Below are 72,089 nucleotides of genomic sequence, written 5' to 3'. Positions count from 1 at the left end.
AAACAACTCAAGACCTGTGAAAAGAAAATGCAAGAACTCACCGACTCCATCAAAAGACCAAATTTGAGAATCATGGGCATCGAAGAAGGAGAAGAGGTGCAAGCGAAGGGAATGCGTAATCTATTCAACAAAATAATAATGGAAAATTTCCCAAATCTAGAGAAAGATATTCCCATACAGATGCAAGAGGCCTCCAGGACACCAAACAGACCAGATCAAAATAGAACTACCCCAGGACATATCATCGTTAAAACAACAAGTTCAGAAACTAAGGAAAGAATATAGAAGGCTGTAAAAGAGAAAAAACAAGTAACATAAAAAAGGTAAACCCATCAAAATCACAGCAGACTTCTCAACAGAAACATTAAAAGCAAGAAGAGCATGGGGTGAGATCTTCCAGGCACTGAATGAAAATAACGTCAACCCCAGGACACTCTACCCAGCAAAACTATCATTCAAAATAGATGGAGCAATAAAAGTCTTCCATGATAAGCAGAAATGAAAACAATATGTGACCACAAAGCCACCACTACAAAAGATTCTGCAAGGGATTCTGCACACAGAAAGTGAAACCCAACTTAACAACCATGAAAAGACAGGCAGCACCAACCTACAGGAAAAGAAAAAGCAACACGGTAGAGAGTAACCTCAACTTAGGTACACACAATCAAAACTTCAAACAACTAAGACAACTAAATGACAGGAATCACCACATAACTATCAGTACTAACACTTAATGTTAACGGACTTAATTCACCCATCAAAAGGCACCGCTTGACGAAATGGATTAAAAAGGAAGATCCAACTATTTGTTGCTTACAGGAGACCCATCTCACTGACAGAAATAAGCATAGGCTTAGGATGAAAGGCTGGAAGAAGATTTACCAAGCCAATGGCCCCTGAAAACAGGCAGGAGTAGCAATATTTATCTCTGACAAAGTAGACTTCAAACCTACATTGATCAAATGAGATAAAGAAAGACATTCCATACTAATAAAAGGGGGAAATAGACAAAAAGGAAATAATAATCACCAATCTATATGCACCCAATGTCAACGCACTCAATTTCATCAAACATACCCTGAAAGACCTAAAAGCATATATAAATGCCAACACAGTAGTTGTGGGAGAATTTAATACCCCATTATCATCAATAGATAGGTCATCCAAACAAAAACTCAATAAAGAAATCCAAGATCTAAAATATGCAATAGTTCAAATGGACCTAGTAGATGTCTACAGAACATTTCATCCAACCTCTACACAATATACATTCTTCTCAGCAGCCCATGGAACCTTCTCCAAAATAGATCATATCCTAGGGTACAAAGCAAGTCTCAGCAAATATAAGAAAATAGAAATTACACCGTGCATACTATCTGATCACAATGCAGTAAAAGTAGAACTCAACAACAAAAGTAAAGACAAAAAACATGCAAACAGCTGGAAACTAAATAACTCATTAGTTAGTGAAGAATGGATCATCGATGCAATAAAAGAGGAAATTAAAAAGTTCCTGGAAGTCAATGAAAATGAAAACACAACCTACCAGAACCTATGGGACACAGCTAAGACAGTCCTGAGAGGAAAGTTTATAGCCATGAGTGCATATATTAAAAAGATTGAAAGATCCCAAATCAAGGACCTAATGATACCTCTCAAACTCCTAGAAAAACAAGAACAAGCAAAACCCAAAACAAACAGGAGAGAAATAATAAAAATAAGAGCAGAAATCAACAAAATAGAAACCAAAAAAACCATACAAAGAATTAATGAAACAAAAAGTTGGTTCTTTGAAAAAATAAACAAGATCGATAGACCCCTGGCAAACCTGACTAAAATGAGGAGAGGAAAAAACCCAAATTAGTAGAATCAGGAATGCAAAAGGGGAGATAACAACAAACACCATGGAAGTTCAGGAAATCATCAGAGACTACTTTGAGAACCTATATTCAAATAAATTTGAAAATCTTAAAGAAATAGACAGATCTCTGGATACATATGATCATCCAAAACTGAACCAAGAGGAAATTAATCACCTGAATAGATCTATAACACAAAATGAAATTGAAGCAGGAATCAAGAGTTTCCCCAAAAAGAAAAATTCCAGGACCTGATGGATTCTCTGCTGAATTCTATCAGACCTTTAAAGAAGAACTCATACCTACCCTCCTTAAACTGTTCCATGAAATAGAAAGGGAAGGAAAACCGCCTAACACATTTTATGAAGCTAGTATTACACTTATCCTGAAACCAGGCAAAGACACCTCCAAAAAGGAGAACTATAGGCCAATCTCCTTAATGAACATTGATGCAAAAATCCTCAACAAAATAATGGCAAACCAAATTCAACAACACATCAAAAAGTTATTCACCACGACCAAGTAGGCTTCATCCCAGGGATGCAGGGGTGGTTCAACATACGAAAATCAATAAACGTAATAAACCACATTAATAGAAGCAAAGACAAAAACCACTCGATCATCTCCATAGATGCAGAAAAAGCTTTTGATAAGATCCAATACCATTTCATGATAAAAGCTCTAAGAAAACTAGGAATAGAAGGAAAGTACCTCAACATTATAAAAGCTATATATGACAAACCTACAGCCAGCATTATACTTAATGGAGAAAAACTGAAACCATTCTCTCTAAAACCAGGAGCCAGACAAGGATGCCCACTATCTCCACTCCTATTCAACATAGTACTGGAATTCCTAGCCAGAGCAATTAGGCAAGAAGAAGGAATAAAAGGAATACAAATAGGTAAAGAAACTGTCAAAATATAGGGATATATTTTGCAGATGACATGATCCTATACCTTAAAGACCCAAAAAACTCTACTCAGAAGCTTCTAGACATCATCAATAGCTATAGCAAGGTAGCAGGATATAAAATCAACATAGAAAAATCATTAACATTTCTATACACTAACAATGAGCAAACTTAAAAAGAATGTATGAAAACAATTCCATTTACAATAGCCTCAAAAAAAAAATCAAATACCTAGGTGTAAACCTAACAAAAGATGTGAATGACCTCTACAAGGAAAACTATACACTTCTGAAGAAAGAGATTGAGGAAGACTATAGAAAGTGGAGAGATCTCCTATGCTCATGGATTGGTAGAATCAACATAGTAAAAATGTCGATACTCCCAAAAGTAATTTACATGTTTAATGCAATTCCCATCAAAATTCCAATGACATTCATTAAAGAAACTGAAAAATCTACTGTTAAATTTATATGGAAACACAAGAGGCCACGAATAGCCAAGGCAATACTCAGTCAAAAGAACAATGCTGGAGGTATCACGATACCTGACTTCAAACTATATTACAAAGCAATAACAATAAAATCAGCATGGTACTGGCACAAAAACAGACATGAAGGCCAGTGGAACAGAATAGAGGACCCAGAGATGAAGCCACACAACTATAACCAACTTGTCTTTGACAAAGGAGCTAAAAATATACAATGGAGAAATAGCAGCCTCTTCAACAAAAACTGCTGGGAAAACTAGTTAGCAGTCTGCAAAAAACTGAAACTAGATCCATATATATCACCCTATACCAAGATTAACTCAAAATGGATCAAGGATCTTAATATCAGATCACAAACTCTAAAGTTGATACAGGAAAGAGTAGGAAATACTCTGGAGTTAGTAGGTATAGGTAAAATCTTTCTCAACGAAACCCTAGCAGCACAGCAACTAAGAGATAGCATAGATAAGTGGGACCTCATAAAGCTAAAAAGCTTCTGTTCATCAAAAGAAATGGTCTCTAAACTGAAGAGAACACCCACAGAGTGGGAGATAATGTTTGCCATCATACATCAGACAAAGGACTGATAACCAGAATATATAGGGAACTTAAAAAACTAAATTCTCCCAAAACTAATGAACCAATAAAGAAATGGGCAAGTGAACTAAACAGAACTTTCTCAAAAGAAGAAATTCAAATGGCCAAAAAACACATGAAAAAATGCTCACCATCTCTAGCAATAAAGGAAATGCAAATTCAAACCACGATAAGATTCCACCTCACCCCTGTTAGAATAGCCATCATCAGCAACACCACCACCAACAGGTTTTGGCGAAAATGCGGGGAAAAAGGAACCCTCTTACACTGTTGGTGGGAATATAAACTAGTACAACCACTCTGGAAAAAAATTTGGAGGCTACTTAAAAAGCTAGACATTGATCTACCATATGATCCAGCAATACCACTCTTGGGGATATACCCAAAAGACTGTGACACAGGTTACTCCAGAGGCACCTGAACACCCATGTTTATTGCAGCACTATTCACAATAGCCAAGTTATGGAAACAGCCAAGATGCCCCACCACTGACAAATGGATTAAGAAAATGTGGTATTTATACACAATGGAATTTTATGCAGCCATAAAGAAGAACAAAATAGTATCATTCGCTGGTAAATGGATGGAATTGGAGAACATCATTCTGAGTGAGGTTAGCCTGGCCCAAAAGACCAAAAATCGTATGTTCTCCCTCATATGCGGACATTAGATCAAGGGCAAACACAACAAGGGGATTGGACTTTGAGCACATGATAGAAGCGAGAGCACACAAGGGAGGGGTGAGGATAGGTAAGACACCTAAAAAACTGATAGCATTTGTTGCCCTCAACACAGAGAAACTAAAGCAGATACCTTAAAAGCAACTGAGGCCAATAGGAGAAGGGGACCAGGAACTAGAGAAAAGGTTAGATGAAAAAGAATTAACCTAGAAGGTAACACACATGCACAGGAAATCAATGTGAGTCAACTCCCTGTATAGCTATCCTTATCTCAACCAGCAAAAACCCTTGTTCCTTCCTATTATTGCTTATACTCTCTCTACAACAAAATTAGAAATAAGGGCAAAATAGTTTCCACTGGGTATTGAGGGGGTGGGGGGGAGAGGGAGGGAGTGGAGGGGGTGGTAAGGGAGGGGGTGGGGGCAGGGAGGGGAAATGACCCAAGCCTTGTATGCACATATGAATAATAAAAGAAAAAAAAAGAAACAAGGAATAAGAAAGTTATAAAAGTGCATTAAAAAGCACTGGGTGAAAACTGGCAAGAGGGAACTTTTTGGGGTGATGGAAATGTTCTAAAACTAGTTTATGCTAATGGTTGCACAATACTTTAGTATACTGTATATTCTTAAATAACTGAATTTCCAATTATAAAGGGTGAATTTTATGTTACATAAATTAAAGCTCAATGAATATCTTTAAAAACCTAGGGAGGGTCCAAGCTTCCTTCTAGATCTATCATATTAGAAACTTTGGGGCAAGGGCTGAACATTAAGTACATGTGTCTTTTGTGGAAAAATGTTTACATTTCTCCTGAATGTATTTGTAAAAGAAAAATTATTGGATCATACAATTGGCTTCTGTATAACTTTTTAAAAACAGCCAAACTATTTTCCATTGTACACCATTTTGCATTCTCACCAGCAGTAACTAAGGGTTCCATTTTCTTGACCTCCTTGCTAAGGACTTGGTGCTATAGGTTTTTGAATTTTTAAGCACTCTAGCTACTATGTATGGATATGTTAATGTGGTATTGAATTCTATTTCTCTGATGATTGTTATTAAACATCTTTTCAAGTGCAAAAAACCCTCTAACATCAACAAAATGCTTGTGTAATGCTTGGATGGGCAGACAATTTTTAGGTCTGGAAAATTCAATTTGTATTCACAGTCAGCTATTCTCCAAGGTTTCTGATTCATTGTGATCACAACCTACTTGGCCTTTGGTCTCAATGCATCAGTCAAGTGGTTACAAATTTATTCCACAAATAGAGGGTATGGGACAGGCCATCTAGAATCATGGAAAGTGTACAGCAGAGCAGGAATGGAATGCAGAGATGATGTTAACAAAGTTCCTCATTTTATGGATGAGGAAACTGAGACATACAATGTAATAATTTTAGCTATTTTTTCATGGGGCTTCTACTTGCATGATCAGTTTGAAGGAGAAAAAGGGAAAGAAATGGAAGAGAAGTTCCCTCTGTTTGGGAACCTTAAGGCCTGATTTGACTGGTGCGATTCTTAGACTATCACTCGCCCTGATTTCTAAGATGTTCAGGACACTCTGTCTAAAAAACAAAATAAAAATATAAGGGCTGGGGTCTGGCTTAAGTGATAGAGTGCTTGCCTAGGAAGCACAGGCACTGGGTTTGACTCCCATTAAACACGGTATCATTACAAAAGAGGAAATAGAATGCTTCAGGACCCGGTGAGTTCAGGCTTGTGATACTAGCCAACTAAAAGCTTGCAGGCTAGCTACAAAAGAGTTGACATCTGATACAGTTCAATCCAATGAGAAATGGCATGACAATAAATTCCTGGTGTAAGCATAAGGCAAGATGTTCTAAAAATAGAAAATTATTCTTTGCAGGTTTGATTAATTAATGGTCACACCCTACTTGGCCTGGGTCCAAGGCCAAGGTGGTGCTTCCACATATAAATCATCCCTGCCTTGCTCACTTCCCAGAGGACCATTCTGAGACACAAACAAGATAAAGAACAGACTGCTGTAATAAATGGGAGAGGCTTCATGGCCAAATTCTGTGGATGCCTGAAAAGTCTCATTTCTAACTCTGACCTGAGTTATCTCAATGGGCCAGAAGCAAATACATGGCTGTGAAAGGCAGAAGGAAGGAGGCACAATCTAGCTATAACTTTTATGATGTGCTTTATGATTTACAAATCACTTTAAATTCACTATTTCTTTTTATGCTTTTAAGAACTTTATTTAGGGAAGGAATCATCACTCTTTTTTCTCCTCTTTGATGGAAAAATGGATCATTGAGTACATAAATGATTTATCCGGGGCCAACTTGGAGGTGATAGTGAGGCAGGATTTGAATCAAATTTCATCTTAGTTCAATAACTCTCATCTTTCCTCAGAGTCAACTTCCTTTTGTGCCCTCACATCTGAGCAGGTAACAGTAGCTTTAGAGAACGTGTTATTCTTGTTGTGCTTTGAATTTCCTTCTCCAACAACGTCATGTTCTAGGGATGGCACAGATGTGGTGGCTGAGTGGGGAAAGATGAGGCCCATTCTGGACTTCAGGCTCAGCTTCTCTTTGATTGGGGGCTTTAAGGTAAATTTTTGCACAAGTGAAGTTAATAACGTAATCAGGGACCTGGCTACCTGTTTTCAAGGTAAGATTGTTTTCATGCAAGACAAAAACAGAAAATGCATTGTCTGCACGTCTGGCATTGGTGCTTCCAAAAACTGGTATTCTGAATTATCTCCTGAAAGTATCTCTTAAACCTGTAAGTCCAGGATCACAAAGTTTAATGCTTTCAGGTGAGGCAGTCCTGGGGGAAGGTATGGGGTAGAGGACAAATAAATGTAGGAAGGCTGGGTTGATTGAGAAAGTAGGTGTTGAGCTTAAAGGCTTTCAAACCTCATTTAACATACAAAAATGCCACAGCAGACAACATAAGAACAATAGCACCATGGAATGATATTTTTAAGAATAAGCAAGTTAAGTTCAGATGGTACTATGGTTTGAACTCAGTGATTCATGCTTACAAGGTAGGCTCTCTACCACTTCAGCCATATCTCTGCTCTCCTATGCCCATTTTCCTCTAGTACTATGGGGACCTCAGTGGCAGAGGTGTCTCTGTTTATAGAAACTGCCTGCCTCTCTCTTTCAATGGTTCTCACACAACTGGGATCTTAGTTTCCAATGTTGACCTGAGGCTGGATCTTCCTTTCCAAAGAGAGGTACTGCCCTGGCCACATCCCACTCTGTTAGGTATGGAGACCTGGGGAAGAAAACAGACATTCTGCTCAACTCCTCCACTTTCCAACCACAAGGTTAGGCAAGTTAAGCAACCTCTCTAGTGTTGATGAAAATGTGTCCTTATTTTTGATACAAATTATTTTATGTACTGTTTGGTCTATATGAGGAATCAAATAAGCCAAAAAATGTGACAAGTTGTGTAGCAAACCAAACTCTTTTAAAGAAACACCTGAACGAGAAACATTTTTGCTGTACAGCTCCTACTGTTGACTTGATCTTGTTCACTTTCAAAAACTAGAATAATGCAATTAAAAAGAATATTTTTAAATAAAACTTTTTGGTGGTAGCTTCACTAAAATAGCATTCCATATAATTCTTTATTCTGACACTTTCTACAATGTGCTTTTCATTTAGAAATAATTTAAAACATACAAAAAAACTTACAAAAAAATACTAAGAATTTTTTCTCTTGAGTTATTTGAAAGTAAATGCCTATACTACTCACGAATAATTTAATGTGTATTTTTCCTGAAACAATACAACCTCCAATGACAGGAAACTAACATTGATTCATACCACTATCTCATCCTCACTTCCCATTCAGGTTTTGCCAGTTGTTCCAATAATGTCCTTCACTATACAAGAGTCTAGTTCAATTAACAGTGTATTTAACTGCTATTTCTCTTTGGTGTCCTTCAGCCTGGAATAATTCCTCAGTTTTTACCTAACTTTCATGGCTCTGACATTTTTAAAGATTACAAATGAGGTATTTTGTAATGTCTTTCATGTTTCCTCATGAATACATTCAGGTTTTGAGGTTCTGTACTTTTGATAGGTATACCACAAAAATGATGCTATGTTCTTATCTCATCCTAGCTGGTGGCACACAATTTTGATGTTTCATTATTGAATATCACTTGATGAGGGTGAAGGAGACCTACTAAGTTCGCTCTTGTATGATTCTTTTTTTCTATTGTAACTAAACTATTTGAGACTAGGTGAATAAACCAGTCTTCCTTAAGCTTTCATCCACTTGTTGTCACTAATATTTCTTTCTTGTCCAAAATATTTATTGAACATGGTTTCCAAAACATGACTTTTTAATTAAATCATCCCTTTCACATTTATTAGCAATTTTAATGATTGTTCTATTCCTCATTTATTTATATCAGTATGGATAAATGGGTTTCTATTTTTAGTCATAGGGTTGTATGTTACTAGTCATTACTGGTTTTAATGTTCCAAATATTCCAGATTTGGCCATTAGTGGCACACTAAAATGGGTACTTCATGAATTTTGTCACAGCAATATGTTCCAGGATTATCCTACACAGTATGCCTGCCTCATTCATGGATTTATTACATGTGATGTTGACCAAGCATGGGAGAGAAGCTCTCAGTCAATTCTACATGAGCCTCCATTGTTTTTAAATTCTATGCATCCTGAGCATTCTCAGGTTCTCTGCAGTGGTGTTCTCCTTGACACCATATACCTGTGGATACCAAGAGTCTACTGTATTTTCCCTTACCCAGCCCTGGAATCTGCCATTTTCCTGGAAGTTCTGATTCCTTTTATTAAAAAATGGGTTGGAAATTAGGATCTAGGCATTAGAGAAACTCATTGCTCTGTGGGTGTTGCACTCTACATCATCTCAGTGGACAGACCTGGGGAATATATGTATGTGTATAATGTGAGTCTCCATGCAAATGTGAAAATTTGTCCTAATTTATGTCTATATTTTTTCTGTATCTATTTATCAACCTATCTGGTGAATAAACGAGTTCAAATAGGCAACCTCTGATTCCAATAAAAGCCCTATATATACCTTTGCTGTCCCCTTCCCTAGGTGACTGTCCTCTTCACTCCACTTGAAATACAGATGCCCACAGTCACCACCATCATCTTTCTTATATGTATTATTACTAGGTTACTGTCTTTCAAGGTAATACATATTCCCTTGGGAAGAGAAACGTGGGAAAAGGAAGAATATAAGGAAGAAAATAACAGACATTTAGAATCCCATAATTCAGACAAAATTAGTGCTAACATTCAGATGTATTTCCTCAATGTCCTTATGAGGAATCCCTTATAACAGACATTATTTTCTGTAGTTTATTCTGTAAAAGCATTGCTATTTTGTTTTTGCCCATGTGGTAAAATATTCTTAGACATTTTATAATGTATGCATGTTTCCATATTAACCTATGACTTTAACAGGCTGCTGAGGAAATGGAATTAGATCCTATATGGAAAAATGCTAAGTAAATATCAATGTGTCAGTTATATTTTTACTTATTTTGTGCCTGCGTTCACTACCATTGGTGTTTAATTCATCTCTGGTCTCCCATCTTCATCTTGTTATCTATAACAAATAACATGAATAACAACTTGTCAAAATGGTACCACATCAGCTGTATTGCAAATTTCTAAGATTCTCCAAAGAGAAATCCACACATTCTGACAAAACTGGACCTGAAAAATCAGGAACCAGAGTTGAAGAATTGACTTATTAATCACCACTGTGTGAATGTGACTAAATCATTTATTCTCACAAAGCTAAACTTTACCAATCAGCTATCTTACTAGTAAAATATGGGAACTGACCCAGGTTTTTCTTTTATTAAAACTTCTCCCAAACCCTATCTCTTTGATTGTACTGGGAAATGAGGGACTAAGCTCTGGCCTGTCATGAAGTTGCCTGTTGCTATGGTATATCAAATGGGGAGGACTTATGAAATAGAACAGATCTGAATGAGCAATGGCTTTGCAATCTACCCTGATTATGCAGAGGTAAAAATCCCACATCTGGTCATCTTTTCTAGGAGAAAAGAAGATGCTTGTCTGCACTTTCCTCTTCCAGGGAGGCTGCTTTAGGAAGTTTTAGAAAGAATGAAACAAATAGACTTATTTCGAGAATAGGGTAGAAAATCCAGACAGCTGTGTTGACAATTTTCAAATGTACTGGATATTTTAAGTTTTCACCTCCTCTTCCCTTCCACTGGTCCTCATTTGGTCACATGTTCTATTAGACTTCCCGGGCAATTGCATTCCCTCTCTGAATTTGATTCTTCTTCATAAGAAAGTTGGTGACAAAAACAACTGATATTCCCTTGACCTGGTTCCACATCATTTGAAATATGATTTCATATGCATATCAATAAGAATTGTGGTAATTTCTTCTACCCCTCATTGGGCTGGCCTTATGACTTGAATTTGACATCAGAGTGCAGCAGAAATCATGGTATGCCAGTTCCCAGCATGGACCTCAAGAGAACTGTGTGAGTCTGCTCTCCCTCTTGGAACCTTAAAAACACTATATGAACAATCAAGCTACTTTGCAGGATAATGAGAAAGCATGGGAAAAGAACAACATTATTCCATCTAAGATTATCCTAGAATAACCTTTGGCCAGCTGAAATCCCAAACATGGAAGGCAGTTCAGTCAAGACCAATAGAGCCATGTATCTGACCTCTACTGTTATGGGCATTAATGCTTGTTTACTAAATAAGACAGTTTTGCCTGTTTTTATATATATATATATATATATACCAATATACTAAAGGATACGTGTAGTATTAACTCAGTGACTCTTAAAGTAGGAGGGCCAATAAATGGGAAGATAAGTTGATTTCTGGTTGTACTAGACAGAAAACTAGATTATAAGCTTAAAACTTGAGTCTTAGGACTTGTTTTTCAATTGTTTGGCCATATGACCTTGACAAGAAACAACTCTGTCCCAGTTTAAGTTTGCTTATAGTATGAAAGAAGATCTGTCAGAGGAGATAGCTAGGTAGATCTCGTGAGCTTTCTCAAGTTCTGTTCCTACTGACCTAACTGGGGGCTACTGCAGATGCAGAAAGGACAAAAGATAGAAGACAAAGCTGGGGCCAGGTGTGCTGGGTGCTGGGGTTGAGATGCACAACAGTCTCATTACTTCTTTTCTCTATTAATTCTTCTTTTACTTTGCTTCTTTTCTCTATTCTTTAAAACCTTACTTCTAAAGTCTTTCTTCTTTTCTATTCTTTGAAGTCTTTTTCCTTAGACTCACACTGCCCCATGTTTTCTTTAATTTCTCCTAAAGTCTTGGCTCTCAGACTTGCACTATCCTATGTTCACTTTAATCTCTCTTAAAGTCTTGGTTCTCAGACTCACAGACATACAACAGCCAGCAGCAGCAGCAGAGCTATTCTTGCAAGCTGCCCTGCAGTAACTTCCACCTCTTGCAAGCAGTCAACAAATCAATCCATCCTCCAATCAATCCCCCTCATCCCCCTTCAGTGAGTCTTTTATATATGGTAAACAAGGAGGTGGAGCAACAGTTCTCGAGGAGGGGTGTGACATTGTAACAAGAGAAATGTGGGATCCTACTGCTCTGGACTAAACATCTTAGGAGAAGCAGCTGTGCTGCATTTTGCCCTCCTCTGTGGCTGGGGCCATGCCAAACTCAGTCTGTGGATTATTTGACACAGCTGTGCTTATGTCAAGTTCTCATAGGCTTCTCATAATCCCCACAGGTAGACATCAGCAGGAACAAGGAAATGTGTCATGCCATAAGATTCCTTTATAAAACCCATAATGATTCATACTCTGGATGACTGATTAAGATAATGGCCATATATCCTCCTTATACTCCATTCCCACATATCAAGGTTAGGGCATAATGACTGTTATATAACTTTCTACTGGAGGTCCTAAACTAGGAAGGGCAAAGTGGAACAAATGTGCAGATACCTGTTCTTATTTTCTCAAAAGCACAGGTGTATGACCTCCCTTATCTGGACAGCCACTGCACACTCTGGAGAGGGATCTGAAGGGGAAGTCTTTAGTTTCTTACCAGCTAGGAACCCCACCTGATTTGATAGCAAAAACTCCAAGTCCCAACAGCTTCACTACATTAGGACCTTATCCAACTGCCCATCACATGCCCCAAGGTCTTCTTTCACTTGCTAATAAATCATTTTTTTCTATCTTCCTATTCTTCTGGTTCTTTTGCAGCATCCTAGGCTTAGAGGTTGTATCTAAATGACCAGAAACATCTGGAGCACCTCCAACCACCAGTGAAAATACTTATCCATTTCCGCTGTAATTGTTACTAACTGGGTGTTGTAAGGACTCTATGAGGCAATTTGGTTGCAAATGAAGTCTGTAATTGAGAGGGTATGATGTAATTTTCCTCAGCAAAGCACCAGGGAGTCACTGTGTGTTGCTCTTGTTATTTCACAGTTAATGCAGATGGGATAATTTTCTTAAACAGAGGGAGACATGGAGCTGTATGAGGAACAAAGCTTTTGCAATCTGAGGAAAAGCTATCTCTAGGAATCCCATGAATTAGATGATCCTTTGCTCTTCTAAAGTCATAGATTTCTATTAAGACTCCTCTTTTCATAGTTGCAGCAGATATTAAGAGATGCATTTTTGTGGAATACACAGAGGAATGAAATTCTAGCATTTCACCATGTCATGAATTTGGTACAAGAAATAAGGGTAGTTAAAGTCATTGAACTCTAACCTAAATTTTGTCTTGTAATACAAAACTTCGAACTATTGTAAATAGGAAGGCTGGAAGAAGTTTCTACATGTCACATTTGCTTCCTGATCAGAAGTGACCTGTGCAATTTGAACAAAGGTAACATGAAAGCAGATGAGGAAAACAAAGAAGATATAATTAGAATCAGCCCAGACACATTCAAGGCAGCCCAGCCCAGTGGGAAAGTATCAGCCATGAATCACACAGCCCTGGGGTCAAATTCCAGCCCCTCCTTTTCTGATATTTGGTATTATCAGCTGCAAAGGGTACTGCTTTCAGGAAATCAAGACATAATTTAGTTTAAGGATAAGCAAATCACTGTGCATCTCACGTGTGGTTTCAGTGTAGTGTTTAGTTATTTTCAGTAGATGGTGATAAAAAGAACACAAGCTTTACTTCATGAAAAATCTTGTCGACTATGAGTTCTAGCTTTGTAATGTATGTTTTAAGGCTACAACTTCCACATTTGGCAACCTCCAGTTTCCTTATATCTAAGAAATTGACTTATTTGACCTTTAAAGTTATACTTGAGCATATGCTCCAAAAGGGTGGCTTTGGTTTGTTTTCTATTTCATCTATTGTCGTATTTTCAGGGCTGAATGCTTGAACACAATACATGTTCAATAAGTATTTTAGAATTAAAGGATTGGGTTGTAGGAGGGTGAATATGTTTGAAAATAGAAAAATGAAAACTGGTGAGTCTATTTCAGGAATGGGAAAGGGGAGATGATGGAGGGGGTGAATTCAACTATGATATATTTATTATAAGAACTTTTGTAAATATCACATTGTACCCCCAGTAAACAATAATATGATAATAAAAAATTCAAAAAAAGAATTATAGGATTGGGACGCTATTCCACATAATTTGTGGAACACATTCATCAAATGTCTAGGATATACTGAAATATTTTGTTATTGATTTTGCAATATTATGAGTTAAAAAAGCCCTTTGGAATAAGCTGGCTCAAAAAACAAGAGAGAATTTTCATTGTATCTACTTTTCAAGTACATGCCATATACATATAATAAATGGATTTTTAAAAAGTAATTAAAATTTAAAACAACAACCTCTTCAGGGAGTGTTTGTACAGCACTAAATCTAGTTAAGTTAGTGCCATTTAGAGTCTCTGTGTCATGTCATAGTAAGTATATATCTCCTTTCCCTTGTGGCCTCCCCATCTCTTTATCAAAAATCAGCTCTATTTCTGGGCGAGTAAGCACCCCTAAGAAAGAACTTAGTAAATGTAAAAACTCAATAAAAATTGCAGGTATTCAAATTTCTTAATCAGGAGATGTCACACTAAGGGCATGTCTTTACTGTGTTCTTTCTGTAAAACAGAACAAAGGGCAGAATCTCCATGAGAGGCAAGAGAGGGCAGGGCTTGGGAAGCAAGGCTGGTCTGAAGCAATGCCCAGTTAGGTGCATGCTAGGCTGTGACCAACAGCAAGATGGAGTCATACTGGGCAGGGTTATTGGGAGATATCCCATCTAAAGCTGTGGACTATAGAAAGGAGGAGAGGGTGAAGGCGGAGCTCTGCACTCTCATTCCTATAAATCATAACTCACCTATTAAGAAAGGCAGGATGAATTCTTCTTTTTAACTCTCCATTCTCCAGAAAATGCTCTGGGTTGAAGATGGTCAACTCTTCAGAATTCCTAGGTTGTGCAGTCAAATTAGTCAGGATGATGGCCCCTAGAGAAGGGAGCAAAGAGTCAAAGTTTGACCTATGGAACTGACCCATGCATAGAGGTGGTAGGCCTTGGACTCCCATGCTGTAGCCCACTCATATCCAGAGCTCTCACACACCCCTACTATTACTAAATCTAAACTTCCAGGACCCTCCTCTTTGTGCATAACAATCTGTAAGGATGAATTAGAAGTTCCTTGTGGGATTTTCTAAGGCACTTACACAAATTCTTACTGCAGAATGGAACTTCTCTACAATGACAAGTCAGTGTTGGTCTAGGACAAGTCAAAGGACATGTGAGCATCCATGGAAAATTATGGGTCAGGAGGTCAATACACATTATATTAAATCAGCCTTGCTTCTCAGTGAAGTGAAGATTGTGGCAGTTCCTCAAAGGGAAAGGACATCTCTCCTTCACCTCTGATTCTTTCCTTTCCTCCAGGGTTAAGGATGCCACACCTAGCACCTCCACAGGGTTGATAATAGATGAAGGTATCCAGGGAAAGGAACCCCTGTCCATGCAGGCATATGGAAAGATCCCTAGAGAAACCAGAGTGAGAATTTCTCTTCCATTCCTTCATCCAACTCATCAGCAAGGCTGTCCTACTTTTTTTACATCTGTCTTGATTCTGTCACCTTGATTCCCTATACACAATTGCTGCATTAGTACAGGCTGCCATCTTGCTTGCCTAGACTTCTTACCACTATGCTCAACTTTCTCTCTTTCCCCTTTCAACCTTCTCTGTACCCTGAAAAGTGAGTGGACTTTGAACAGGACTTTTTTATGTCATAGGGTCCAGCTACTCAAACTTGGACTCTGAAATGGCTTCCCATTACATTTAGTGCCTTCTGACTGGGCTCACACTCCAGTGATCTTTTTTCTATTTTTCAGATAGGCCTTATTTACCCTGCCAGGAGTTTTCCTTCCCATTTGTGTAGCTAAATCTTAATCACCCTTTGATCCTCAGATCCAACAGTACTTCCTTCAGAAGCCTCCCCTGATCATTCTGTCTCCAGCCCCATATTCCGGTTGGTCTGCATTCTTATAGAACTAGTGAGTGTTTAACTTTGGATAGTCTTATAATTTGTAAGTAGGTTCTGGCATGCTTACTTGCTTAGGTTTTTCCCCAGACCCTAGCATTATAGGTGTTTAAGGAATTTTACTTGGATAAATACAAGTTAATAACTGCTATTCTGATTATGAGGCTTTGCATATATTTGCATGTCATTTCATTTCCACATAGAACTTGTGATCTCAGTTTAGATGCATTTTACAAATGAAGAAATTAAAGCTGTGAGAGGTTAATTAATATGCTCAGGGTCACACAATGGGGGAGTAAAGCCATAATTGGAGCTATAATTATTTGATGTCAAGTCCATGGCTCATAACCTCTGTTGCAAACAGTCAATTAGAAATCTCACTGCTCAGGATGGTTATTAGAGTTGATGCTAAAAATCTGTGATCGATGCAGTCTTTGAATTGGACGGGACTAATGGACTTAAAAGAATGGCTAGAAAAAAATTGAAATAGTACCTTGGAATTCACACCCCAGTCTTTGCCCATAGATGCTCAATTTTTGTACGGAAGCAGTAAATGCATCAGCTGCTTTTGTGGCACTGCAGTGGCAGCCACCAAGCAGTATCCAGTGGGTTTGCTCTTCTGGTTCTGCCTCTGGGGATTACACTAAAGAACAACACATCCCAAGGGTCTTAGACAAACAAGGTCCACAGAGGCTGACCAAGGTGACCAGAACACAAGAGAAGGGTCTCAAAATGTGCAGTGTGGAGAGAGGACACAGGCTCAGGAGAGCTCACTGAAGAGATCTTAAGAGTGTTGGGTGGTTGTGATCAGAATTCTATCTGTGAAGTCAGGGAATTTAACAGGGACTAATGCAGAAGAACTGAATGGAGCTACGTTATTAAAGTCAAGGTAAAACAAATCCTATGGAGTGAGCACAGTGGTGTGGTACAAATGATCAGAAGTGATCTACTTTTAAATCCAAAAGCCTAACACTTTGTGGTTGAGAGATCTCAAGCAAGCTTAATTTCCCTGAGCCTCAACTTCTCAATTGATAAGATGGGATTCACATTTATTCTGAAAAGTGACTAAGATTTTTTAGAGATGCATTAGGTTGCTGTGAATAATTATTTTTTATTAGTACTTGTTGGTTTCTCTCCCTTTCTAATAGTTGATATTGCAAATTTTTTTGGCAGTACTAGAGTTGAAACTCAGAGCCTTGCACTTGCTAGGCAGGCACTTTACCACTTGAACTGTGCCTCCATTCTTTTTTGCTTTAGTTATTTAAAATATAGGGTCTTATGATTTGCCCAGCACAGGATTTGGACTGTGGTTCTCCTGTGTAGGGCCTCCCATGTAACTGTAATTATGGACACACACTACCCCGCCCAGCTTATTTGTGGAGATGGCGACTTGCTAACTTTTTGTCTGGGTTGGTCTTGAACTGTAATCCTCACTATCTCCACTTCTTGAGTAGCTAGGATGGCAGGTGTGAGCCACCACATCTGGCCCTAACATTGCATTATTTAGATTGGCTTTCTTTTGGAGACAGAAAGATCTCCATAATGATGCTGTAAGTCACAGCTCGAAAAATATGTGTGTGGTCATATTAGAAATATCTGTTTTAATGTGATGGTGTTGCAGTTAAATCCATGTGTCCTTTCACATTTTATCATAACCTCAGGAGTGTGGAAAAGAACTTCCTAAATGAAGCCAGGGAGTTCTCCCTGGTCTTAAGAAATGCTCTTTCAGGCAAAGAAAAGTGTTCTGTAGCAAAATTCGGACAGAGAATTGATGGTTGCTGTGTGGCAACAGAGATAAACAATGTTGAGAAGTCACACATGGTGAGGGGGATGAAGGAGAGCAATGGAGGGGGTAAATTCAAATATGATATATTTGATAAATTGTAAGAACCTTTGTAAACGCTACAACGTACCCCCAGCACAACAATAAAAAATAATAAAATAAAAAGCCATTAGTTGCCTAAACATGTTTAACCTAGGAATCATCCCTTTTCCACTACTCATAATACCTATTGATCTGTAGTTAAACACTTGGAGGAAAACTAGCATTTTATCAGGTGTAACATATTTCTCTATTTAAATGATCCTTTGGGACAGCAATATGCATCACTTGTCAAGTTTAGATTTCTAAGATGATCTCAAAGATGATCTTAAGGATCTAAACCTGGGAATGCCTTGTTACCTTTGACAGACAGTATCCAGTCAAACTGGTATCAACTGTCACTTCCCTGGAACACATTCTTAGAATGATGTTGCACTTGTCCTCTCTCTGTACCTCAATGCTTCAGCATTGGTGTAGGGCAGGGACTTTCAGTTCATCAAGCAGAGCTGCTTCCACTGGCCAATCACACTGTCAGTTTTAGCCTGTACATTTTCTGGAAGAAAAGAGATCATTTTAGCACTTTAATTTTGTTTTTACTTTCTTCTCAATATAAAGGAGTGGTCTCTAAGATTTCATTTGTTTTATTTTGATTGATGACCAAGATACATAGAAATAAATTGGTTCTTAACCAATTAAAGGATTAATAAACCCTAATATGTAGACTAATAAGCCTACATATTTTTGTGGTGTTGGGCATCATACTCAGGACTTTGCACATGCTATGCAAGAGTTTATCCCTGAACTACACCCCCCAGCTTATTTAGAAAACTGTCAGCTCTTTACTTTTCCTTGAGCCTTGAATGTCTATGAAATGGAATTTCCAGGATCACTATTGTTAAGCCCATAGGAGCTTATTCATGCTGCTATAACAAAATGCCTTCCACTGGGTGGCTTATAAACAGCAGAAATTTATTTTCCATAGTTTAGAGACTGGGAGGTGAAAGATCAAGGTACCAACAGATATCTCACCTGGTAAGGAAGAATGCACAATCTGGTTATAGATGGCACATTCTTGCTATGTCCTCCCATGTTGCAAAGAACAAGGCAGCTTTCTGGTACCTCTTTATAGGGGCCACTGATCTCCTTTCACGAGGGCTAATAACCTCCCAATGACCCCATGTAAGATCACCATCACATTGGTAATTAGGTTTTAACATGGATTTGGTAGAGAGAACAAAAGTAGATCTATAGACTCTAATTACTCAAGGAGATACTTAAGATACCAAAGTGAAAAGCAAACCCTTCCTCCATAACATTGATGCTGAAAGCTACTTGAGTTCTTTGAGGCTCAATTTCCTCATCTGATTAGTGAGTATAAATCTGCCTTTGAGGATATTTTGAGATTTACAAGAACTGATTTAGGTGATCATCTAACAAATGGTAGAATTGGTTATCTTTTCCCCCAAATACTTCCTTATTTTATAGAATAATAGAGATTTCATCTTCATATTTTGTTGACCAGTCAGAAACTACATTTCCTTTATGTGAAGTATTACCATGTAACTATGTTCTCACCAATAGAATATAAGAAGAGACTTTTTATCCCTGCAACTAGGCTTTAAAGGAAGAGTGGCTGCTTCCTTCCCCTTTCTCTCTTCCTCCCTATGGAAAGGCTGTCCTCCTGGGATGCACTTTAGAGAGAGCTAAGCATCATTCCAGGCACCAAGAGCAACAAGACAAAACCATTTTGGAACTCTAAGTACCTTGCAGAGTCTGGCTTAGACTTTTTTTCCTGAGAGAGAAACAAATACATTTCATTTATTTTGCTGTCCATACAAGTAATTTGATTGGAGTGAAAACATAATATATTTTTCATCTTAGACATTTTAAGTGTACAATTCTGTAACATTAAATATATTCACATTCCTGTACAATCAAATGCCAATACTTTTTCAACTTTAAAACTGAAACTACTAAAGAAGTAACATTTTAACTTCCTACAACCTATGGTCACAATTCTACCCTCTGTCTCTACAAATTTGACATGTAAATGGAATCTTCCAGTATTTATGTTTTTGTGACTGGTTTTATTTAACTTATACCTCAAGGTTCAGCAATGCTACGACATGGATCGGAGTTTCTTTTCTTGTTATGGGTGAATAGTACAGTAGACTGTTAGTATCTTCAGGTGTACATTTCCAAGGAGACCACAATTGAGGAAAGACTGCAAATGCTTAGTATGCATAAAATCTAGTGATACACTGGGAGTGTGTGATTTGTTTTTCTCCAATACCACCCAACTTCTGCTAAGGACATGCCTCTTTTCAACAAATCTAAAATTTTCTATTTCTCACTTAAATAAAGCACATTATGTGCCATTTTTGCCTTAGAAAGATTATCATAACTTTGACATTGACATTTTGGGAGGCAGATTTTCATAAAATTAAGGGCAAGAAAATACTCAGCAGATCACCTCATGATTTCAACACAACTAATAATAAGGAGAGACTGACTGAGAGCTTCTCCACGTCAATTGAGCTTTGTGATGCATATGTAGGAATTTATAATTTTTGTTTTTAAAGTAGTATATTTTTAAAAGATTATTATTTCTTTGACCATTCTTTGTCAAAGCAGTATGTAATAAATCAATGAACAAGAAAGCCTTACTGCATCCCATTTCATGTGTATTCCACATTTTGTTTATGCATTCGTGGTCCATAAACAGATGTTTATGGGTTGGATGGGGTGCATCCAACCTCTTGGTTATGGTGAATATGGCTACTATGGACATGATTATAAGTTTTATCACTTTAATCAATTGTTATTTTGGAGTCTGTGTTACAGCGACTAAATGTATATTCAACTTAGTAGCTTTTAAACTTTTAAAAAATGTAATCCTCAGGTAGAGATGCATTTTCCATCATGATCTCATGTATATAAGAATGCACACATACAACACATATATTTATGTATCAATATATGAGCAAAATAAAGTGTCATGAACAAATGTATCCTTATACATGGAAATCACTCTGATGTCTGTCTTCTATTTTTATCAAAAATAGTTGGTAATGTACCACTAAATTGTTTTTAAGTCTCATTAATTAAACCCCATTAAAGTTTTACCCACACTTTAATGAGTTGTACCAGTACATCCCATCCTCAACCTGTTCAAACTGTTGTGGAAACTGGAGGAAGAATTGACACTTTCCTTGAAGAGATGAGAGTGTATGGGGAGGGTATATGAATGACCTGTGATGTGCCCAGCAATGGAGGTGCACGGGGGCAATTATGGAGAAAGAAAATTCTAATGATTCCTGAGCAAGTAACTTACTGGAGGGGTGGTAGGTGCGGTTGAGGTGACACTGGCAGAAAAGGGCACATTAGTGTTCATTATATACTAGAGTAAAGACTTTGAGCAGCATCTTGGGGAAAATGGGAAGGCATTACTAAAAAGAGAGGAAGGGCATGTATCACAATGTCAGTTGACTTAATTGTTTTCCCTCTTGATTCTGAGCTTCTTGAGGGCAGGGACTCTAATATTTGTGCTGCTGGGACCCACGTAGCAAGAAAGGAGAGGCCAGAAAAGAAACAGACAGTCTATGTTCTGACGATGAGATGGGGGAAGGGATGGCAAAGCCGTGAGATAAGACGTAAAGAATTAAAACATGAAGGTCACATAGCACTAGGGAAATGAAATAGCCAATGAAGTCACATGCAGCCAAATGTGGGTTGAACTTTGCTTTTTGCTTCTGTAAATTGCTTGCAAGGGTATGTAAGGTGAGACCCCTTTGTTTCGGGGCTCAGCCTTTGGACACGGGTCTGCTGGGTCTGTGCTGGCACAATAAACGTTGCTTCCTGCTAATCGGCCTCAGTGACTCATATCTCAGCTTGTAATTTCCTGCAACACCACCACTATCCTCACAGAAAATGTGAAGAATGTGCCCATTCTCAAGGGGCTATCACCTCATGACTGTGCTACCTACTTTTCCACTCCACCATGCGACCCTCTAAGCTGTGCATTCCAAGGGTACTGTGCTATCCTGGTCCAGACATCCTACACATCCACCTTGGAATTCTGGGCAGAGGGTCATGCAGAAAAGATCCCAGCACAGCATTAGAGACATTGTGTGGGTTACAGCAAATAAAAGGTCCAGTGTATCACACATGAGGTTTTCTTCACAGAAACTTGAAGTAGTCTTGTTTGTGTACTAAAAAAGACAGGGTATATTGGTCTATGCAAAGCATTTTTGGTTACCACAGACACAGGAACTTCACTCTATGGAAAGAATTTGGGAAGAAAGGTCTTTAAGGGAAACAAGTTTCCCCTTGACCTCCTCAGGAAGCAGGAATATTGAGCATTGTTCTGCTCAGAATGCTGCAGGCTGAGAAAAAACTCCCAGCACTAAGGTGGATGAAAATCAAGGCAACTGTTTTCTTATGCTTGCAGTCTAGAAGATGTTACTTCAGTGGGAAGAAAATGAGATGTAAATAAGACAAGACCTGGCCTCAAGTATCAGCCACATCAATTATTTGGTGTATTACCTAGTGCAAGACACTTCACAAAAATTGGAAAAGCATACATCTCTTATGATGACCTTACATTATGTGAGATGAAAAGGGCACACAGCAATACTCAAAAATGTTTCTGCTAATGCCAGAAAGAATAAAGTTAATTCATCTATGTGTATTTACTACATCTCCCCATTAAACGTTTCCAGTGGAAACCTGTGATATTCCACCAGTTACTATTTTTTATTGAATTTTTAAAAATTCATATGTGCATACAATGTTTGTGTCATTTCTCCCCCCTGCCCTCACCCCTTCCCTTACACCCCCTGCCCCCTTCCTCTCCCCCACATCCTCTCGATACTTGAAAGAAACTATTTTGCCCTTACCTCTAATTTTGTTGAAGAGAGAGTATAAGCAATAATAGGAAGAACCAAGGGTTTTTGCTAGTTGAGATAAGGATAGCTATACAGAGAGTTTACTTGCATTGCTTTCCTGTGCATGTGTGTTACCTTCTAGGTTAATTCTTTTTGATCTAATCTTTTCTCTAGTTCCTGGTCCCCTTCTCCTATTGGCCTCAGTTGCTTTTAAGGTATCTGCTTTAGTTTCTCTGCGTTGAGGGCAACAAATGCTATCTGGTTTTTTAGGTGTCTTACCTATCCTCACACCTCCCTTGTGTGCTCTCGCTTTTATCATGTGCTCATAGTCCAATCCCCTTGTTGTGTTTGCCCTTGATCTAATGTCTGCATATGAGGGAGAACATACGATTTTTGGTCTTTTGGGCCAGGCTAACCTCACTCAGAATGATGTTCTCCAATTCCATCCATTTACCAGCGAATGATACTATTTTGTTCTTCTTCATGGCTGCATAAAATTCCATTGTGTATAAATACCACATTTTCTTAATCCATTTGTCAGTGGTGGGGCATCTTGGCTGTTTCCATAACTTGGCTATTGTGAATAGTGCTGCAATAAACATGGGTGTGCAGGTGCCTCTGGAGTAACCTGTGTCACATTCTTTTCGGTAAATCCCCAAGAGTGGTATTGCTGGAACATATGGTAGATCAATGTTTAGCTTTTTAGGTAGCCTCCAAATTTTTTTTCCAGAGTGGTTGTACTAGTTTTCATTCCCACCAACAGTGTAAGAGAGTTCCTTTTTCCCCACATCCTCGCCAACACCTGTTGTTCGTGGTGTTGCTAATGATGGCTATTCTAACGGGGTGAGGTGGAATCTTAGTGTGGTTTTAATTTGCATTTCCTTTATTGCTAGAGATGGTGAGCATTTTTTCATGTGTTTTTTGGCCATTTGAATTTCTTCTTTTGAGAAATTTCTGTTTAGTTCACTTGCCCATTTCTTTATTGGTTCATTAATTTTGGGAGAATTAAGTTTTTTAAGATCCCTATATGTTCTGGTTATCAGTCCTTTGTCTGATGTGTAGCTGGCAAATATTTTCTATCACTCTGTGGGTGTTCTCTTCAGTTTAGAGACCATTTCTTTTGTTGAGCAGAAGCTTTTTAGTTTTATGAAGTCCCATGTATCTATGCTATCTCTTAGTTGCTGTGCTGCTGGGGTTCCATTGAGAAAGTTCTTACCTATACCTACTAATTCAAGAGTATTTCCTACTCTTTCCTGTATCAACTTTAGAATTTGGGGTCTGATATTAAGATCCTTGATCCATTTTGAGTTAATATTGGCATAAGGTGATATACATGGATCTAGAGTCAGTGTTTTGCAGATGGCTAATCAGTTTTCCCAGCAGTTTTTGTTGAAGAGGCTGCTATTTCTCCATCGTATATTTTTAGCTTCTTTGTCAAAGACAAGTTGGTTATAGTTGTGTGGCTTCATATCTGGGTCCTCTATTCTGTTCCACTGGTCTTCATGTCTGTTTTTGTGCCAGTACCATGCTGATTTTATCATTATTGCTTTGTAATATAGTTTGAAGTCAGGTATTGTGATACCTCCAGCATTGTTCTTTTGACTGAGTATTGCCTTGGCTATTCGTGGCCTCTTGTGTTCCCATATAAATTTAACAGTAGATTTTTCAGTTTCTTTAAATGAGTGTCATTGGAATTTTGATGGGAATTGCATTAAACATGTAGATTACTTTTGGGAGTATAGACATTTTTACTATGTTGATTCTACCAATCCATGAGCATAGGAGATCTCTCCACTTTCTATAGTCTTTCTCAATCTCTTTCTTCAGAAGTTTATAGTTTTCCTTGTAGAGGTCATTCACATCTTTTGTTAGATTTACACCTAGGTATTTGATTTTTTTTGAGGCTATTGTAAATGGAAATGTTTTCATACATTCTTTTTAAGTTTGCTCATTGTTAGTGTATAGAAATGTTAATGATTTTTCTATGTTGATTTTATATCCTGCTACCTTGCTATAGCTATTGATGATGTCTAGAAGCTTCTGAGTAGAGTTTTTTGGGTCTTTAAGGTATAGGATCATGTCATCTGCAAATAGGGATATTTTGACAGTTTCTTTACCTATTTGTATTCCTTTTATTCCCTCTTCTTGCCTAATTGCCCTGGCTAGGAATTCCAGTACTATGTTGAATAGGAGTGGAGATAGTGGGCATCCTTGTCTGGTTCCTGATTTTAGAGAGAATGGTTTCAGTTTTTCTCCATTAAGTATAATGCTGGCTGTAGGTTTGTCATATATAGCTTTTATAATGTTGAAATAGTTTCCTTCTATTCCTAGCTTTCTTAGAGCTTTTATCATGAAATGGTATTGGATCTTATCAAAGGCTTTTTCTGCATCTATTGAGATGATCAAGTGGTTTTTGTCTTTGCTTCTGTTAATGTGGTTTATTACGTTTATTGATTTTCATATGTTGAACCACCCCTGCATTCCTGGGATAAAGCCTATGTGGTCATTGTGAATAATCTTTTTGATGTGTTGTTGAATTCAGTTTGCCATTATTTTGTTGAGGATTTTTGCATCAATGTTCATTAAGGAGATTGGCCTATAGTTCTCCTTTTTGGAGGTGTCTTTGCCTGGTTTTGGGATAAGTGTAATACTGGTTTCATAAAATGTTTTTGGCAGTTTTCCTTCCCTTTCTATTTCGTGGAACAGAATAAGGAGGGTTTGTATCAGTTCTTCTTTAAAGGTCTGATAGAATTCAGCAGAGAATCCATCAGGTCCTGAACTTTTCTATTTGGGGAGACTCTTGATTCCTGCTTCAATTTCATTTTGTGTTATAGATCTATTCAGGTGATTAATTTCCTCTTGGTTCAGTTTTGGATGATCATATGTATCTAGAAATCTCTCCATTTCTTTAAGATTTTCAAATTTATTTGAATATAGGTTCTCGAAGTAGTCTCTGATGATGTCCTGGACTTCCATGGTGTTTGTTGTTATCGCCCCTTTTGCATTCCTAATTCTACTAATTTAGGTTTTTTCCTCTCCTCATTTTAGTCAGGTTTGCCAGGGGTCTATCAATCTTGTTTATTTTTTCAAAGAACCAACTTTTTGTTTCATTAATTCTTTGTATGGTTTTTTTGGTTTCTATTTCATTGATTTCAGCTCTTATTTTTATTATTTCTCTCCTTCTATTTGTTTTGGGATTTGATTGTTCTTGTTTTTCTAGGAGTTTGAGATGTATCATTAGGTCCTTGATTTGGGATCTTTCAGTCTTTTTAATATATGCACTCATGGCTATAAACTTTCCTCTCAGGACTGCCTTAGCTGTGTCCCATAGGTTCCGGTAGGTTGTGTTTTCATTTTCATTGACTTCCAGGAACTTTTTAATTTCCTCTTTTATTTCATCGATGACCCATTCTTCATTAAGTAGTGAGTTATTTAGTTTCCAGCTGTTTGCATGTTTTTTGTCTTTACTTTTGTTGTTGAGTTCTACTTTTACTGCATTGTGATCAGATAGTATGCACGGTATAATTTGTATTTTCTTATATTTGCTGAGACTTGCTTTGTGCCCTAGGATATGATCTATTTTGGAGAAGGTTCCATGGGCTGCTGAGAGAATGTATATTGTGTAGAAGTTGGATGAAATGTTCTGTAGACATCAACTAGTTCCATTTGATCTATTGTATATTTTAGATCTTGGATATCTTTATTGATTTTTTGTTTGGATGACCTATCTATTGATGATAATGGGGTGTTAAAGTCTCCCACAACCACTGTGTTAGCGTTAATATATGCTTTTGATGAAATTGGGTGCGTTGACATTGGGTGCATACAGATTGATCATTGTTATTTCCTTTTGGTCTATTTCCCCTTTTATTAATATGGAATGTCCTCTTTATCTCGTTTGATCAATGTAGGTTTGAAGTCTACTTTGTCAGAGATAAGTATTGCTACTCCTGCCTGTTTTCGGGGGCTATTGGCTTGGTAAATCTTCTTCCAGCCATTCATCCTAAGCCTATGCTTATTTCTGTCAGTGAGATGGGTCTCCTGTAAGCAACAAATTGTTGGATCTTCCTTTTTAATCCATTTCATCAAGCGGTGCCTTTTGATGGGTGAATTAAGTCCATTAACATTAAGTATTAGTACTGATAGGTATGTGGTGATTCCTGTCATTTAGTTGTCTTAGTTGTTTGAAGTTTTGATTGTGTGTACCTAAGTTGAAGTTACTCTCTACTTTCTTGCTTTTTCTTTTCCTGTGGTTTGGTGCTGCCTGTCTTTTCATGGTTAAGTTGGGTTTCACTTTCTGTGTGCAGAATCCCTTGAAGAATCTTTTGTAGTGGTGGCTTTGTGGTCACATATTGTTTTAGTTTCTGCTTATCATGGAAGACTTTTATTGCTCCATCTATTTTGAATGATAGTTTTGCTGGGTAGAATATCCTGGGGTTGACGTTATTTTCATTCAGTGCCCAGAAGATTTCACCCCACACTCTTCTTGCTTTTAATGTTTCTGTTGAGAAGTCTGCTGTGATTTTGATGGGTTTACCTTTGTATGTTACTTGTTCTTTCTCTCTTACAGCCTTCAATATTCTTTCCCTAGTTTCTGAACTTGTTGTTTTAATGATGATATTTCCTGGGGTAGTTCTATTTTGATCTGGTCTGTTTGGTGTCCTGGAGGCCTCTTGCATCTGTATGGGAATATCTTTCTCTAGATTTGGGAAATTTTCCATTATTAATTTGTTGAATATATTACACATTCCCCTCACTTGCACCTCTTCTCCTTCTTCAATGCCCATAATTCTCCAGTTTGGTCTTTTGATGGAGTCGGTGAGTTCTTGCATTTTCTTTTCACAGGTCTTGAGTTGTTTAATTAATAGTTCTTTGGTTTTTTTCCTTTAATTACCATTTCATCTTCAAGTTCTGATATTCTGTCTTCTGTTTGTTCTATTCTTCTGGATTGGCCTTCCATTTTGTTTTGTAGTTCTGTTTTGTTCTTTTTTTTCTGAGGTTTTCTATATCCTGGCTGGTTTCCTCTTTAATGTTGTCTATTTTTGTCCTGAGTTCATTTATCTGTTTATTAATCGTGTGTTGTCTTTCACTTTGGTGTTTATACAGTGCTTCTATGGTTTCCTTTATTTCTTCTTTTGCTTTCTCAAATTCTCTGTTTTTGTTGTGTTGGAATTTCTTGAGTGTCTCCTGTACATTTTGGTTGACCCTATCCAGTATCATCTCTATAAAATTCTCACTGAGTACCTGTAGTATGTCTTCTTTTAAATTATTCTTGTGGGCTTCATTGGGTTCTTTGGAATAGTTTATCTTCATTTTGTTGGAGTCTGGATCTGAGTATCTGTTTTCTTCATTCCCCTCTGGTTCCTGTACTAATTTTTTGCTGTGGGGAAATTGGTTTGCCTGTTTTTTCTGTCTTCCCATCATTGTCCTTGGTGTTGTTATTTTCCCTGTACTGTGTGCAATTAAGTAATTTTTAGCTTGTAATAATAACAATGGTAATATTTAGAATGGAAGGGTGAGAGGAGATGGAAAGCAAGAAGTTAAAGAAAAGGGAAAAACAAACAGACAGGTAGGTAAAGACAAAAGAAGGAATCAAACAAAGTTTCATAGGTATAAACAGGGAGTGTTAGTGTACTTATCAACAGTAAGCTGAACAGGTCTTAGAGAGACAGAGAGAGGATTGAAAGTAAAAATAAAAAGAATGAAGATAAGAATAAAAATAAAATATAAGTAAATGAAAGTAATATATATAAATAAAATAAAACAAAATGAAAAATAGAAAAAAAACAAAAACAAAAAAACCTTCCAAGTTCCAATGGAATGAAGTTTCAGTCTTAATAATTTTGGTGTCCATCTTAGTCTCCAATCCTGGAGATGGTGCCTCAGATGTTGTTCTGTAGTTGTCTCATCAAAGGGGATGCATAAAGTAGAACAAAACTGCACAAAAATAATAAAAATAAAAAACAAAAAACAAAAGAACCCACAAAGTGTCCCAAGTTCAAATGCAATACAGTTTCAGTAAGTTTTTCAGCATGCAGGTGTAGTTCAGTTGTTTTCTCATCAAAGGTAGGGAGAGAGAAAAAAAAAAGAATCTGGAGACAGTTCAGTGAATGGTATCTGCCGCTGTGGCTTGCCTGCCCGCTGCTGTCAGCCTGCTGTTGCTGGAGGCATTATTTATGCAGATCTCAGGGGTGAGCTTAGCACTCACCTGGTCCTGCAGGCTTTGTTTACTCAGAGTTCTCCTGTGCAGGAGCCTCTGCTACAAGCTTTCCCCTTTCCAAGCACACTGGGGGAGGTGACACTGCATCTGCTTTCTCAGGCTTGCATGTTTGTTTACAGTTCATGTGAGAAGTGGGTCTTCCCCCCCTCTCTTGTGGAGTTTTCCTCCCACTGCCACTTTTACAAGCTTTCCTGCTCGTGATTACTGGGCAGTGCTGCTGCTCCTGCCAGCCTCCATGTTTGTTTACAGCTCACGTGGGAAGTGGGTCTTCCCTCCTCTCCTATGAGTTTTCCTCCCTCCACCACTCTCACAAGCTTTCCTGCTCCTGGTTGCTGGATGCGTGCCCTCGCTCCCACCGGAGCCTCTCTGGCCTGCCCAGCTTGTTTATTTACAGTCCCAGGAAGGATTTCCCTTCCCCCTCTTTGGCGCTCAGTGTGCCCCTCCCTCTTTCCCGCATGTCTTTATTGTTCTTATTGTTTATTACTCTGTTTCTCTTTTTTTCCCAGGTGGAGGTCGGTCTGTCCAGGGGGCTATGCTGCTCTGGCCCAGGGTTGTCTGTGGGAGTACTGCAGTACTGCAAAGTTCACCTTGTCTGCGTCTTCCCAAGCCTTCTGGGTGCGGGTGACTGGTGGCCTGGGGGCCCTCCTGATTTCTCCATTTAACGTGAAGTGGAGATGCTCTGCACCAGCTGGAGGTGTGGAGGGGTCAAAGTTTTGCCTCTTTTTGGTGGTTTTGCCTGCAAGGTGTGTCTCCAGCATCTCTCCATGATTTCACTATGGGAGGCACGCTTTCTGCTTCCTCCCTCTAGCTGCCATCTTGGAGTCTTCCCACATATCTCTTATGAAGTAGAAGAGGGGCTTGGCTCCCCCTCACCAGATGAAGGAAGTATGCACATCTGGCCTCTCACTTCCTTTCTTCCTTTACCAGAGGGACTAAAGGCCCCTCTCCACAAAAAATCCACCATTTCCTCCAGATACTTGTCTTTGAGTCTCATAGCTAAGTTAGGCTAACTCTAGCCAAATATTTCCTTTTCTATGCTTTTCTCTGAATCCAAAGTATGAAGAAATAAAAACACCATGGCCTCTTTGCCTATCTTGGTCTGTGCTATTTAAATTCCTTTAGCGAAGCCAACTTAGGGAAAAAAAATATTTCAGTGCAGCTTATTCCCCTTAACAGTTTGTTTTGTTCATTTGCATTTGGATGGGATCACAACTGCATAGACAATTCATGTTACTATGGTCTCCATTTTGTAACCAGTATCTCCACTCAGTAAGCAGGATGCTGTTATTTCTGATGCCTGGTATCCAATCTGAAATGTTGTGGGAATAAGTTTCTGATAGAGAACTTAAGGCAGAAGATGATCTAAAGATAGAAAATCTTTCCATTTGCATCCCAAACCTGCTCCCCAGGTTTGCTTAACTGTGGTCACACTATGTGTGACTCTGGATCCAATGCCAAGGTGGTGCTCCCTCATGTAAATCATAGAAACTGTTTCCACATTCATGTGAATAGGGATCTTCCCAGACCTGTTAACTTCACAGAGGACCATCTAAGAAGAAACAAGATAAAGTGCACACAGTGCTAGCAAATGGGAGAGGTATTGTGGCAAAACTCTGTGGACTCCCCCAATGTCACAATGTTACTTCTCATGACTGTTTTGTATCACCTTGACCTGGCCTTCTCAGGAGACCAGGAGCAAGTACATGTCTGTGAAAGGAGGCACAATGTAACTTAAATTTTATGATGCACCTGTGGTTTATAAACAGCTTTAAATCTATTAGTGTTCTTACTCTATGGAACTTGAGGAAGGAGGGAAAATAAAGAGAATGACAGAATCAACAATATCAAATTTCTTTACATCTGTATTGAAAGTTGTTGAAAAATGGGGCTGTGAGGGATGGTAAGGGAGAGTAATGGAAAGGACTGAATAGACCAAAGTAAAGTATGCTTAAGCAGGGATACATGGAGAAGCCCCTTTGAGCATTGATTAAGAAATTAATAACAAGAGACAAGACTGTGAAATAGGTACAGTGTGGGGGAGGTACTGGTGGGAGAGTGAGCAAAGGAGATTAAGGTGAGGGTATATGATTGATGGACTTCATATACTTACATGAAAGAGAACAATGAAACATCTTGCAATTGCTTTAAGTGGGGCTGGAAGGGGTGAGAGGGAGAGATGGTGGGGGTCATTTAACCAATGTACAATATAAGCCTATTTGGAATTGTCACAATGACTCTCCCACATACAATAAATACATCCTAATAAAAAATTTAGAAAAAAGAAAGGAGACAGGAAGGAGGCACAATGTAACTTAATTTGTATGATGTACCTATGGTTTACAAATAACTTTAAATCCATTATATTCCTTGATTCTCATAAGAGCTTTCTCTATGCAAGGAATCATTATTCTCTTTTCACATCTCAAATGAAAATATAAATCACTGAGCACATACATGATTTGTGCAGTGACAATCCTCATTGTTTCTCAGAGTCACCTTCGTTCTCTCCCCTCACATCTGATTAGGTACACATGGCTTCAGAGCACCTGTAATGCCTTTCTGCTCCCCTTTTGATTTCCTTCACCAACATTCTCATGCCCTAGGTACAGCACAGATGTGGTGGCTGACTGGGGAAAGGGTGAGGCCTGTTCTAAACATTGGGCTCAGCTTCTCATTCTTTGGGGGATTGAAGATGAATTATTGCACAAGGGAAGTGACGAAAATAAACAGCTCAGAGAGGGCTGATTGTTCTCCAAGGCAAGCTCACTTTCCTGGAAGACAAAAACAGATGATCTGTTATCTTCACAGCTGGCATTGGTACCTCCAGGAATTGGTATCCTTGATTATCTTCTGCAAAACCCAAGCAGATTCCTTACATTATGACCAGCCCTTTGTGTAACTCTGAAATTGCATATGTTCAACAAAGCACAGAAGGCTGAAGTCCAAGTTTGCATAGTCTATTGCTCAGGGTTGAGGCAATCCTGGGGGAAAGTACAGAATGTAGGACATTAGGTGTGGGAGGCCTGGACTGATTGAGATGGTGGGTGTCTAGCCTAAAGGCTTTCAAATCTCATTTAGCAAACTCAAACAACAACAAACAGCAGAAGAACGCTAATATTTCTCAATCCTTAAAAGGGAACTCTGAAATATAAACAAGTGAGTATCAAAGCACCATTGTGAAAAGTCATCTTTTGCCTATGCTCATTTGTAACAAGGAGATGGAGGATGTTTAGGTTAAAAGCACTGAATTTTTACTTGGATCTGCAGATGCCTGATGGGTAGCTAAAATCAGGGTTAAGTATGGCAGGTCTGTCTTTATTTTGTATCTGTCTCCTTTGCCTAAAAACTTTGGGTCAGATTCCTGCTCAACTCTACATTTGAGCATGTTGATCATTTAAGAAATGTACAAGTACAGCTGGCAATCTCTCCCTCAAGGCTGAGACGCCAAGGTATGAGTCACTAAAGAATTTTCAACAGATTTCCAGTGGCCAGCTTTAATGACATCCTCTTGCCAATCCCTGGAGTGGCACCTAGAAGTCTTCAGTCATTGCCCTACAACTTCCAGAAACACAGAGCCTTGCAGGCAGATTACTCCATAATGAGATGACCCCCTAGGTAGGAATGATCATCTCATGGGAAAAACCCGATCCATTTCAGGGCCACAAGTGTGATGGACAAATGTGCTGCACAGTGAATGTGATTGCCCTTTACTGCCTCCTTGAGTACTGTGAATTTCCTCAGTACCAAATGGAGATTGTCCACATCCCTAAGCAGTGAGAATTTCCTTCACACCAACAAGATTGTGTATGACCAGAACTGAGATAATGATCCAAGGTATAACAGTTGACCAATACATGTGACCGTACACACTTCTTGTTCCATCTCCTATATATCTTGGAGCTCATGTCAGTGTGGCTGAAGACTCACTGAGATGTCTGATTCCTTTTCTTCCTTTCATCATTTTATTTGTTGTCTATTTCTTGTGACAATTGGCTGAACCTCATTTGTTGGGACTCCTCCAGACTCAGGCCTCTGTTGTAGGACTCTGGTTATACATTGTCCTCATTTGCCTTGGGAGATTTTACTGACAGTTTCTGTATAAAAACTGCCTTCCCTGTCTCCTTCATTGGTCCTTCCTCAACTAGAACCTTTGCTTCCAATGTGGGCCTGAGGCTGGATCCTCTTCTCCAGAGCTCACACTGACCACTGCCCCCACCATATCCCATTCTGTTATGTGTGGAGACCTGGGGGAGAAGTCAGAGATTCTGTTCAGCTCCTCCCACTTAGAAGCCACATGGTGGGCAAGTTAAGCAACCTATCCTGGCATTATTGAAAATGTTCCCATATTTATGATACAAACTATTTTATGTAATGTTTGGAATATACACTGAACCAAATAAACCAAATAATTTGACAATTTATGTAGAAACTGAAGTCTTTTAACATTACACTTGCATCATAATAAATATTCTGGCTCATATTAACTTGATCTAGTTTATTTTTAAAAAACAAAAGAATTTATAAGTGCACTTTAAATAAAACTTTTTGGTGGTGTATTTACTCCAATAGCAGTCTGTATATTACAATTCTTTATTCTGACACTTTCCATAATCTGTCTTTCATTCAGAAATAATTTCAAATGTACAGAAAACATGCAAAAATAATACAAAGAGTTAATTTTTCTGGAGTTATTTGAAAGTAAATACCTATATTACTCATGAAAAAGTTTTCTAAACAAGAATTTTCTCCAATGCCACCACCAAAGGCAGGAAAATGACATGAATGCATTAGCACCAACTTACCCTCACATCCCATTTAGGTTTTTGCAGTTGTTTCAATAATGACCTTCACTATAAAAGTGTTACCAAGGTAGTTGAATTGTAAGTTTCCAAGATTCTCCCAAAAAATTGAAATATTATGACAAAATTGGACCCTCAAAATCAGGAACCAGGGTTGAGGAACTGGCTCCAAGTACATGCTACACACACATACATATCTGTGAATATACATCTATATGCACATATATTTCATACTATATATAGTCTGAAAATAAATAAATAAATAAATAAATAAATATATATATATATATATATATATATATAGTCTAAAAAAGGGTGGGAATACAGGGAGGCATTAAAAAAATATAATAGAGTGGTGAGCTTACTGAAAGTACTATACATCTATAGTACTATATACATCTATAGAATTGTCAAAATGAAATGCTCTATTCTATGCTTTAAAAACATTAAAAAAAGAAATGGTTCCATCAGCAACCACTCTGCGACTAGGACTATACCATCCATTCTCATGCAGAGAAACCTTTCTCACTTGTCAAACGTGAAATAATCTCTCTCTTACCTGTGTGTCATGGGTGGGCAACAAAGGGTATGTGACTTCAAAACATTGGCCTGTATAATGGCTACTTTTGATTATCAACTTGACTGGATTGAGAAACATCTAGAAAATTCACATAGCACAATTCTAGGTCTGTCTATGAGAATGTTTCAGAGATTATTGGCATTTGGGTAAATGAAGTAAAGGGGGAAGATCTTATTGTCGCCTTGTGAGCAAACCAGTTCAGCTTGCTGAAGGATGAGAGAACATGGGAAAAGAATACCATTGTTGCATCTGAGGTCACTTTAACAGGTTTTTCAATATGAAGAAAAGGTATCCACCTAGGCATAACTAGGCTTGGAGGATGTCTCTTCCTTTTCTAGGTATGGATTTCTATTAAGACTCCTGCCATCACAGATGCAGCAGACATTAGGTGAAACATTTCTGTGGAAATCATATAGGGACATATTTCTAGCATTTCAGCACTTCATGATTTGATGCAAGAAGCAAGAGTTGCTATAGTAATTTAAATATACAGCTAAAACATTTTTCTGTAATATAAAACTTGAAACTATTGTAAGCAGGAAGACTGGAGTGAGTTCTTACATCTCATATTAGCTTTCAGATTAGAATGACTCATGCAATATAAACAAAGGTGACCATAGTAATATAGGAGGAAAGACAAAGAAGATGGAACCCTATCAGCCTAGACACACCCAGAGGAGCTTACCACTGTGGGAAAACATCACACCCATGAGGTCGAATTCCACTTCCTTTCCAAGCCTTAGTTTTGTCATCAGCAATGATACTGTCTTAGAAAATTATGGCATAGTTTAAGTTAAGGATAAGCAAATTATCCTGCATCCCACCTTGTGGGATGGTGCTAGGAAATACACAAGCTGCAGTTTTTGATAAATCTACTTGATGTGGATTCCTGGCTCTGCTACATGAGTTTTATGACTTTACTTTACACAATCACTTAGGGTTCTGTCTCCTAATCTCTAAAGTGGTGATAGTAAATTGAACCTTGTACGATTACATATGGAAATCTGCTCCAAGCAGGCAGCTTCATTGTTTTCTGTTTCATTCACTGTTCTACTCATGACTGAATTCTTTTTTTTTTTTTTTAATGAGATTGGGGTTTGAACTCAGGGTTTTGCACTTGAAAACCAGGAGCTTCACTGCTTGAGCCACATCTGCAGTCCAATATTGTTCTGGTTATTTTGGAGATGGGGTCTTGTGAACTATTTTCCTGGCAGGCCTTCAGCTATGATCCTACAAATCTCAGCCTCCCAAGTAGCTAGGATTACAGATGTGAACCACTGGCATCTGGCTCATGGGTGAATTCTTAACACATAATAGTTATTGAGTAAATATTTATAGAGTTAAGGAATTTGGTAATCTGTTCAACATGTCTCTTTCAGTGCCAGGAACACACAAACACATTTTGTAATTTATTTTATAATGGTATAGCTAACAATACCCTTTTATAACTGGCTGGCTTAAAAACACGAGAGATTTCACTATGTTCTTTCTCCTACCTTTAAAGCTGCAAATCATATGCATGTACTAATAGACATTAAATAGTTAATTAAAAAAGAAAGACACAAATACCCCAACAGAAAGTGCTTATAGGCTAGAACCTAATCGAGTTAAGCTAGCAGAATTTACTGTCTCCGTCTAATGCCCTAATAATAGAGAGATTGCCCCACCCTTTTTTTTTTTTTTTTGCTGCCTCTTCATCTCCTTATTAAGAATCAGGTCTATAAAAAATCAAGTCTAATTCTGGGTGAGTGGGCAATTCTTAAAAATAAATTGAACTGAGTTCAAACCCTAGTGCCATCAAAATAAATAAATTGAAAAAATTAAAAACTCTAAGCTTTTTTTCTGAGAAAGATACAAGATTTGGGTCTCTATCCAGAAAAACAGAACAAAGGAAGCATCCAGAAAAACAGAACAAAGGGATATGCAAGGGAGCGCTTGAAAGGTAGGGCTGGTCTGAAGTAATACTTGGGAGTGGCAAACTGTGACTAAGAGCAAGACTAGTCATACTGGGAAGAGTCATCTGGAGACATCCCAACTAAAGCAGAGGATTACAGGGAAAAGAGGGGAGGCTGACGTAGGAACTCTACTCTCTCTCCTACTAAGCACAACTCAACCATTGGGAAAGGTATAAAGCAGTCTTTCTTCTTAAACTCAGAAAATGCTCCGGGTTGAAGGTACCTGGGGTGGCCCACTCTTTTGGGTCCCTATGTAGTGTAGTCAGATTAGCAGGATCATGGTCTCCTAGAGAAGACAGAAAAGAGTCAAAACTTGACCCCAGAACTCACCCATGCAGAGGGGCAGTGGTTCTTGAATTCCCATGCTGAGCCCACTCCCCCTCCCCACCATACCCCTCCCTGGCACTCTTCTTTGTGAAGGACGATTTAGGATGATGATTGGAAGTGCCTACTGGGAATTTACCATGGAAGTTACAATATTCTTCAATGTGGAATGGATATTATCTACAGGTATAGCTCAGTATAGGTAGGTAGGGGACACATGAGCACTCATGGATGAAGAATATGAGAAGTGATGAATCCACATTGTCCCAAATCACTGCCACTGCTCATGAAGTATAGACTATGGTAGCTGTTTAAAGGCAAAGGACTTGCCTTTCACCTCTGTTTCTCCATTTCCTTCCCTCCTTGGTCAAGATTGATGCACCTTGATACTACCGCAAGGTTAGTAATAGAACAAAGTATGCAAGGAAAGTAACCCCTGCTCAGGCAGATTCAGGAGAAGGAAGCTACAGAGGATTCCTTTTTTTTAATTGTTGTGCTGGGGGTACATTATAGCACTTATAAAAGTTCTTATATCAAATATATCATACTTGAATTCGCCCCTCCATTATTCTCCTTTGTCTCCCTTCCCCATATTCCTGAAATAGTTTAAACAGGTCTCATTTTTCCATTTACATATATATGAGCATAGTATTTGCACCACATTCACCTATACTCTTTCCCCACATGCTCCCCTTCCACTGGTACCAACCTTCAGACAGAACCAGTTCTCTGATTTTGTAAAAGAAAAAGATAACATTTTTGTTTGTTTAAGTTAGCTATACAGGGAGTTTTCTTGTGACAATTCCATGTATACATATATATATGTATATATATATATACATATTTCCATGGATACATATATACATTTCCATGTATACGTATATGTATATATATATATATGTATGTATATGTATAATATACATACATATGTATGTATGTATATTATAACCTGAAGTGGTTCATCTCCAGAGGATTCCATCCTATTGCACTGCCTCATCCAACCCATTAGCAAGGCTGGTCTTTCTTCTTCATGTCTTTCTTCATTATATCACCTTGATTACTATTTCCCATTGCACCCTAGTGCAGGCACCTTGCTCTCCTAGGCATCTATAATAACTTTCAGTAACGACCTCATTCCCTGCTCCACACCATGAGGACAGAGCACTATGAATGTTATTTAATTATGTCACACTCCTTTCCTACTCTCACTTCAAATGTGGTTCTCTGCAATGGCTTCTCATCACTGTTAGTGCAAAGTTTCACTATCTGACTAACAGTGCCATTCATTCCACTGTCCAGGCTTCCACTGTGAAGGGCTTAATAAAGTATGATAATAGCTAGTATGAATATGATGCTCAGTGTGTATAATCTCATTTCACCTCCACATGCATTTGATGAGATAGGTTTAAATGTTTTTTGTTTTATAGATGAAGAACATGAAGCTTCAAGATGTCAAGTAATATGCTCAGAGTCACACTGGAACCAAGTAGAGCTATCACTGGAACTATTTCATTGGAGCTATCATATGACTATTTGATGTTAAACTATTGCTCCCAGCCTCTGTTGCATATAGTAAGCCAGATTTCTCAGTGCTCTGGATGGTAATCAGTGTTGTGTAAAAAAAAATCTGTTGAAGATAGAGTTTGTGGAGGAAGAAGGTTCACTGGAATTAAATTAATAGTTAGAAAAAAAAGCAAACAACAGCTGGGTAATTCAGACCTCAACCTCCACCCATTGGATGCTTAATAAGTAAGGAAACAGCACTGCATTTCTGGCTCTGCAGCACATTCACTAAGCATAGTTCAGTGGCTTGCTCTTCTGGTCCTGCCGTTTTAGATTGTCCCAACAAACACATTTGAAGAATCTTAGACAAAGCAGATCCACAGAAGTCAACTAAAGGGACCAGAAGGCAAAGAAGAAACTGCAATTGTGCACTGTAGAAAGAGGACACCGGAGGCACTATCTCAGAGATCTTAAGAGTGTTGGGTGGTTGTGATCATAATTCTGTCTGTGGAGTGGGGAATTTAAGGCTGGGAGTGTAGGTCAAGGCTTGGATTTAACCCTACTGATGAAAGGAGAATAAACAAGAAATAAAAGAAAATAGGGAATTTAACAGGGACCGATGCAGAAAAATATAAAGGGAGATTCTGTTGTAAAGTCAAAGTGAAGCAAGTCCTGTAGAGCGAACAGACAAGTCTGGTTCTGTCTGTTCCCAACTTCTGTCACCAATTTCCCCTGAGCTGCAACTTCCCTATATGTAAGATGGGGATTAAAAAACATTCTGAAAAGTGAGTAAGACATTTTGAAAGAGGTTAACACTCTATCACACAAAATAATACTTAATAAGTATTTGCCTGTTCATCTCTCTTTCTAATAATTAGTATTACACAGCTTTCAGTGGCTTTCTTTGTGAAAAGAAAGTTCCCCATGATTGGACTGCAACTGAAATCTGGAAAAAAAAATCTGTGGGGACATTAATTAGAAACACCAGCCTAAATTTGACATTAGCCCAGGTGATCTCATCTGTCCTTTCACTTTTTAAGACTCTATACCCTCAATATTGTGAAGTACTACTTCCTAAACTAAGACTTACAGATCTCTCTAGTCATGAGAGATGCTCTACTATGCAAAGAAAATAGTTGTATGGCAAAGTCTAACAGAGAACTGTTGCCTGCTGGGTGACCATAAAGATTCACAATGCACAGGAGCAAAACAAACAAACAAATCCAGCCTCAGCATATTTGACTCAAGAAATCTCACTTTTCCGCTCCCTACAGTATTAATATCCAGTTGGTGAAAACTGGAATAATATCATGTATAACCTAACACTTTCCCCACTTACGTGATTCCTTGGAACACAAATACATGTCACGCATCCATTTCAGGTTTCATTTGGTGAGCTCACACTGGCTTGCGGATCTGAGCCTGGCAGTCCCAACTCACCTTTGGCAGGTGGTATCTACCCAAGGTGGTATCCACTGTCGCTTGCCTGGGAATGTTCAAGGGAATTATATTCCCCATTCTTTGCACCTCATGAATGATAGCATTGGTATAGGGCAGGGACTATCAGTCTGTCAAGTTTGGCAACTTTAACTGGCCAATCACTCTGTCAATCTCAGCCTGTACTTTTTCTGGAAGAGAAGAGGAGGTTCTGTTACTTTTAAAAACTAACTTTAATCCTTTCTTCTAAAGATGTAGGAGTGTTCAAGATCTCACCAATTGTCTTTCAAGTAGTGACCAATCTGCAAAGAAATAAAATGCTCCATAATCCATTAATGGGTTTATGTACAGAATTGTCAGGCTTTTTACTTGAGCCTGGTTAGTCAAAGGAATACAATAACCAGGATTAAAATGGCTGATCTCATAGTAGGCTCTCCTCTTATTCAGGATGCTATAACAAAATGTTTTATACTAGGTGGGCTATAAATACCAGAAACTTGTTTCTCATAGTCCTGGAGCCAGTGAAATCCAAAATCAATGCACCAGTAGACATGGTGGTGCCTTGTCACAACCCCCATTCTGGTTCATAGATGGTACCTTCTTGCTGTGTCCTCACATGTTGCAAGGAGCAAGGCAGATCTCTGGTACCTGTTTTACAAGAACATTGACCCCCTTCAGGAGGACTATCACTCTCCAAAGTCCCCACCTTCTAATGTCACATGGATAGTTAGATTTCAACATTTGAATTTGGGCAGAAAAGCCACAAACATTCAGACAGCAGCTGAAAGTCTATTGATGCCAATTACTCAAGGAGATATGTAAAAATGGAAAGTAGACAGAAAACTCGTGTTCTACACTATTGCTGCATAAACCCTTTAAGGTCAGTTTCCTCTTCTGATTAATGAGAATAAATCCACCTTACATTGAGAGTTTCCTAAACAGATGTAATGAAAACAATGAATGATAGAAACTGCTAGCTGTCCTCCAACATGTTTTCCTCTTTTCCTAGAGTATTAGAGATTTCAGCTGGATACCTGGTTGTCTCCTAAAAACTACATTTCCCACATTAATCTGGGAACATGCAATTAAGTACTAGTCAATAGAATTTAAGTAAAAGTGACATTTAATCGCTGGAAGAGGGCCTTAAAAGAAGGGTCTGTGCTTCCTTCTCCTTTTTTTCTTCCTGCAGGTGGAAAGGGGATAGAGATTGCCAAGAAGAACAACATTCTAGACACAACAGAGCCACAAATTTAAAGAAGTTTGAAATCCTAAGGGCTTTAAGAGCTGAACTTTGATATTTTCACATGAGAGGCAAATACATGTCTTTCACTTTTGTATTATCCATATAAAAATAATTAGGATAAAATACACCTAAATAAAAAATTTACAATGTAACCATTTTATTGGTGTATATTAATTTTATACAGTGAAATAATTCATTATAACATTTCCATACATGCATACAATATACTTTGATCATATTCACCTCTCTATTACTCCCTCTTATTCCCCTCCCCCATCTTTTTTCCTTTTTCCTTCCTCCTCCCTAGTAGTACCCCCTTTATTTTTATGACCATGTTTTTGGTTTGTTTTTCCCAACCCTCACCAACTTCCACAAATGAGACAAAATATGCAATACTTATCTTTTTGGTATTGACTTATTTCCCTTACCATGATGATTTCCTTCCCATCCATTTTTCATTAAATGACATAATTTCATTCTTCTGAATGGTTGAGTAAAACTCCATTGTAGACATATAGTACATTTTACTTATCTATTCATCCACTGATAGGCACACAGGCTGATGTGATAACTTGACTATTGTGAATACTGCCATGATAAACATGGGTATACAGGTAAGCCAACTTGATTATTTTTGTGCCTACCCACAAGTGGTATCCCTTGTCATATGTGAGATCTATTTTTAATTTTTTGAGGAACCTCCATATTGATTTCCATAGTGGCTGCACTAATTTATATTCCCACATACAGAGAATAAACCATTTCCTACCCCACACCGCCTTGGCATCACCATCGGTATTTGTTTTCATGATGACAGCCATTCAGACTGGAATGAAATGGAATCTTGATTTTGTTTTGATTTCTCTGATATCTAAGGTCATTGAACGTTGTTTTCTTGCATTCACTGGCCATTTGTACCTCTTCATTTGAACAGTCTCACTTCAATTCCACTGCCCATTTATTGATTGTCTTTTTGTTTACATTTCTGAGCTCTTTACACATTCTAGATGTTAATCTCCTGGCAAGTGAATATTTGGCAAATTATTTTCCCTTTCTATAGTCTATCTCTTTACTTTGTTGATTGTTTCTTTTGCTAGACAGAATCTTTTAATTTGATACTATTCCATTTGTCAATTATTGTTCTCATTTCCTGAGCTATTAGAGTCTTCTTCAGAGAGTCGTAAGCGATGCCACCATCATGTTATGTTTCCCCCTATGTTTATTTCTGATAGTTTCAAAGATTCAGCTTTCACTTATCTTTTGTATTGCACTTCAGTTTTCATTTAACTAATTTCATTTCCAATCTTTATTATTTCTCTCCTACTAGTAATTTTAGGATTGGCTTATTCCTGTTTTTCTAAGATCTTGAAGTGCATCAAGAGATTTTTGTTTTTGAGATCTCTGTAGATGTAGGCATTGATAGCTATAAACTTTGCATTTAGAACTGCTTTTATTGTATCTCACAGGTGTATTATGTCATGTTTTTGTCTTCATTTCCTTTTTGGATTTTATTAATTTCCCCACTTTTTTTCTCTGATGACCCCTGATCTTATAAAAGTATACAGTTCAGTCTCCATGTGTTTGTATATCTTCTATAGTTTCTCTTAATGTTGCTTTCTAGTTTTATTCTGTTGTGGTCTGGCAAAACATAAGAAATTATTTAAATTTTATTTTATTTGTTAAGACTTGCTTAATGACTTAAAGTAAAAGTAAAAGTAAAGCCCATGGAGAAAGTTCCATGGGCTGCTGAGAAAAAATTTTTTGTGTTCTGTGGCTATTGGATGAAATATTCTGTAGATGTCTCTCAAGTCCATTTGGTCTATAGTGTCCTATAATACTGAATTTCTTTGTTGATTTTTTTCCTGATGGCCTATCAATTGTTGATTGAGGTATATTGAGGTCACCCACTATTACCATGTTGGGGCCTTTCTGTGTCTTTATGTTCAGTAGTGTTTATTTTATAAAATTGGGTGTGCTGACATTTGGTGCATATGTATTTACAATTGCTATATCTTCTTGATATAGTGTTCCTTTTGTCAATGTGAAGTGACCTTCTTTATCTTCTGGCTACTTTTGGTTTGAAGTCTGCTGTGTCAGATATGAGGATAACTACTTTTGCTTGCTTTCGGGTTCCATTTTCCATCCTTTCACTTTAAGCCCATGTGTGTCATTGTTAGTGACATGGATTGCTACAAGCAACAAAGATTTGGGTCTTCATTTTGGTTGCAAATCATCAGGCTGTGTCTTTCAGTTTGAGATTTGAGACTATTAATATTCAGTGTTACTATTGTAAGTTATGTACTAATTCCTGTCCTCTTGTTGTTCATGAAATGTTTGAATCTGTACTAATTCATATTCACTTATCTATTTATCAAGTGAGGTTTATTTTTCCTATATTCTCATGGTTGTATATGTCTTCATATTTAGTGGGATTCCTTTAAATAATTCTGTAGTGCTGGTTTAATGGTCATGAGTTGCATTTGGATTTGTTTACATTGGAAGGTTTTTAATTTTCCTTTAATCATGAAGGAAACTTTTCTGTATAATCTAATCTAATTTGTCAGTTTTTTTTTAGGGAATAAAGTACACTGTTTCATACTCTACTAGATTTTAAAGTTTCTAATGATAAGTCCACTGCTATTCTGATGTGATTGCCTTTATACATGACTTGGTCCTTCTCTTTTGCAGTATACCTAATTTTTTTCTGTATACCTAATGTTAAACTATAACGTAACATATAGAATTTTTTTGCTTGGTCTTGTCTTTGGGAAAATTTCTGCTATTATTTGTCTTTTGGAAATTTTATGCTATTATTTTAGTGACTGTGTTTTTATGCCTTTAGCTTGTGCTTCTTCTAGACCCATGATTTGTAGGTTTGGTCTTTCAATAGTGTCACAGAGGTCTTGTATGTTCTTTTTGTACTTTTAAATATTTTTCTTTATTATTTTCTGAAATTCTATTTACCTACCTTGTCTGCAATCCCTGATGCAGTCAATTTGTTCTATTTGATCTAGTCTACTGTAAGGCTTTCAACTGATTTTATTATTTGACTTATTGAGTTTTTCATTTACAATTTCAATTTGATTTTTTCAGAATTTTGATCTATTGAATTCCTCTTTCATATTTTGCATTATCTTTCTCATTTCATTCAGATGTTTATTTGTATTCTCTTTGAATTAATTTAGGTGTCTATTAGTATCTTGTTTGATTTCACTGATCATTCTTATAATCATTCTTTTGATTTTTCTGTGATTTCATCCATTTCACAATCCTTATTGAGTACTTGTTGTCTTTTAGAGGAATCATATTGCCTTGTATTTCCTGGTTCTTGTGTTCCTCTGTACTGCTGGGGCCAAGTTATTGCTAAAAGGTTGTAATCTCCTGTATTCTTTCAGTTGAACTACTTGCAATGCATGGGAGGGCTGTGTAATGGCAAGGTTGGAGGTGCATTTTTCACCACCTGGTGATGGGTGTAGATCCACAGGCAAACATACATCCAACAAGCTCAAGGCACTGTACCTGATCCCCAGCACTCAGAGAAGATAAAACCAGCTGCAGAGGCAATCACTATTGATAGATGCACCACTACAGAAATATGGTAATAACTAATTAAAAACAATGACCACAACAACTCCAATAGTCTGAGAAATATGGGAGCAAGATACTGCTATATCAACTTAGAAGATACTAGTTAATGAATAGGAATGGAAATAAAATAGAAGGAATAACACCAGTGAAATACCGAGACATACAAATGGAAAGAGAAGAGGGAAAAGTATATAGATGGGGAGAACAAGAAAGATGAATGTAATAGATAGATAAAAATCTAGCGAAAGTGAAGTGGGAAAGAAAAAAGAAGGAAAAACCTAGGGGACAAATAACCAGGCCAAAACAAAGAAAATAAATAATTGTGGAAGAGAGAATAGAGAAATAATAAAAGAGGGAGAAGACTGATCTAATGGAAGACAGCAAGATAATAAAAATTTAGGGAAGGAGAAAGAACAAAGATGAAGAAGATATGACTAAAAAGTAATATCAAAGGCTGGATGTGGAAGCTCATGTCTACTATCCCCGAATTTTGGAGGCTGGGAAAGGGAGACCACAAGTCCCAGGCAAGTCTGGGCTCTGTGAGGAGAAGGTGTGTGTGTGTGTGTGTGTGTGTGTGTGTGTCTGTGTGTGTATTTGTGTTCAGTATTTGGACTTCAACTTAGGGCCTCACACTTGCTCAGCAAGTGCTCTACCACTTGAACCACATGACTACCCTCTTTTTTTTGTTTTAAGTACTTTTCAGGAGAGTCTTACATTTTTGACTAGGGCGGGACCCAAACTGCAATCCTCTTACCTATGCTTACCACATCACTGGGATTATAGGCACATGCTACTATACCTGGCTTACTGATTGAGATGGAGTCTTGCTAACTTTTTGCCCTAGCTGGCTTCAAATTACGATCCTCCTGATCTCTACCTCCTGAATCTCTGGGAGTACAGGCATAAGCCACCACATACAACCTGGGGCTGTCTTGAAAACAGAAAAAAATAATAAAAATAAAAAGACAACAGCCAAAGGAACAGAAGGAAAAATACAGAGCACAAAAGGTCAAATAAATCAGATGTTAAGTGGAGAAGTAATATAAAGGAAATACAAAAATCAAAGAAAGAAAAAAATTAATTGTATAAAAATAGCATAAAAATTATCTGTAAATATTTAACCCAATCAGTGTGACTTAAAACATCTATAGAAAAGTAATCTATCAACAAAAAGGAAAAAATAAAAAGTATAGAAACTAAAATAACTTTGCAAGCATTTTTAAATAATAAAAAGAGGATAGGTTTCTACTACCCTATGTATGCCATTAGCATGAATTCAGAGCTAAATCCTGACTGGTTTTTCCTTCTTTGGCCCATTTGGCAGCCAACTCCCTAGAAGGAGCTGTTTGTCAGTTAGTTTGACTTCCTCTGTTTTTCTTTGCGTTGTTTACTTAACAACCAAAGGGCTTGTTCTGGGGCTGAGTTGGTGGTGTCTACTTTTCAGTACTGGATGGAGCAGACTGTAAGGTTTCCACTGGCAGCCTAATCTCTAGCGGTTCTCTGGATACTCAAGTCACTTCCAAAGAGATGCAAAGGATGGGTAGATGTCATTAGCCATTTTCATCTCCTCCCTTTACGTTTTTTTGAGAAATATTCTCTCTATGTATCCCAGGCTGGCCTCAAAGTCATGATCTGCCTGACCATCCCAAGTGCTGGAATGATAGGTGACCGCTACCACCTCTGGTACATCTTTACTATTTTTAAGTGCACAATTCAGTAATGTTAAATATATTCACAGTGTTGAGCAAGCAACCACTAGAACTTTTTCACAGTGTAAAACTAAAACGCTATATCTATTAAATAACTCCTCATTCCCCCTCCCTCACCTGTGACCAATAACATTCTACCTTCTGTCTCAACAAATGTGACTACTCTATATAATTCATTTCATTGGAATATTATATACTTTTGCTTTTGTGATGGCTTATTTAACTTAGCATTAAATCTTCAAAATTGATCCAAGTGATAGCATAAATGAGAGTTTAATTCTCTTTATGTCTAAAGATATAATCTTCCACTTCATACAGAGTCCATGTTTGTTTATCAATTTATGGCTCATAATTCAGGCTCTTGGCTATTGTGAGTATTGTTATATGAACACAGGTATAAACATCTACCATTTATCACTTTAATCCCTTCATATTATGAAACCTCTATTCCAAAAGTCAAATCTATATCCAACTCATTAGTTTTTAAAGTGAAAAAAAATCTTATGTAGAAATGAATTTTACATCATGACCCAAAAAGATACACATATAAGCATATATTTATGGACCAATTTACAAAAGAAATAAAGTGTTAAGAACAAATTTATTCTTACTATGAGAAGCACTCTAGTCTTTATTCTTTTTTATCTTAGGGCAAAAGCAGTTCATCTTGAGCTACTAAATTTATTTCATGCCTCATCAATAAACTGTTCATCATAGTTTGCAGAACAGCACAAGGACAGTTCTCATCCCCCCCATCTACTCAAACTGTTCTAGAATATGGAGGAAGAAACATGTAGTGAATGTTCGCTGTCCTCCAAGGGAAAACAGTCTGTGGAGAATTTATATAAGTGATGTGTGATACACACAGCAATGGATCTGCATCATGGCATATCTGGAGGAAGACATGCCAATGATTTCCTGGTTAGTAATTTCCTAGAGGAGTGAGAAGTGTTTTTCGGAGGTAGAACTTGAGCAGATTCTACTTTTAGAAAGAGCAGTTCACCATATGAAGAAATTGGGAAAGTACATTTTTGGTAGAGGAAAGAGCAGATGTCAAAACTTAGAAGCATACATAAGGACAGTGCCAGGAGAATGACATGTAGTTTAGCAGAGCCACCAATCAGGGTGGGTGAGGTTGAAGCTAGGACATAAGCGAGCACATCACAGGGCACCATATCCCAGTCTAAGAAGACTGAATGGAATCTAGGGGAAAATGAAAAGGTATTACTAAAAAAAAAGGAAGGACATGACTAGATTTTTATGTAAGAATGTAACTCTTCATGAAATCTATCTAAAGGTTAATTCATTTCACACTTTTCCCTCTTGATTCTGGGCTCTAAAGAGCAGGGACCCAAATATTTGTACATTAGAGCCCATCAAAATCCTCACAGAAAAAGTGAAGAATTTTCTCAATCCAGGTGCATGTCACCTCATAACTATTCTACCAATCTTTCTATTCTACCATGCTGTCCTCTGGCCCTCCTTTGAGCCATATGTTGCAGGAGCACCATGCTGTCGTGCTCCTAACACAGTCAACAGGCTCACCTTGGACGTCTGGGTAGAGGGCCATGTACAGCAGACCCCAGCGCAGTGTTGTAGATGTTGTTTCAGTTCCAGCTAGGAAGAGGTCCAGCGTGGTGCACACGAGGTTTTCTTCATGGAAACTTGAAGTCTTGCCTCAAGTCTTGCCTTGTTCTAGAAAGGAGTATGTATTGATTTATTCAGAGCATTTTTGGTTGCCACAACCCACAGGGGCTTTATCATAGGGAAATAATTTGAAGGAAAGATCTGGAGAAATGACTGTCCATTTCATGTCCACAGGAAGCAGCAATATCGTGTGAACGTTCTTCCATAAGTGCTAGAGGCTAACAGAAAGTTTCAAGCATTTGGTGGATTCAAGACAACTATTTTCTTATGCTTGTAACTTGTGGTAAACTCTTACTAGAGTGGAAAGAGAATAAAACATTTTTTATCCTACCTTTTCAGTTTCCTGGAGGTAAGCATCAATAAAGTCTCTTGTTTCTGCAGGATTCCAATCTCTCTTGGGTTCTTTAACCAAGTGAGAAACAAACAATCTCACTTTTTCCCAGTTTGAAGACAGTTTGGTGTGGTCCAGGAAAGAATTTCATTATCCGTGGAAACATATTGTAGAGCTAGTGAAGAAAAACAAAATAATCATGAGGAAAACATTGTGTCACTTTTTCATTTTCAAAGACAGTCTTGTCTTTCCATTCTTATTTTCTTACACTTCAACTATGGACTCATCCTGACTCCTCTTTTCTCTCTCATCCCTCTGGCAGGAATTTAACCTCTCCATGTAAAATGTATTGTACTTGAGACCACTTCTTACCACCCCAAGTGCTTGTCATTCTCATCATTAACCTGGATAAGGTCATAATTTTTGTTGGTTTTCCTTATTGCACATACAACCACATGTCAGCATATTTTCCACTGAGCCTGCCCAGGTATCATTTAACAGTGCACCCACAGGGTTTCATTCCTTGACTCAATCCTCAGTGGCTTTCCATTACACTCAAGTCTGAATTCATTCTTTTCTCTTGTGAGCCCTACAGGACCAGTCCCTGCAGTCCTGTCTCCTCCTTTCTGTCATGGTTACACTTTGGGGTCCAGCAGAGCAGCCTCTGTGATCACATTGAAGGTATTACTGCTTTAGGCCTTTTCAGTGACTATTTGTTGTGCCTCTTCCTCTGAAATCTGCATAACCCCAGTTCCTCACTTCATGAAGGAGTTTTTCGTATGTTACCTTCTTGGGGCTGCCCTACCCCGTGTTCCTGTAAGTGGCAGCTGTTTTTTAAACCCACTTTATTCCCTTGTCATGATTTATTTTCCCTCATGAAAATATCACAAATGTGTATGTATTTGGGTAGTTGTACATGTTGGTGTCCCCTCAGTATGATGTAATTTCTATATACGTAAAACTTTGCTGTATTTTAACTGAAATAAACTGGTTTTTCAATAAGGCTTCTTTATTATCTGGTGGATTATGAACAGCACATGAAGGTAGAAAAACATATGATATGTATATTCAGCTGGCTTCTGGTTATACAGTTTTTATATAGTTATAATAATTGTAGCAATAATAAGCTTTGTTGATCCTTTATCTAGCTGCCAGTGAGATCCCACAGTGATTTTGGATACTGAATGACGCGAGGTACACAAAATACCTAACATAGAACTGGGGGACCATTATCTGTATTTGATTGCATACTCCTAAGCCAGCTTTCACACACTATGCTGTTTCATTTCATTTTTTACAAGACTGTTGTGAAAATTAACACCGGTAAAATATATGCAGTTGCCCATCAAAGTGCCTGAACTCTAAGAAATGTTTATTACTTTTACTCAATAGCTACTCAATAGCTACTTTGTCTCCTCTGAGAAATTTCTCTTTCCTGACATACACATCCAGAAGTCAGCTGGGAACCCACTGAAATTTCCTGACTCCCTAGATTGTCTTGATAGGAGGAAAAAGAAATGAAATTGTTGAACTGGAGACTGTCATGACTCAGAGTGAAAACTAGAAATGTAAAATAACTTTGACAAGAAAAAGAATAGGTGCCATTAAAAATTATTTAATTAGGTATATTGATTGTACCAAGTGAGGGATTTCATTGTGGTGTTTCTGTACATACATATACATCCTTGATAATATGCACCCCCTTTATTACCCTTTATTATCTCCACCTCCCCACACACATCCTTTTTAAAAAAGTTTCTTACAATATTTTCATAGGTTTCATTATGTCCTTTTCATATGTGCACACCATATACCTTAATCACAATCTATCCATTTCACCATCTCCTGCTGTTTCTCTTTTCCAAATAGTCCTCTTCCAAAAAGTCCAAACGCCCTTTTTAAAAAAAAAAAATCTGGATTCCACATATGGGAGAAAACTGCAGTATTCATCTTTCTAAGTCTCTCTGTTTCTCTTTTTCTTTCTCCCTCCCCATCTATTACTCTCTGGAATCTATTTTTTCCTGATCTCTCATATTTGTCTGTCTCTTTGTCATGTGTGTAGGATTCCTTTAAATATCTTCTGCAATACTATCTTAGTGGTCATGAATTGCTTTAGTTTGTCCTTATCTTGGAAGTTCTTTATTTCTCCATTGATTTTAAATGATATTTTTTCTGGAAATAGTAATCATGTTTGATACTTATTTACCTTCAGACATTGAATTATACCATTTCATGCTTTTCTGGCTTTTAGGGTTTCTGCTGAGAGGTCTGATGTATTTTGGGGTTTGCATTTGTAAATGAGTTGGCATTTTTCTTTTGCAGCTTTCAATATTCATTCTTTGTTATGGGATTTTAATGTTTTGATCCTAATGTGATGTGGAGAATTTCTTTTCTGTTCATTTCTATTTTGAGTTTTATATGACTCCTGTATTTGTATATTCATATCATTCCCTAGATTTGGAAAATTTTCTGCTATAATTTCATTGAATAGCTTTTTTATACCTTTAGTTTGTGTCTTACCTCTATCTCCTACCCCGTGAATTCTTTGTTTGATCTCTTAATCATGTACCAGAGTTTTTGGAAGTTGTGGTCACACTTGTCTGTTTTTTATTTTATGCTATCTGAAGGTAGTAGTTCCTTGACCTTGTCTTTAATCCTTCACAGTCTTTTTTTTTGGGCGGGGAGCTTGGTCTACTCTATTAACTTCCTCCATTCATCTGTTTGTTTGAATCCTCTTTGAGGTCATTGATCATTTTTTAAAATAAGGCTTTTAAATTATTTGGCATTTCACTCTTTGAATTTGTAATTAAGGAGTTCTGAGCTATTGGAGGAGTAATATTGCCTCAATTTTCCTATTTTTATGTTTCTAGGTTGTGACTTGTGTATCTTTTGGAGTGGATATCTCTTCCAATTTTATATGGTTTAATTCTTAGTGAGCAGCATTCGCCTTAGGGCTCAATCTCCAATAAAATTCAAAGAGGAGAAAACAAACCGCTATAACAGCAACAACTGTGCCAGGCTGGTATGCACACAGGTTGAGAGCTAAACTGGTTAAGGAGCAGTTGTGTCAGATCTGCAGTCACTTTATCAGTTTCCCTTCTTAGCATACCTGCAGCCACTGCTGCCCCAAGGAATTTTGTAGCTTGTGGTTGGGCACAAGCTCTTATTCAGACCCCTCCCCACCCCCCCACCCCCCGCCACTCACACAGTTTGTGCACCCAAGGGAAGCAAATGTCCATGGCTAGGGGTTTTTTCATGAGTGTGTCAGAGAGTGAGGAACCAAACAGAGCCCCTAGTTCTGCACTGGAAGGGGAGAACTAAAAAAGGAAATTAGGTGCTTTGTCTACAAGTCTCAGAGCTTTCAGATCTGCCGAACAGTAAATATCCCTGAGAGAGGGATGAAGGTGGAGAAATAGTAAGTCTGCTTGACCTAGAATCAACAGGGAGCCTGAATAATACTCTAACCATGAGCTCATGCTTGGCTCTCTCATTCTCTGCTGATACACTGCCAGTAGGGCTAACTCCTCATCACAGAGTGTGGCACCACAAACCACTGTGTCCTTCACAATGCAATCTCTGTACTGCCCAGATTTCTCAGCCTGCTGGTTTAAGAGCTTTCAGATGATTCCCAACAGCAAAAGAACCTGGTATATAGTGCAGTCCACTAGACCTAAGCTACTAGGGAGGTTGAGCAATCCAGGCTTGGGCTTGGGTTTCTCAGTCTCTGTAGTGATGCATGGGTGCTTCACTCCTCGCCACAGAGGGTAGAACCATAGACTATAACACCCTTCATAGTTTGAGCTCCTCTCTACTGAGACTCTTAATAGGATCTAGACTGACATTCCCCCTCACTACTACCACCCCTCCCTATCACCACTTCTCAAAATACTGAAGGTGGGGGTTCCCGAGACACCCTGACTTAATTGTTCCTTGTTTTTAGTCCCAAGATTAGCTTAGTTTTAGACATTAAGGACCCTCTCAAGATGGTACTTGGCCTTAGCTCTCTGAGATATGGGGAGTGAGAAAATGGATTTCTTTCCCAATGCTGGAGAAATCACTGTTGCAGCAAATCCCTGCACTGGATTTAAGACTTCAGAGAACACTATCTTGTCCCTCAGTTAGGATGGCAAGTCTCTCATCAGGGCCTCCTGGCTTACCAAGTTATTACTTTGGCTCCCTCATCCTACTCAGGAAGCTGAGCTGGTGTTGTGCGTGGTTTCCTGTCTTTGTTTTTCTCCATGGAATTACACCTGTATTGCTCCCTCTTTGGTGATTCCTGATGCTCTTTCTTTTCTCTCCTTAGACTAAAGCCTGTCCTTTGATACCCTGACTCTTTTCATTCATGGAGTCACTTAGATGAACCTGTTATTCTTCCACCTTACTCTCGAGGTATCTATTTCTTATTCTTCATGCCATTTTTATTTGCTAGAAGTCAAGCTAATTGATTTTTCAGTTTGCTGTGCTGGAGTCCATAAAGCTCCATGAAAGGATGCTTACCAAGAAGAAAGTATACTCAGAATATGCCTAAGAAGGAGGAGGGAAATATATGTTGGGAGGAGTTGGAAAGAAAAGGCTCAAATGCAGTGGCAATATTGTTGTTCTTTTTAAAAGACAAGCCTACATATATACTATATCATGGACAATTTTGAACTTTGTTTGAAGGTTAAGAATGTATATAGTAGCTGTTTCATGTTATTTTAAAAAGCAGAATCAACTGATGGATTTCACATAGCTTTGTATGAACTTCAATTTAAGGTATTTTATTTTAGCTTCAAAAATTAAAAAGCAAATAGGAGAAACTTATCTCCTTATCCAAAATATGGGGAAACAAACTGCTTACCTGACTCACCCGTGATGCTTCCAAATGAGTGCCCTCATCCAGTAACCTCAGCAGCTCTCGAAACTGACCATCCTGACACTCAGAGTGCTCCCCAAAGGTGATGGAGCAAATGATATTGGAAACTGTGTTGTTGTTCTCGAAGTGAGGGTCAAAAGGCTGTCCTGGTTGTGGAAGAAGGAAGAGATGGATCCTTCCAGGTCATTGGATTATTTCTAGTTTCTATAAATGGTCTACTCAATATGACAGAAGACATATCTAGTAGAGAGTCATATAAGAAACTCTGGCTACAACTCCCTAAATAGTGTATGACAAACAGGAAGTACTCAGTCAATGCCAAGCAAGTCAAAGTGAACAGCAGGGCTAAATTCAATATTGTGAATAATGCCTTTCCTTTTGTGCTTAATTCTAGCACTCCTAGAACAGGGTCATGGTTAGATGTTTTCTGTTCTATACTTAATGCTTAGCACAGGACTGTGCAGCTATTGGATAATTAATAGGCATTTGTTTAGTAAATGAATTGGTTACAGCATCCTAGACCGGTTCCATGAAAATGCTCATCTTTACCTTCTTCTATGGCCTCAACAAAGTGCTGGGCCTCCTCCTGAATGTGCTGCTCTAAGCTCTTCCTTCCTAAACCAAAGTTCCGTAGCATTATCAAGGTGAACTTTTTTTGCTCCTTTCATATCTGGCCATTGGACATGAGCAATCCTGGGAAATGAAAGTCAGCATTACAGTATTGTGATTCTTTACCTAAATATTTTTCAAATGGTACAGAAATGTGTACTATATGGAAAGAAGGAGGGACATAAAGGCACAAGAAAACTGTTCAAAGAAATAATACAAGAGCAGTGAACATAATGCCTGACATTGCAGATAGCTTGCACTATCAGGCTCTTTTAGTATGCATTTTAATATATTATGGAATTCGGTACTCACACAAACTCTACAGTTTGATTATCATCCTCTGACCTATTTCAGTGATGTGGAAACTGAGGAATAGGAGAAGAATAATGTAAATTTTGCAAGGACATGCAGGTACTAAGTTGTTAATCAGGTATTCATGCAAACCTTCTTGTTCTAAAGCCCATGTTTTGATTAGGAGTCACATGAGTATTTATGTGACTTAATATAAATGTTAAGCTCAATACCAAAAAAGTACTCTTGAGTAATCCATAGTCATTATGCTTAAGGAGTTAAAGAAAGGCTTTATAAAAGGTCCTATCCATGGAGGCCTTAAAAGATGAAGAAAAGACTCAAGAAAGAAGGAGGGTGAATATTCCATACAAAAAGAGCATCAGAGGAAAAGGCAAGAACATCAGGGTATAATACCATGCTCTGTTCCATTTCTTCACTTTTTTTGGGCATTATTAGTAATTCAACCCAGGGCCTTAGATTTGCTAGGCAGTGCTCTACCACTTGTTTGATGCCCACTGCCCTTCTGTTCATGCATGGTTTCATTTCTTTACTTTGTGAGAACTCTTCAACATCTTTTAATATCTGCCTTAGCCTCTACCATCCCAATGAAAAGACCATCTTTGTCAAATACAGCAAACCCATTCAAACTCTCCTTATGTGGTCTTTCAGCAGCTAGATACTTCTTTGTTAAAATACTTTTTCCTTTCCAGTGTAACTCTTGAGTCCCACACTTTATGATTTTCTTTCTGATTCTCTGCATCAAGCACTCATTTTTTTCTGCTGGTTCATTTCCTTCTATAAAATGTTGAAATAGTGCAGATCTTCCAAGTTCTAAAACCTCCTCTCCTTTTTGCCCATTCTACATTTTGGGAAAAAGTCATAAATTCCTTCAATTTTAAATAACATCTCTTGATAGTCACCATTTAGTTTTACCTCTGTGCTCCAGACTCATATATACAACTATTGTTTGACTTTGCCAACTTAAAGGCGGGTGACACTCTGCACAGTCATAGTTACTTCATGATGTTTTGATAAAGGCCCACAAACAGGCCAAATCCAACAGAATACCTCATCCTCTTCTCAGTTCTCCCCTTTCTATCACCTTCCCTTGTGGTAGTCACACCTGTAGCTATTTGTCATTATATCTACTCACTGTAGCTATCCAACTAATTTAACCTATTCTCATTTCTTGCTGACTCCCTAGTCTGAGCAAGACCTACAACAACCTAAAATGAAATGAAAGTTCTCAGTTGTCTTTATGTCATTCTCTACATGGATCCAAAATGAGTCTTAAGCATATATGGTGAATGATTTCCTTCTCTACTTAAAACCATGCATGAGCATCCATTCTCATTAGGGTAAAAAACAATATCCATGGTAAGAACTTACACATGCTCTCCCTGGCTAAGCTCAGAGTTTCATCTACATTTAATTATCATCTTTAAATTTTGAGCTTACTACACTGGACCCCTTTCGGTTACTCAAGGTCCCTGTCCTCATTTCAGGGACTCTTCGTGTTCTATTCCATTTGATTGATTATGTCTTCACTTTATTAAATTGTCATTTACCTCCAATAACTTTCTTGAATTCTAAAAGAACCTTACATACCTCTGAAATATTACTTCCTACACTTATTTTCATGACAATATAGGGTTTCATTTATTACAGGTTACTGATATGGTCTATCTATCAGCACAGAGCATGTGTTCCATAATATCATGGATTTTGTCTGCTATATCACTCATACTTACCACTGTGCTTCACACAGCAGATAATACAATGAATGGATACAAAGTTAATTGAGTTTTATATTATTCAAAGATTATTTCAAAGAGGAATCAGGGCTAATCTAAAAATGGTGATGGTTAAATTAATAGATTTCAGGGTTTAATTTCAATTTTTAAATATGTAAATTTATTTAATGATAATTTTGAGTATTCATGCCAAACTGCTGTACATGGACTAGAAGGCTAGAGTGCCCTGTGTGACAAGGCCTTAATGATAGAGAATAAGGAACTAGAGGGGGAAAAAGCAGTAGCAGAAGGAAGTAGAGCCATGTCCATTTTCCTAATTGAAGAGATTTGCAACCAAAAAAAGGAGAACATATTATTTCCTCCTAGCTACAATTGGGTGATATGGTTATTTCCTTATCAAAGCGTCCCGAGTAAATTGTGAAAGTACCTGTGATTTCTTCCAAAACTCTATAGGGCTGACCCTGCTAAATCCTCTGAGGGGTAATCTTAATCAGGAAACTTGAGCATCTAATTTCCTTTAGAGGCAGGCCTTTCAAAATAGGGCTAGTTTCTGGGAGGGGTGGTAAATTAAAGGTACAGAAAGACAATTTACCAGGCCATGAGGATTTCAAGGGTATTTTTTAGTGGCAAAAAACTTACCATTCTTATTAAAGACACACTGTCTCATATGTGTGATGGGATGGTCCAGAAAGTTTTGTTCCATGCTAGTAAAAGCTTTTTTGATTAGAGGCTGTCCTGTTATAAACACTGAATGTATGTAACCAAATTGCAGGCTAAAAATGTTCCCATATTTCTTCATGAGCTGAAAAATAGTAAAACAGTCAAAGCTGAATGTTCCCATGTCTGTGTGTTCAGGGATAGCAGGTATGTGTGTAGCTAAAGGGTTCATGTTGAGAGGAGTCTGTGTGTTCATGTGTGTGTTCAGGGCTGCACTTTAGTCTGATGTGAATGTTTATGAACTTTTATCTCCTCTTCTCCACTAAAATGAAGTTAAATTTGGTTCAACATGGAAATTTCCTTACTAAACATTCACTCTTATATTCAATCAGTATGAATGGAGTGAGTATCAACCATGTGTCCACAGAATGAGGCATAAGTCTGTAAGTACACAAAATGAACAAGGTCTCTAACTTGAAGCATCCACGCATGTACTGGAGATAGAGAATACATCAAATTTGACCGTCTGGTGTAGCAAACCTGAACTTGTTTGTCTACAGTGCTGGGAATCAAACCCAGGGCCTTGTAAATGTCGGAAGCCTGGACTTCTTAGTATAAAAATGTCTGTTTAACCGGAGGAACATGCAAACTCCTAAACACCTGATACTTATGCAAAGTGCAGTGAAGGATAGACACGAGGGTAAACTCTCTGTAGCTCTGGAATCATATGAACTTACGGCTCTATGGTTGATTAGCTGTGGGCTCTTGGGGGAAGTTGTTTTACTTTTGGAGTCTCACTCAGCAACTCAGCTATGGAAAGAGAAAATGATTCCTCCCCAGAACTACTTTATGAGGAGGAATATAAGAAACAACATGAAAGCCACTTTGTTTTCTGGTTCCAGGCACACAACCAGTCAATGAATCTCTGATGAATGAATGAACTCTGTGCAAATGGACATTGATATACATCACAGTGACAACAAAGACAAGGACACACTGAAGTGGAGGAAGTTAACACTCTTGGTCATGGACAGCTACATTCACTGGGCTTGTTGTTAGGCATCTTTCATGTTTTATTTCATTAATCCCATAGCAACTTCACAGCAGTAAAGTAGCCATTGTGACAAAACTCTTACTTTGGAGCAGGAATTTGTTTGGCATTATGTATATTAGATGACCCTGGGACCTCAGAATTTAGTGGAAGTGAGAAAGCAGACATTGGAATGGGAGGGAGAGTGAGAGAAGTGGAGGGAGAAATTCATATAAGTGTGCAAATTTGTACAAATATGGATCAAATGACAGCATATGGTCTATAATCAAATTTCATTCTGACCTGTCTGTTCAAGAGACAACACTTAGTAGACTCTGTCTCAGTTATTTGTCCATCTGGGTCATGTCTAGCTATAGCATAGAATCGACAGAAAGGACAAATTCCCCCAGGTGTCTGTGGCTCTCTTTTTCACCTCCATTCCCCTGTACTCACACCCCTATGTCAATCATAGTGCCCTGGACTTATGCTGGCCCATTTGATCTGGTGAAATGGTTTTAGTCTGTTCCCACTACTCTCCACTCACATTAAAAACAGCCAAAACCCTATTTTTCTTTGTTCTTTTGACCCAGAGTCCCCTGTTAACTTCATTCATCTCTAGAATAGGCTGTCTTGTCTTGTTAGTAAGGGAAGACTGCAGAACTACATGTCTTTTCTTCTATGTAGTGGTGGTAATGGATCCATAGTAATGAAAAAATTTTAACTCATTTTCAAGAATGTCTGAACTTTTTGGTTTTACAAGAAAAGATTTCTTAACTAATTTAGAATATTCTCTAAAGATGTTGGAAAACAGTTGAAAACCTCAGATTAAGTTAAATGGATTCCAGCTAGCAACATATATAACTAGAGTTTAAGCTTGTACTTGGGGCAGATTCAGCACACTAATGTGCTTGCTGAAATGAACGTCAGTCTTCTAACTTTACCATGCTTCTGCTCATTTATATTTGTCTTTCAACAGAACTAGATTAAAAACTTTTAGGGTGTTCTCAATGAAGTAAACACAGAGAGGTAAAATGATCTCCTGTAACCCTATCCAACAATTCTGAAATACAGTGGGTTTTACTGTCAATTGCTTTATGAGTATTAAATGACCCAGATGGCGTCAGAAAAGATTTCATGAGGCAGAGCACACTTTTTTCAATTTATATAGGAAGGTCATTTAAAAATTTTAAAACAAAGAGTAATGAAACAAAAGAGGTTAACAATAAGATGGCTCAAGAATCTAAAACAGTTTTTAAATCATAAAGGATAATAGAAAAAGAAAGCAGAAAGGATTTATATAGGCAGAAAGATACAGGAAAATTAATTGTATGATGAAAACTCCAAATGTAACATAAAGTGTTTAAAATACATGGTGCAGCAAGGTGAATGCTATGAACAAAGAAAAATAATATGAAGTTGAGCCAGAAAGACCAACCAAGGGAAGTTTGAGAGAGATTTCACTTAATCTAAGTTCTTAAGCAACAACAGAACAAAGACATAAAGAGAGGAAAAGACTGTGTCAAATAAGTCTTCCAAGAGCAGTAGTTGAATATCTATTACTCAGAGTTCTCCATAGCACAAAAGTGTGTGTGTGTGAGAGTGTATGTGTGAGAGTGTGTGTGTGAGAGTGTGAGTGTGTGTGAGTGTGTGAGAGTGTGTGTGTGTTGCCTAACGGGCATGAGAAATACAAGCTTTTTGTGTACTTATTAGGCTTAATATATTTCCTTCAAAAATTTTGTTGCATTTTTAAAAGTTACCTGTTTATATCTTTTAAACATTTTTGAATGGTGTGCTCCTTTTTCTTAATGATATGTAGATGCCATATGTCAATATATAGAATTGCAACAAAAAGTTACAAATATAATTTCATTTTCATTATGTTCAAATCCTGAATGATATATGACAAAGTTCTATAAAGTTACTGGTGACTTTGTTTGTATGTATGTATGCATGTATGCACGAGTGTGTGTACTAATAACAGAAGAGGCACAAAGAGATGTAAGATTCTGCCTTTCTTGCTAAATCTCATTTAAAAATGTCTCATTGTGTATTTATTTATATCTAAGAGCATTTCTATCCAGTAAAAAGGAAATCAAAGGAAATAATAATAAACCTTTATAACAGAGGTTCTTATGATTTTATGGGCTACAAAATCCTTTGAAAATCAAGTGTATGTCATGCATCTCTTCTCTAGTAAATCTCATGCACATGAATACATTTATGCAGACTGTGTGCATGTCTTGGAGTCCATGAACTCCTGCTGAGAATAATGATCTCGCAGGTCATCTCTTCTTTACTTATACAGAAAAATGGGTAATGTATAGCACATTACATATGCTATAGTGCTTGTAGAAAGGGAGGTGAAACTATCATAAGAAGAAACAAATTTCCACTGAAGATAAGGGAGGACACATATAAGGAGAAATGAAGTTCAATCCAGGTCCTAAATGAAGGTCAGGTTGCCAGCAAAAGGTGAAGGCAAACACAGTTTAGATTGCAGGATCATCACATAAAGATCCAAAAGCTAAAAAATGTGGGTGTTTGGTAATAAAATGGTTATCCATATTGGATGGAGTGAAGGTTTGTGATAGAACAAAGCCCAGTTCAGTGCCAGGTGCTGTGGAGTTCAATAGGTCCTTAACTTCAAGAAGCTTACAATCTAATGAAATGAACAGATAATAAAATCAGATCTTATAAATTATTTGATGAGGGAAGGTTAGGAAGCACATAAGAGAAATGGAAGGGCCAGGGAAGGCTTCTAGAAAAAGTAGCTTCTCAGATGATAAAGAATATGGGACACAAGTCTGGCAAGGAATCTCATCACCAGGTGTATTATTTGGAACATGTTTGGTTTCCGTTTAGAAGCCAGAAAATGATAGAGTAGGTGTGTGACACAATGAAATGCTGAAAGGTTCAGACTTGGGATGAATCCTGGTTTTGCTTCCTACTTTCTGATTGATTTGGGGAAAAATTTCTGAAATTTTATGTGTCTTAGTTTTCAAATGTATGAAATGGGGAACATTACTAAATTCCATCTTTAGGTTTATAGTCATAACTAGCCATAATAATAGAACCAATCATCAAATTACCACCATTATTGATACTAAAGGCAGTGTACTTTTACAATTAGGCTCTGGTAATGGTGCATACAAAGGAATGGAAGGACAGAGTAGGGAGTGGGCTGATGCACAGAATCCACAACCAAGACAGACAAATCCTGCCTGACGTGCAAGCAACTGGCTTTTCTCGAATTTGTGGGATAAGCTTTCAAAGAAGGAGCAGGGTAAAAAAAAAAAACTATAATCATAAGTATCAACTATGAACTAGGCATCCTGGCAGTTACTTGATGTTTACTAACTTATATTTATAATAATCCTATGAATTATTCTGTTTTCAGAAAAAGAGTCAAGGAGATTTATCACACAGCTAGTGAACACATTCTGTAGGTCTCACTGATCAGTGAAAGGATGAAGATGAATTCCTTCTAATCTGAGTGATGGAGTTGTGTAAGTGTTAGTTGGCTAAATGACTTCCTAGTAAAAAATCCCATTCCCAACCTCCCTAGGTGTGGCCATTCGATGGTGGCAGTGGTTGTGTGTGCATCTTCTAGGTCACACCCTTAATGAAAGCTGCTTGATCATCACCTCTCCTTTCCTACTTCCCATGAGACAGAACTCATACAAGATGGAAGATCAAAGTAACAACACAGATGAATGAGTTTGCAGTACAAAGAGGCCTTCCTATCCTAGACTTCATGCATACAAATGAACTCTTTGTTGAGAGGAATTTTGATCTTGTTTACTCCATTTTATTTTGGGGTCCCTTTGTTACAAACTGGTTGATGTACATGCCAACCAATATCTCACTTATGCTCAATTTTCTCACTTTAATACAGTAAGATTTTCTCTCTTTTAAATAAATTCTCCTATAATAAGGTGTATATCCATGGGAGAGGAAGTTTAGAAAATGAGAGGGGAGCTAAAGTTCTCCACATGCCTTATAAACATGCCAGTTTCTTCACTGTTTTTCTCCCTGTGTATTAGATCATGCAGTTTTCCTTCATTTAAATTTTTCTTACATTTTAGCATCTTGTAAACATTCCTTTAAAGTTCAGACTACTATATTACAATATTGTACAAAAGCAAGTTTTTCACATCCCCAGTGATCCCATCTCCTGATATACCAATTGGCTACCAGAGTATATACTAAACATTTCATCATATACTGTCTTGTAATATTGTTGGAGTGGTAAACAGTAATTACCTGCTGAATAAATAAGTCTATGAGTGGATATCTATCCTCTATGTCATGATGAATGAATTATCCTCTATTTTCATTATGCAAGGTCAGTTGGCATGAGCAGGGAAGAAGTGCACAATTCAAATAATCCTGGATCCTAGCCTTTGTTTTGCCATTATCTAGCAGAATAACCTGGGGAAATCACATTACTGTTTGTTCTCAGCCAGTTTCCTCAGTGGTAAAATGGAAATGCCACTAAATGGAACCTAACATGTTTACCTATCATAAAGATTAAGTGAAAATGAACATAAAAATCCAGATGTTTCCCAAATACAAGAACTTAAATCAAATTATAACTATTAAACCATTCAGCTCTGCTTGTTTTATATCTAAAATTACAAAAATGAGATTTTTGGACAGATCTCTATTAATCCCCATAGTACGCATGTGGCTACCATACCCTGAAGGGTTGATGTTTGTGTCTCTAGGTTATACTGATGATAGTGTGGGGTGGAATCCCATGGAAGTTGGCAACACAATGTGAGGAAGCCTAAATAGCTCTATAGAGGATTTATAACCTAAATTTACATTTGAAGTACTGCCCACAAAAGTCAGTATTCAGAACCTCAACAGGCTACCTGCTAAGTAAAAGATGTACGTAATATCCAGAGTAAGTTTACAATGTAATATACAATATGTTGGAGGGGGTAAATTCAAGTATGATATATTTAATATATTGTAACAACTTTTGTAAATGCCACAACATACCCCCACCCAGCACAACAATAAAATAATAATAACACACAGTACTTCTAGGAGATAGACATAATACACAAAATTATTCACCTTACCCAGTACCAGGGCAATCTCTATTAGAATAAATTACATAGATTTTTGGAATTATAGGATATGACATATGTTAAAGCAGCTGTTCAAAAAATGTTTCAATTAATAATTACAAAAACTCTTGAAAGAAATAAAATAGGAAATCAGAGAAAAGAATTAAAAGACAGAGATGAACCAAAGGTAAATGTCTGCAGAAAACTACAAAAGGTAAATTTAAAAGCTTAGTAGAACTGCTCAAAAACAGAACAGTAGTGTTAGAAGTGTCAATGAAAATGAAGAGAAAACAGAGGAAAATACCTGATCTGTTGTCTCCTGGATTGGAAACAATAAAGACTGAGCCTCAAGGCCCTCTGACTCAACACCAAGAGACCTCACAGTTGTGCCATCGGAGTCCAAGAGTACAGAGGAGAGGAAAAAGAATGTGAGATTGAAAATATACTTAAGAAGGGAATGGCTGAAACTCAGCCAACTGCCATAGTACAAACTTTCAGACTGAAAAACCCAAACAGCATAACCCCCTAATAGTACAAATACTATCATAATAAACTCTAAAAATAAATAAATAAATGAATATTTCTAGAAAGCAGCCAGAGAGAAAAACCTCAATACCCATGGGCACTAGCAATCCAAATCATAGCCGACTTCTCACTAGAAACCACAAAGGCCAGAAAGAAGTAGCACAACATTTAAAAAGGCTGAGTGAAAATAAGCTCAGAATGAAGGTGAAATAAGACATTCTCAGATGGAGGAAAACTAAGAGATTTTTTTTTTCTTTCCAGCATTCCTCTAAAAGCCTCTCTAAAGAAAGCTCTTTGCTCAGAAGGGAGATTATAAACTTGGAACCTCAGGAAAGCAGAAAGAGCAAGGGAAAGGGTAAGTAAAGCATCAATACAATTAGCTAATTCCCTCCTCCTGAGTTTCAAAATTGCATTTGAATTTAAAAGCAAAATTAGAGTACTGTCTAATGTAATTTCTGATGTATGTAGAGATGATGATTAAGACAATTCTATTATTAGGAAGGAGGGTAAATGCCCTTGAATGTTTGTAATTTAAGTATATTTCATTTGAAGTGGAAAGTGTTGCACTTGCAAATTTTAATAAGCTACATAAACATATTGTAATCTTTATTGCAACTACTTGAATAACAATACAAAGAGATATACTCCAAAACACCACAGACAAATAAAACAAGAATTATTTAAAAGATGTCAAGGTAGCCCACAGAAAGATGAGTAAGGGGAAACAGAAATGAAAACTGAGCAAAAGCCTGAAAACAATAAAATTATAGAACTCAATACATACATTGAGTAGAAATTGCCTATATTTTCCAAAGTACAGAAAGGGAAGTAATTTTTAAAATAACCTTAAGTATATAATGCCTAGTTGAAGTCATTTTAAATCTGATGATATGTTGGTAGAGTGAAAGAATGAAAATATATCATTCAAATATCATGAAATATATTAATCAAAAGAGAGCTCACATAGCTATATTATATTACATAAAGCAGGTTGGGGCAAAGAAAATCTACTTGTGATAAAAAGGAATATTACATGTTAAAAGGGTCAATTCATTAAAAAGAAATTTCAATCTTTAAGATGCACTATGTACAAAACACAGTTTCCAAATATATGAGGGAATAGCTATCAGAACTGAATGGAGAAAGAAGTGAATGAAAACAAATGAACAAACACTGGAGTTTGCAATTGGAACATATCTTTGTCAATAATTGACAGAATCAGTAGGTAAGAAGTGAGCAAGTACATAGAATAACTAAACAATGCTGTTACCCAGTGAAATTGAATTAATATGTATAGGAAAATCCATTTGAGAAGAGTAGAATTCACATTTTTTAAAGCAGCATTGTTCATTTATCAAGATATACTTTATCTTGTGTCACCAAATAGACATTGATAGTTTTTAAAAAACTGAAACCATATTGAGTATATTCACTGACCATAATGAAATAATTGTGGAAGCCAACTGTGGTGACAAAATTGTGAATCCCACCACTCAGGAGGCTGAGACAGGAAGATTGTGAGTTTAAATCCAACCTTGGTTTCATAGTGAGATCCTGTCTCAAAAATGAACAAAAGAGAAAGAAGGAAAGAAAGGAGGAGGAGGAAGAAGTGGTGATGAAGGAGGTGGAGAAACTAAGAAAGAAAAGGAAATCACACTGGAAATCATTGATTAAGGATAATAAGAAAATCCCCAAATACTTGGGAATTTATCAACACATTTTTTTAAAAGCCACAGTCTATAGCTTTAAAATTCTGTGATGAATTCTGTCACTACTATGGTTGTTTCTGTCCTAGAGTAGAATGTTGTCCATCTGAACTCAAGTACATAAGCAGATGTTTAAAACACCTCAGGCTTCTTGCAGGGAAAAGGGAGCTAGTTACTGTTGGCTGTGTACCAGCTCTAAGCTGTGCTCCTGTGGACCACTCACTGTTTAATCTTCATAGTCACCTGCCACAGTGGGGTCTGCACAAGATGCCTGTGTTTAATAGAAAGGAAGCCAGCTGAAGATTCTTGAGAATGTTTGGATGTTTGAGAGAACTTCAAAGAACACAGAGCCCTGAGTTAGGAAGCTCTAGAGGGAGAAGTTTATAGAGGTGGATAGAGGTGGGCAAGAAATATGAGTTCCATTTTTAGACAGTGAGTGCACTGAGAAAATTCAAAAGTCTGGCACTTTTAAATCATTACTTGGTGAGAGTGCACTGCAAGAGCAGGAGGAAGGTTAGGGGCTCAGTAAGGATGGAGTTGGGAGTTATTCTACTGGAAATTATAAGGATTTAGGTAGCTTTTCCACTATTTACATAGGGGATGGAGCGGCTCAGAAGGAAAGTATAGCATTCTTAAGGATAATATGAAACGAAGATAAGGTGTTTCAAAGAAGATAAATAAGATGTTTCAACAATGTTTAACAAGATAACACACAATTAAGTGAGCTAAGGAACATAACGTGATCAGTAGAGTAACAGACATTGAATTCATTTCCAGAACTAGAAGGGGCAGGTAGAATAACAGTTGACAGGTAAGGAAAAGGACACTCAGACTGGGTTTGCAGTTGCTAGCATCAGCCTTAGAGCACCGCCCCCCCCACAACCCCTTCCTCAGATTCTCAGATGTTCCTTGACCTGCAGGTCAAGATTTACAGATACCTTTGCCTCCTCCTACCTTCTGAATCTCAAAGTGCAATTGCTCAGCGTTCACGTGAAAAAGCTACCTAGGGAGGGCAGGCGCCAGGGCCCTGGAGGGTTGTTTTGGGGGCGCCAGCTTTTGAGGAAGTCAACAATGAACAGAAAGAAGACAGCAGCCAGTAGGAGCGTCCGGAGATGGAGCGTCGCCCAGAAGGCGGCCACCAGGGAGCCCGCCACCGCCAACATGGCTCTGAAGTCCGCTGGTTCTTCGGTGGTCTGAATAGGGGACCATCCCTGTGGGTCACCACCTAGTGCTCCTAGCTTCGCCGGACCCTCTCCAACCCCAAGCCCCTTCTCTCCACCCCGCCCTTCACTGGTCCCCCGCTCCTCCCCAGGCATGTATGACCACGCCCCTTTCCTAGGCCCGCCCCTCATCCAGGACCCGCCTTCTAGCCCCGCCTCCTTACCCCGCCCCTCACTGCCCCTCGCGGTCCTCCTCCAGGCAGTGCCTGGCCCCGCCCCACCCCGGCTTTCTCGCCCCTCCGCAGCCGTCTGTCACTGGGTTCGCTGCACCTCCACGCCTCTCTTCGGGAATTCTCTGCAAGGCTCCTCTGAGAAGCCTCTCGCCATCACAGCCCTTCATGAGCCTCTGTGGCAGGAAGGCAGGGAGAGGGAAGAGAGATTAATGAGTGCTACAGTGACACAAAGAAAAACCAGAAAAGGTCACCTCGCCCCAGAGGTTAAAGCAGCCAATGAAATAACATGTGATTATGTATGGCACAAGCTGTATCCCCCACCCCATTTCTGTAACCTGCTCTAAATGGTATATAAGGAAAGCCCCCTTTGTACTCAAGTCCGCTGAATAGCCGCCAGCTTGTTTAATGAACTTGCTTCCTAAAAGCTTTGGTGCCCTCGCAGTCTCTGAGCCCTCCTGCAACATCTCTTCCCCACAGCCCTCCCCGCCTCTCCCCAACCTGTCCTTGCCATATTTCGCCAAGCCTTCACAATGCTACTTCCCTCCATTCCTGGGCCATTTGACCCTCTGCCTGCCTCTTCTCCCCATGAGCCTCCTTCCCAGGAAAGCCCTACAGCTTTTTGTCCCCTGCTGCAGCAGCAAAGATTCCTGAAGCTGAATTCCCAGGGAAAAGGTGAGGGGAAGAGCGGCTATCAGTTTAAAAGTCCTCGTTTCTTCCACACCCTTGTAGGCCCTTGGATTTATGATTTTTATGCATCTCAGACAGCGCCTCACACATCTGAGCTTCTGGTTTCCAATCCCCTCTTACCCAGCGACTGCAACAGCACAGAGCCTTTCTGGGGCTCTTACTGTATATGCCAGACAGCGCACTCAGCTCTTTAAATGAGTAACTTCGCTTTCACTGAGTTACGCAGGAGATGATCTTGTTAGTCCGTTTTTGAGTTGAGAAAACAAATGTTAAATACTAAGTAATGGTGAATAAGTGAATCCATGGGTCTGAAACAATCTAACCGAGGTTCTCTAGTTGGAAATTTTTTTAAAGACTACAAAGCATTACATCAAAACTGTTAGCCCAGCGTATAGCCCATAAAATAGATGATCAGTTAATTTTTGTTACAGGAATGGCTTGGTCCTGGTCCTTTTGCTGTGGTCACATGTAAGTTAGAAAGTTTAATTGCAATGGTTTTACTTCAGAGACCTCGTGATCTCTTCCTCCAGTAGTCACTGCTTATATTTAACCTGATACCTAGTATTTTTCCCTTCTTGAAGAATCCTCCGTTTTAGGTTCCCTTTGCACTTCCCCTTTGCTTATGCCTAACACATTCACCAAATCTTGATAAAAAGCAGCCAGAGTTTGAACCATAACTCATTCTTCTCTCTCCCTTCTCCAGTTCCCCTCTTTGCCCCTCCCTCTCCTCACCACACCAGGAACCCCACATTAGTGTGACAGACGTTCCTTACTAGGGATGTATAGCCAAGAACACATATCCTCAATTGCAGTTGAAGGATATAGTATCTTTCTGAAAGGGAAAGGCTGCCAGCATTTCTCATCTGCCTTCTCATCCAAAACTCCAAGCTGCAGAAACCATTCTGGGCAACAGATTGAGACATCCAGGGATGTGGTCCTCCATCCAGTCCTCACTTATAGGGCAGAAATATTACCAGAAGACATAAGATTGAGAATACTGGACCACCATTGCTCACAGAATAGAGCTCTCCTACTGGGAGATGTTAGTCACATAAATCAGACACTAATGCTTCAATGATACAGAATTTGATGGTAAGCAAAACAGAGGAGTCTGATAGCTCCATGAAATAATACCTAAGCCATAAGCCAACAATCAGTTTTCCAGGAACAATCAGGGAAAGGGGCAGCTAATAAAATCCTTCCTGAGCTACAGCAAAGCCAAGACTGTCCTCAAAGACTGTTCCTGAGATTGAGTCTAAAGTTAATTGGATCAGATTATAAAGCAATTTATTCTCTAGCACATTATTGAAAGTAACACAGCAATCCACTGGAAGTTAGGGGAGACTGACAACTGAGGTGTACAAATGGAAGAGGCTACATGAATTTCATAGCCAAGGAACAAAGTCATAAACATATTCAACAAACTTATGAGGACATTAAGAAGGCAAGCTACTACGGCAAAGTGGTAAGGAAATCACTTCTATAGCTTTCACAAGTTAAAGTGTTCTCAGCTTTGAAGTTGGTGGATGCTCCTGGTCCTTTAAGCTTAATACATTCTGAGAGATTTGTCTAATAGTCACCAAATATTAGGTCAGATTTCAAAGTGAAACTAATAACCGTTTTTACTAAAGGGCCTGATCAAGTTCTAGGAAATTGCATGGCTGTAGACAGACAACATTCCAATTCTTCACAGTCACAAAGTTCTATTCAAAGTTGAACAATTCACAGGATTTGAACATAGATGTGGCTTTCTCAGAGAACTTCAGTGACACATTCCACATCTCCTTGAAGTTCCAGGAGCATGGAATCGGGGAATGAGGTGAAGAGAAACTGCGACATTGCACTGAACTTGCCCACAGCATAGGTTGAGGGTGGAGCTACAGTTGCACTTCTGAGATTGGCTGGGATTTTAAAGTATTCTGTTTAGACATTTGGTGAAATTCATTAATTCAACTAGGCATAGCTTTTGTGTGTAGGTGAGAAAATGTTTTGATTACAAATGCAGTATCTTTTAATATATATCTATGCAGATTTCCTATTAACTTTTAAGTCAGTGTCACTAGTTGGCAATTTTCTTTGTTTAAAGGAATTTTTCAATTTTGTCTATGTTATCTGATATGTTTTATAATTATTTATGGTAACTCATAATTCTTTTTATTTCTAAAGGTCATCAGTGATGTTACTTCTTTTACTCTTAACTTTAGGACTTTGAGCTCTATGGCCTATCAATTTTTACCAATATTTCAATTTTTTTCAACAACCAACTTTTGGTATTGTAGAATATATTATTTCCTAAGATCTTTGTTTCATTATTTCTTCTCTGTGTAATTTCCCCTTTTTCATTTGAATAATTTTATTTCTTCACCTTAAAAGGGTAGGTTATTGCATTGAGATCTTTTTTAATGTACACATTTATTTTTTATAAATTTATTTCTAAGTACCACTTAGGCTAAATCTCATATTTTTTGTTATAGTGTGGTTTTGCTTTCAGTGATCTCAGTGTGTTTTCTAATGTCCCTGTGATTTCTTCTTTGACACATTGGTCATTTAGGCATCTCTTGCTAAGTTTCAAGTTACTGTTTAGGGTCTTTCTATTCTTTAGTGTTTACCAAAGGATGAAGGACATACTTTAGTGTTCTTTGAGGATAGCTATGCTATCAACAAATACTCTGTTTTTGTTTATCTGGGAATGAATTAATTACTCCATGGTTGTTAGAGGATAGATTTGCTAGGAATAGGACTCTTGGTTCACTTTTAACACTTTAAGTATGTCATCCCATTGCCTTCAGGCTTTAAGTGAGTAGAGTAGTTAACTGATAATCTGAGATTATATCCTTTTTTCTTTTTTTACTGTTACCAAGGTCATCTCTTTGGGTTTGGATTGTGACAGGTTGACTACCTTATATTTAGGTGCAGATCTCTTCAAATTTACTTTAGTTGCAATTTGTTGACATTGCATCTGCTAATTAATTTTTATTAACTTTGAAGATTGAGAAACCATTATTTGCTGAAATAAATGTTCTTTAATTTCCTATCCAATCCTCTGGTCCTCTGATATGCGTCTGTTGGAATATTTAACAGCATTACATAGGTCTCTAAAGGTCATTCTTTTTTCTTCGTTCTCTTTTCCTTTGTCCCATAGAATTGATCATTTTGCTGACTTTACTTCTAGTTTACTGATTCCTCTATTGGCCAGCTCAAATATACTGTCAGGCCCCTCGAGTATGTTTGAAATTTCAGTTATTTTCAACTGTAGAATTTCTAATTGCTTTCTCTAATGACTTTTCCACAGCAAGAAATTGTTCTTATCCTTACCTTCAATTCTATAGACATGGTTTCTTTAGGTTCTTTGAACATTCTTATTTGAAGCTCTGTCCAGTAAATCCAATGCTTGGGCTTCCTCAGAGACAGTTTATAGCAACTGCTTTTGCTTAGCCTTCTGTATGGTCCATAATTTCCTATTTCATTGATTGGCTAATAATTTTTGCTGATAATTTGATATTTTAAATGATATGTGGAAATCATATACATCACAATACTCTCTAGAGCCTGTTGTTGATTCCTGTTTGAGAAAATTACTTGGACTTATGGTGTAAGCACTCCATTCTTCATCAAGTGAAGCCATTGGATTCTCTGTTCTGCTCATGCAGTGTTCCACTGATTTTGGACAGTTTTCCTTACATGCCTTGAATGGATAAGTCACTCAGCCAGTGACTTGAGTTTTACCTTCAGCTCTGCAGCTGCTTTCTCATGACTTTTTTTAGCTTTCACTTCTTGCTTGTACAGAACATCAAGATCAGCCATGGGGGAGAGGTGAGTACCTCCTCAGGACTTTTCCTGGGGATGCACAAAGCCCATACGTATGCATGACCTTCTTGATTCCTAGCCATATGTTGGAACTTTTGAACCCAATGGATGTATCTTATCCCATTTTTCTTTTTAATCCTCTAGTGAGCACCAACTAGCATTGCCACCTTGTGTCACCACAGCATCATACAATAGTAACTGGTTTTTTACAGAGATTCTCTATACAGCAGTTCACAGAGTCATCTCGAGCAGGTCAAATGCATCTTGAGAAAAGCACAAGCCAAAACACAGAAAGTCTCTTGAACTCTAAGCTTGAAAATCCATTTCTTTACATTCTATTAGTCAAAACACATCACTTGCTCAGTTCAGAGTGAACACAACTGTAAATAGACTCTACCTCTTGAGGAGAGGAGGTTTTTCTTTGCAGTGCTGGTGGTTTTATCTCAGAGCCTCACACTTGCTAAGAAGGTGCTCTACCACTTAAGCCACTTCACCAGCCCTAGGAGAGGATTTGTAAAGGCACCTTGAAAGTGGTATAGATACAAGAAAGAGAACTATTCTCAGTCTGCCTTTACTTCTATTTTAAAATACAATATCATAGCAGAGCACGGTAGTACACACTTGTAATCTCAGCTACTTTGGAGGTGAAACAAGAGAATTGCAAGTTCTGGGACAGCCTTAGCAACTTAGCAAGACACCCATATGGATGTGAGGATGTAGCTCAGTGATAGAGTGCTTTCCTAACATGCACAAGATTCTTGATTCAATCCACAACTGAATGATAAGAATTTTGTTTCATCTTGTCATTATCTAGTACTGGAATAGCCCTCCAACCATAAACTAGCAGAAACTGGACAAAGCAAATTCAGAGAAGTTTTCAGATATTAGAAAGTGGAACTGCAGGACTGTGATTCTCTGAGAAAGGGACAAATGAAATGAGCTCCACAATCACTGACTTTCAATTTAGAGGAATTGAATACTCCATTTAACATGAGAAAAATAATCACAACACAGTAGTCTTGGTAGGTGGAGAAAATATAGCCTGGGTTTTGTGTAACGGACATGACTGGAATTGATAGAGCAGAGAAGAGAGGAGCTATGCCGGGAAAGAGTTTCGTAAGTCTTCATAGAAAACAGCTAAATACTAAACCCTCCATATATACAGTAAGACTCCATGAAACTAGGCAAATAACACATGCAAGGTAAAAGAAGCTAATAGAGGCCTATAAACAGAATGATGGCCATAGCTTTATCAGATAGAATTCTATGAATGCTGATAGAATTATATGAAGAATGAAGAGACCACTTTGAGCAATTCAAGTGACCATTAGAGTTCCTAGAAAGGTCACCCTGGGGAGCCCTAGAATGACTACTCTAGACCTGTTCTAATCAAACTTTAAAAGAAACCTCAAAAAAATCCAGGTAATCCACAGTGAATCAAATTTGCCACAACAACAGGGCACTGGTGGCTCACACCCATAATCCTAGCTACTTGGGAAGCAGAGATCAGGAGGATTGAGGTATGAGTTCACGGTAAGTATTTTGAGAGACCCCACCTTGAAAATACACAACACAAGAAAGAAGTGGCAGAGTGTCTCAAGTGGTAGAGTGCCTTCCTAGTAGGC

General features: G+C 38.0%; 1 pseudogene; it reads right to left on the bottom strand.

The window, feature by feature from the left end:
• Positions 1-30,781: 30,781 nt before the first annotated feature.
• On the bottom strand, positions 30,782-65,843 carry LOC109676273 (cytochrome P450 2J2-like; annotated as a pseudogene).
• Positions 65,844-72,089: the final 6,246 nt, after the last annotated feature.

This window comes from Castor canadensis, chromosome 7, assembly GCF_047511655.1.
Source record: "Castor canadensis chromosome 7, mCasCan1.hap1v2, whole genome shotgun sequence".
Lineage (NCBI taxonomy): Eukaryota > Metazoa > Chordata > Mammalia > Rodentia > Castoridae > Castor > Castor canadensis.
Note: the sequence above shows the minus strand (reverse complement) of the source record. Positions and strands in the feature narration are given on the sequence as shown.